At 43.6% G+C, this 70,339-nt stretch overlaps 4 protein-coding genes and 1 long non-coding RNA gene across 10 annotated transcripts in view; 2 read left to right on the top strand and 3 right to left on the bottom strand.

Annotated features, from left to right (window-relative positions):
• UTP15 (UTP15 small subunit processome component) overlaps positions 1-4,593 on the bottom strand; it is a 10,143-nt gene extending 5,550 nt beyond the window's left edge. Inside the window, exons 1-6 of one of the 2 annotated variants that reach the window (XM_005522722.3) lie at positions 4,379-4,593; positions 3,950-4,042; positions 3,681-3,865; positions 2,379-2,557; positions 1,472-1,597; positions 677-812 (exon numbers count right to left, since the gene is read on the bottom strand). In XM_005522722.3, coding sequence (XP_005522779.1) covers positions 677-812; positions 1,472-1,597; positions 2,379-2,557; positions 3,681-3,865; positions 3,950-4,042; positions 4,379-4,468 — 809 coding nt within the window. In that variant the 5' untranslated portion in view covers positions 4,469-4,593. Of the gene's footprint in view, positions 1-676; positions 813-1,471; positions 1,598-2,378; positions 2,558-3,680; positions 4,043-4,378 lie in introns of both variants that reach the window. The other variant, XM_014252389.2, reaches the window with a different exon arrangement.
• Positions 4,594-4,671: 78 nt separating this feature from the next.
• On the top strand, positions 4,672-14,076 carry ANKRA2 (ankyrin repeat family A member 2). 5 transcript variants are annotated; one of them, XM_005522721.3, is made up of 9 exons: positions 4,672-4,834; positions 5,346-5,728; positions 7,669-7,827; positions 9,169-9,234; positions 10,604-10,701; positions 10,863-10,988; positions 11,406-11,472; positions 11,564-11,644; positions 13,272-14,076. In XM_005522721.3, the coding sequence occupies exons 2-9, from the start codon at positions 5,440-5,442 to the stop codon at positions 13,325-13,327; spliced, it is 942 nt and encodes a 313-aa protein (XP_005522778.1). In that variant the 5' UTR covers positions 4,672-4,834; positions 5,346-5,439; the 3' UTR covers positions 13,328-14,076. The 5 variants fall into 5 exon arrangements, with proteins under 5 accessions (XP_005522778.1, XP_087910692.1, XP_014107686.1 ...); XM_088054566.1 differs by having other exon boundaries at positions 5,340-5,728; positions 13,277-14,076; XM_014252211.2 differs by having other exon boundaries at positions 5,340-5,728.
• Positions 14,077-28,606: 14,530 nt separating this feature from the next.
• On the bottom strand, positions 28,607-36,236 carry BTF3 (basic transcription factor 3). Its single transcript, XM_005522720.3, has 6 exons — positions 36,099-36,236; positions 35,712-35,780; positions 32,449-32,562; positions 32,024-32,225; positions 29,478-29,534; positions 28,607-28,964 (listed from the first exon to the last, which is right to left on the bottom strand). Exons 2-6 carry the CDS (start codon positions 35,778-35,780, stop codon positions 28,918-28,920), a joined length of 489 nt encoding a protein of 162 aa, XP_005522777.2. The 5' UTR covers positions 36,099-36,236; the 3' UTR covers positions 28,607-28,917.
• A 2,398-nt stretch (positions 36,237-38,634) lies between these two features.
• On the bottom strand, positions 38,635-42,999 carry LOC148184506 (uncharacterized). The gene is made up of 3 exons (XR_015772412.1): positions 42,867-42,999; positions 39,727-39,909; positions 38,635-39,027 (listed from the first exon to the last, which is right to left on the bottom strand). It is a non-coding gene; the product is annotated as an uncharacterized LOC148184506 (long non-coding RNA).
• A 4,302-nt stretch (positions 43,000-47,301) lies between these two features.
• FOXD1 (forkhead box D1) lies at positions 47,302-50,262 on the top strand. The gene has a single exon (XM_005522719.2). It carries the CDS (start codon positions 47,302-47,304, stop codon positions 48,577-48,579), a length of 1,278 nt encoding a protein of 425 aa, XP_005522776.2. The 3' UTR covers positions 48,580-50,262.
• Positions 50,263-70,339: the final 20,077 nt, after the last annotated feature.

The following is a 70,339-nucleotide window of genomic DNA, read 5'->3' as shown; positions in this document are numbered from 1 at the left end:
GGTTGGAAGCATGAAATGTTTAACTAATTGGAAAACAAAATGTTATCCTACAAGGATAAAATTTAGTGTTATGTAATCATAATGCCTGAGGAATGCTAGGAAATACAGGAGAGAGAAGAAAACAGATCCACTTTCATTTCAGATCACTTCATATTTCTAATGTCTCAGAGACAGAACATCAAGTACCAGTACTCATCAACTGAAACCAAACAAAAAAGCAAAGAGGTCATGTTCACAAGCACTCTCAGGTACAAAAAACAACAGCAGAGAGACACGAAAAACAGGCTTTTAACAAGTGAATACTAATAGCTATTTAAACTGTATAAAAATTAAGAATAGTTAATTTACAAAGACTGGAGAGGTCAGTTTAGAGATTTAAAGAACTGAACACTTAGAAGTTCCCCATATGCATTCCCAAACAGCACATACAATCCTTTATTGATATACAGATTAGTGAGAGGAAAAGATTAAGGTGTATCACAGAATCATAGCACAGTTTGAGTTGGAAGGAACCTTTCAAAGCTCATTTAGACCTGCAAAAGCAGGGACAGTAGGCACCTTGGCCCCAAACCATATTCTCAAATAAAGCCCAAAAACCACACACAGGTTAACAGTGATGTCTTCAAAGAAAAAAAGTCCTAAACGGAAACATAAGGAAGCCACAAAATTTACCAACCTGTCCAGGGATCCTGACAATAACCTTTGTCCAGAGCTGTTCAGGCACAAACAAGTTACAGTTTTATGGTGATTTTTAAGTGAAACAAGTAACTGTCCGCCTTTTAGTACATCCCAAACTTTGACATATCGACCTCCTGTGAAGAGGAAGGACAAAAAAGAGTCTTACATTTATGCTTCTCTGAAGAAGTTTTCACAGAATGATGCAGTATCTCCTTCACAGGTACCTTTACTTCCTAACAGTTTTCTCTACCTACTCACCATCGTCTTCCATTCTATCTCCTGGCACAAGCCTGCTCTTTTTTTAGGCCATTCTGAATGGAGCTGAATGACTCAACCATTCTCCAACCATATTCATTACAAAACAAAAAAATAATCTATAAACTACAGGATTACAGCACTTCTGATGCAACGGCAACAAAGAGACTAAAAAAGCTTATCAATATGAAGAGAAATACACAGTCCCATCTTTTCAAAACCTAAGTATGTTAATTTCTTCAATTTAGAAGTGGGCCGATTTGAGTCTGCAAATTGTTATTAAAAGTAACTTGGAGGGGGTGGAGGGAGGGGGGAGGGAAGTGGAAATTACAAGAATATCAAAGCAAAGACAAAAAGAAGAGACCCCCTACTTCCATCTGCCAGATAAACGCAGATTCCTACAGAAGATATTTGAGAAATCCAACTATTTTACCACTTACCACGTAATTATCAAACTAAAACACCACACAAAAAATACGTAGACAAAGTAATTCTCAAATGAGGACCACAGAAAAGATATTTGATTTTACAGAATTACCTGCAGATACTAGAAGTCCACCAGATGGAAAGAGAAGCACACTCTCCACAGGATGGCCATGTTCTATTGTCAAGACACTACTCTTTGTTCGTGCATCAAACAGCTTCACAGTGTGATCATAGGAACCTGCAGACACCAGCATAAATCAATTTCATAATTTCAACTAGTTCAGGAACTAAAACAGCCATGTCCTACCATCTGAAGGAGTTCCTGGCTAATAGCAATAGTTTTAAACCATAGATGTAAAAACACCTTGTGATTTACTTTGGTTAGTTTTCAGCCTTGGGGCAACACAGATTTTCTAATTCTAGCCCTATCTACACATCAGTCTGTAAAAGTAACTTGTTTTAATTTTATTTCACTTCCATTAATCAAGTGTACTTATAACAATAAATATCAAGCAACCTGATAAAACCTAGCCTCTTGTGCCTCTTGAAAAAAGGAATACTAGGTTGTTTTTCCCCTGTTTCCCACAGACTGATACAAAGCTACTGCTAGGAAAACCAAAAGCAACTGGTTCCAAGTAACTCCACATGACCTCACGCTTTTGAATCTTCCAGTTATGGGCTGTACAGGCTAGTGTCCTGCTTCAGAAACTTGGTACAACATTTCGGTCACTCCCTGCCAAAGGATACATTCAGAGTATTTTCTTTCAAAAGTTCTGTTAACCCTAATAGGCTAAACCAAAAAGATGTTAAAACTCAATTCCTGCTGTTTCCCCTAAAACATCTGTGTCAAGCTTAAAAAGCAGGCAAAAAGAGGAAACAACAAAGTAGGCATTGCATAGGCACACTGATCCTTTATGACTAAAATACAATAAACATGACCTTAATGCACCAAAAATAATCTTTCAGCATTTTTCTTCAATTCAATCCAAAAGAAGTATAAGCAGAAAATAAAACAAAACCTGTTATGAAGACATCTGCATTCACTTTACTTGCACAGCCGCATCTCACATAGTCAGTATGTTCACTATAAGATATGATTTCTGTGGCACTTGGAATATCCCACAAATTTGATGAATAATCATCACCACCAGAAAATATTCGGTATTTGTCAGACAGGAAGCCCACTAGATGAACTGGTCTAGAAAACAAAGTCCACAATACCCAAAGTGAAAATATATTCATGTTTCAAGAGAAGTTAGTCTGTATGAAGAGTTTATTAAAGTACTCTAACCTAGAAGTGCAGTGCATATTAGAACTTATAAAGCCTCACTTTATAACAGTAAATTTTAAGTCTGGCTTCTTTGAACTATTTTCTTGACCTTTAGAATCACTATTGAAGTTTTTATTATCACTGTAATATCCCAACAGATGTTGGCAGAACACACAGGTGTGCACAGGTGTGCAGTTAATCTAGCCCTTAGAATGCAACACACAATTTGCAAAGAGACCACAAACAGAAACACTCTTGAGGTCAGTCTGGGTACCTCCCATGGAAAGGGGGATTTTTGTTTTTCTATGTAGATAAAACACACATTAATCTTTCATAGCATAGAAGTCTGCTGAAGCATTATCATTGTCTTCGCCTCATTGATACATCAGAACTCCTAACTTCTTCCCCATCCCATGATACCATTATGGACTTTTTCTGGTTTTTGAACTTTTTCTTAAGGAATTCCTGCTTTTCCTGGTGTATTTCTTCATTGTTTTTGTTTAGACACTTTTTAGAGTTCTTTTCCTACCAGCATCAAATAAAATGTGCTTACCAATGAAACGTACTCACAAGACTAGCTACACAACTTATTAAGACACACCCACGTGAAATGGAAAATGTATTAACTCTTCTACATACTTTATTTATATTTAGAATTTTTTAAAAATTCATTCTAATTTTTAATTTAACTTTAAAATCCACTTTCCAGTAAGATCAACACGAGACAGTCAAAAGCAACATAAATCAGTACTACTCAGATTTTCAGCAGCATGTGAAGCAGACATAGGACTGCAATTTCACAAATACTGTATATTGCTGAGGCACTTGAACAGAGAAGATGGGGAAGCCCCTTCCCTAGCAGTGTTCAAGGCTAGACTGGATGGGGCTCTGAGCAACCTGGTCTAGGAGCAGGTGTCCCTGCCCTGTGGCAGGCGGGTTGGAACAAGACAATCTTTAATGTCAAACCATTCGGTCTGTGATTGAGTCTGTGATATTCAAGTATAGCAAAGACGCTTACGCCAGCAAACAAAACAACCCAATTCTGCCTTACTTGGTATGACCCTCGAACTGCCTCAGCGGTGCTTTGCCGCTGACGTCGAAGAGGCAGATGCTGCCGTCCTCGCTGCCGGCGGCGAGCAGGCGCCCGTCGTCCCTGTAGGTGGCACAGTAGGCGGCGTCCCGGAAGCGAGAGAACGTCTTGATGGGCTCCTGGGAGTAACGGCCATAGATGTGGATCTGGGAAAACAAGAGCGCGTTACATCTCCCTGCGTGACACCAGCTGAAAGACAAGAGCATAAAAGCCTCGGAAAAGCCCCTTACCCTCGAGGATGCGGTGACTGCGTAGTTATATGGCGGGACTGGGGAGAAGTCAATTTTATTTACTGCACCAAATTCCTTTATCTGAACAGGTGTCTAAAAAAATTGTGAAAAAGATCATTAAATACACATAAGCACACCATCAAGTATGAAAACATAAAAATAAAAGCTGGTTTTTCCTACAAAGAACTCAAGACTCCATTAGAATCAAAAAGGTTCTTAGATACAACGGTAGTGAGTTTCACTTCTGACCGGCTACTCCTGCTCTTGTAATTTTGTTCCAATACACGCATTACAACTGACCCATTAATTATGTGTTTTGAGGTTAAAAAATAACCCATGCTTATTTAAAAAAAAAAAATTAATTGCACGAAAGCAGTAAAAAAGGCATTCTGGGCCAGTAACTGCGACTGTTGGGCCGCTTCCTCCTACCTTGTATCCCCGCCAGTACAGCGTGTCCTGCGTGATCTTCTCCCCGAGCTTGGGGCACGCCTGGACCACCACTGGCTTGTACGCGGCCATGGCGCACGGGGCGCGGGCCGGGCCCGGCTCAGCGGGAGAGGCTCGGGAAGGGCCGATGGGCTCGGGGCACACGGAACACGCTGCGCCCCGGCGATGGCGGGCACCGCGCCTGCCGCGAGGAGAGACGCCGGGCGCGCCAGAAGTGCGTCATCAGAGTGCGCCTCTCGCCGGCCAATCGGCAGGGAGGCAAGGCCCCACTTCCGGCGGCGGCGGCGGCTGGAAGCTGAGGTGAAGCTGGACTCGGACCCGAACCGTGCGGGTGTCCCTCCCTCGGGCCTGTCCTCACGAACTGTCTCCAGAGAGAGGGGACAGCTGTAGGCGTGCCGGGAGCTGCGCGAAACGCGGCCCCACCCGAAGCTTCCCACGGTATTGTGAGCAAGCCGCGGGTGTTCTGGTATTACCTATACCGGTTTGAAGGGGATTTGTTTTTTTTCCCTGCATATGTGGTAGAAGCAATTTCTTTTACTCAATATGCGAAAGGCGTAAAGGAGCTTGAAGTCGCTTTAACTTTTCCCTCAAGTATAATGTTTCTGGGGAATACTGTAATCTTCTTATAGCTTTTTTCTGGCTTGGTATAAATCTGGTTGGTTGTCACGTGTTGTTTTTTGTTGCAACTAGGCAGATATTCTGAAGCATCTTTTCACATGGATGAAACTCCTACTGGCTTAATAATGAAACTTGGCTTAAGTATCCAGGTGCTGAAATCTAAATGGAGATTTTGATCACTAACTTGTGACAGCAACAAGGTTGATACTTTACCAGTGTTTTGACTGACAAAACTAAATGCCATAAGCTTAAATAAAGTTTGATTATTATTATTATTGTGTATTGTTTCACCAGAATGTTCTTAATCTTTGTTACATTTGTTCAGTTGCAGATTGTCCGTAAAATTTGGCTTGGCTGGCCAGAATTGCTCCTGGCTGGAAACAATGAAGCATTATTTTGCATGAAACTTGTACAGGACTGAGATCATGGCATCTTCAACAAACTTAGATGTCGGTGCCCAGTTAATTGTGGAAGAATGTACCACAAACTACAGCCTTCCACCTATGCCAGACATTAAAGTGGAGCATCAGCTTGACACCAGCACAGAGGAAGGCCCAGCTCAGAGTGTCACCATGGGGATGAAATTCATTTTGCCCAATAGATTTGATATGAATGTCTGCTCACGGTTTGTGAAGTCTTTGAATGAGGAGGACAGTAAAAATATTCAAGATCAAGTCAACTCTGACCTTGAAGTTGCATCTGTCTTATTTAAAGGTTGAAGTTATGGTACAAAATATTATCTGTGGACTGTATCATCCTGTTATTATGTTTTCTTAAAAAATCCTTCTGCTTTATATGTGCTTTATATTGATCATTTTTCTAAGATGTGTTCCTCTAACGTTTTTATTATATGCTTGATGGATTATTAATGTTAAAATTTTCTCCAATACTAATTTTTGTACTGCATTTTAAATACATATATTAACTGAAAAATCAGTGGCACAAAAAGTCTCTTAAGTTAGTAAGAGCTGATGCTAATTAGGAAAACAAGCTGCTTCTGTATGGCATGTCCTTCAGCAGTATCCTTCTTTATAAAACACTACTGAACACACTGTATCATCAGATTCAGTGGCTTTCAGCAACATGCTGTATCTTTTCATGAGGGTGATGAAAGATAACGTGGACCACATGTGTTTTGTCACTGTGGCTGTACAAAGCCTCTAGTCCTAGCAATGGGCTTGCCACCGTAGCTTCACGCTGCTTGAAGGCAAATGCTACTCCAGGTCTGGATCCCTGCAGCTAATCCAGCCATTGCTGGACAGCTTTATCAGAATTGATCCATGCTTTTTCACAGCTGAGGATATGGATACAGAGCAAAATTAGGACTTCCATCTACTTCCTTTTAACAATTGTGGTTTCTAGCACTTGCTGTCATATTTCAGACCATTAGTGGTATATCTTTTCATGAAGTTCATGTGACCTATTTCCTGTAACAAATGCAAAGCCAGGCCTGCTTTGAATTTTGATGGCTTTACTGACTTGTGTTGTTTGGCTGCAGATCAGCCATTGCAGGTTTCAAACCGTTTTGATTCTCTCCAAGTGCTTACTAGCAGAGACGCAGGTCTGAGTGGCAGATTTACACCCATCAGCAATAGGGTTGTTTATCTGAGGTAACATTTGTAAATCCCTTAGAAGCAGTCCTGTAAATCCAGGGACCACAGGTCAAAATCTATGGTAGGAATCTTAGTACAGTCAGTTGTAGCTGTTTGACTGGCAAACAAAACACAATTTTGTTTTCTGTTACACTCTACTTCTTTCAATTAGTTCTCTCCCTGAATTTGTGCTTGCATTTATGATCACAAAGTTCTCTATCGTGTTAATTTAGTGTGTGTGTTAATTAGCTTCTAGTCATTAATAAGTGGTGTCAAATCAATTAAGCCAATATGGAATTTAATCCTTCAATATGTCTTCTCAGTATTTAATCTCAAAACCAAAAGCTGCTTTTGAGAATTAGAAGCCAAAACAACATATAAATATATTCTGTAATAAAATGCTATTAGGTTCTAAGAGAAAGCAAGAGCAGTTAGTATGAATGAACACATCAGCAGTGAATGACTTCCTGAATTCTAAGCAGTGACCTGCTGTTGCCTTTTATGTAAGTTAGTGTGGAGCCTGTCTTCCTGCTGGATGAGTATTCATCAGGCATCCATAATGCTATTAAAATTTTATCCAGGAGTGAGAAAAGCCCTGCTGAAGAAAGTTAATGAAGGTTGTCTCCACCAAGTGTAGTGGACTGATTAGGGAGCAGGCAAAGGGAGAGCAGCTACCTGAGTGCATGTCTGACCAGAGCTGTGTCATGTTATTGCCTTGGAGAGTGTCTGTAAGAAGATGACAAGTTAAGTAAAGCCCTCTAACATAATAAATCCACACCAGGCATGTTGAAAAATCTAGACAAAGGCTTACTTCATTTAGAGGTGTCTCTGAGTGACATGCCATACTGAACATACGAACTGGCATACTTATTTTATGCTAGAAATTAATGCAGCCCTTTATTCAGCTTTCACAGTACACGGGGAAAAGCACATGTCACAAAACTTTCTTAACATGGATTTCAAATGTCTTGTGATACTGGTGCTTTACAGTTTGACTTAGACTCTAACTTGCTTTTAATGCTCTTATTAGTACTGAAATCCTCTCTTTTTTGTTCAATGTAGCTGAATGCAACAGCCACACTTCTCCTTCCCCTGGTATCCAAGTAAGACATGTTTATACTCCATCAACTACTAAGCATTTCTCACCAATAAAACAGTCAACTACACTAACCAACAAACACAGGGGAAATGAAGTCTCTACAACACCTCTACTTGTAAACTGTAAGTATCCTTCTGCCTTTACTATTAATAATTACTTTGTGAACTCTGTGTTGGATTTATGCAGTTTTTGATTTGGTGTTGGAATGAACTTTAAGGTAAGAAGAAAACACTGAGATAGTCTTGTCTAATTTCACATGGGTCCAACCATAAAATAGTCGTCCACCTGATATATGGAATTCATGACTAAATTTTATTTTCCAGAAAGAAAAAAACCCCTTACCTATACTTTCAGAATCAAGAATTAGATTCTAAGTTGTAAGTTAATGTACTTCATGCCCATGTTTTCTGAACTTGTACATCTTAAAATTAGACGACTGGTAAATGCTGCAGGATACTTAAGATGTAATGTAAAAACAGAATACTGCAAGTGTTGTGATTGTCACAGATCTTGAAAATCAAGGAAGCATTGTTTCTGGTGGGGTTTTTTCAGAATTGTCAAGCATTTCCTTTATAAATAGATATGCTGTAATTTACTTTACTTTGTCAGTAAACTATTTTCTCTATAAATTAAAAGTAATTTTTTTAAAAGAAAAATGTAACTTGCATGGAAAAAATTAATCGGGAGCTGCAGTGTAGTCCACTGAACAAAATACGCCATCTTTCTAAATAAACTAAACTTTCATGTAGTGACTTGGAAGAGGACAGTGAACATTTACAGTTAATGTAATCATTAGCTAATTTTGTTACTACATCATGTGGATAATTTATCACATATAGCTTCCTGAGCACCTTTCAGGCTTGCTCCAAGTTGCAATTAGCAAAACCATGCATCCATGCAGTTTTTTGTGGGATCGGAGGTTATTTCTTCATAACCTCTGAAATGACAAAAAAAAATCCCGCAATCTTTGTTTTCCTCTCTATATGTCAAGTTCTGTGTAGTTTTGTAATTCCACATTGCAGTAGTGAGAGTCACACTAGAGGCCTTCTTTGGAGAGTAGCAGGACAGGTCTTCTGGTGATTCAAGTGTGATTTTTAAATTAAACATACTTAATTTTTCAAACTGTGTTCATTTTCATTTGATAAGTGGGTCTTAAAGTAATCTTGGGTCACTGACTAAACAGCAGTGAAGAGAGCATGTTACTTTGTAAAGAGTTGATGTGGGAAGCATCCTTGCTTTCAAGAATGACTGCTGCATTGGTTTAAAAATTACCTAAATCTGTGAAAACTCTTTGGAAAATTTTCAGGTTTTAATAATAAGTTCAGAGCATAAGGTGAAATCATCTACACTCTGGATTCCAAGTTCTATACTGCTAAAACCAATGGACATATTATGCTCAGCTCTAAACAGAGCAGAATGAAAATTGGTGTCTGTAACACATGCTTTTGCTTCCTTTTTTGCAGCTTTATCAGTTCATCAGCTGGCTGCTCAGGGAGAAATGCTGTATCTGGCCACACGTATTGAACAAGGTGAGACAGAAGGAGATTAAATGCCTTCTTTTTTCCTTTGAGCTATTTATATACTGTTGTGTTTGACGTTTTCCCCAAAGCTATAAAGTCCTCAATAACGTTACAAACTGGGGGACATTTGAGGTATCTGTTCTTTGCAGATGTGGACTATTGTTTTGTATCGGTCTATTACTCACTGTATGATTTGCATTTTAAATTAAAATATTAACGTTAATAGGAGTCGGTAAATCCCTTCCTCTCCCTGCTCTCTAGCTATATAGGTAATCCATGGAACTAAGAAAGGAATATGTTAGTTCTGTCACAGCAGTTTATTTTATTTTATTTTTAATTTATCTTTGTCATTTGAAACATATTTCTATTAATGGTGGCTTTCCAATTCTATTTAATCAATCAGCATAAAGACCTGCATGTTGCTAATTTAAGCCAAGGCTCACACCTGCAGTATAATAGAACTACACATTCTGAATAGTGTGGCATTTGTATGTCCATAATACATGTACAAAATTTCAGCTCTACCTAACATATTTATTAATTTAGTAGCATGAATAGTATATTCTTAATGCACTAATAGTAATCACCTATGCTTTCAGTGCATTCTTGTTGACATGTTTACTGGAAAAAAGATAATGAGTCACTGAGTCTAAATACTTCGTACTGAGCCATGTATATGAAAAGCAAATCAATTCTGGAGTGTGGGTAGCAGATAAAAGTGCTTATTTTGGTGCTATGATAAGCATGGAACTTTTAAAGTACTTAGATATTAAAAAAAATACCCAGCTCAAATATTTGTCAGCCAATTGTTAAAAGTTCTCTTTTCTTCTTCCAGATGCACTTGATGTAGATGTTAATGGTTTTCACTGACCATCTTACTCTGTGAACTCTATGGGGAATGGAGTTGTTTTATATGTATTGCTGTACAAGTTCATTCTTCACAAAATTGTATAGCTCTATTTAAAAAAAAGCATGGTCTACAGTATAATACAGGATGTACCTCTTTATTTTTCAAATTTTTATTTTTTGTCCTTTATCTTCTCTGCAAAGGTGAAGCCCAGATTACGGACAACTTGTAATATTTCTGCGCAAAAACAGAGTTTGATTTATAGAGCTTTAAAACTTAGATTTTAAATTATTAAACTAAAGGCTAAAATTTTACTTTTGTTAATTGGATGTATTTTTCTTTCTGGGACAGAGATACTACCACCATCACTGGGACAGAATTTTGTTTTTAAAATTGAGAATGACTTCTAGGTCACACTGGTTCCCAGTAAATAAATGTTACCATCAACACGTTTCACCAGCTGATACAGTGCAAGGAATTGTGAAATCCTTTTGAAAAGGATTACTAAGTTATATATTTTTCTCTAAACAGAAAATTTAATCAATCATAAGGATGAAGAAGGATTTACCCCTCTGATGTGGGCTGCAGCTCATGGACAGATAGCAGTAGTGGAATTTCTCCTCCAGAATGTAAGGAAAAAAATCACAATTGATTTTTGAATTAATTTACTCTTTAGTTTGTTTTGCCTTCCTAAGTTTGTCAATGCTGCTACAAGCTTAAAAGTTTTAAAGTTAAGGTCTGTGTAAAACCTCAAATTTGCTTATTTTTTTTAATTGATAATTTATTTCAGGGTGCAGATCCTCAGATTCTGGGGAAGGGGCGAGAAAGTGCCCTCTCACTGGCCTGCAGTAAAGGATACACAGATATTGTCAAAATGCTGCTTGACTGTGGAGTTGATGTCAATGAGTATGACTGGGTAAGACTTTAGCTTGAATTTTGTCAGAGGGTGCTTTGGCCAGAAAATTGAAGTGGAACATAGCATTGTTCGGAGTTTAAAAATTGTTCTACTTCTGAAATACCTGAGAGTTTCAAAACTTCCATAGGATAGGGAAAGTTAATGCTACTAGTTCTGACTTCTTGGCAGAAAGAGAATGAGACTAATGCTGATTTCTTGTAGAAGTGAGACTAATGCTGACTTCTTGTATAAGTGTGATCTTAGTGTTTGAACAGTACACAAAAATGATGGAAGTTGTGAAGATCTAAAACAGAACCTCATTTTTATAAAACCTAGGAAGTCTCTTATTGGTACTTGGAAGTATATTCGTGTGTTAAGGAATTACAGTTGCGGACTGCTTAATCACTAAGTGTCTGAAGCATTTCTCTGCTTTTGCAGAATGGAGGCACACCCTTGCTATATGCAGTACATGGGAACCATGTGAAATGTGTAAAAATTCTTCTCGGTAAGCCAAATGTCCAAACCAAATTATCAGTAATAGCATACAATCAGTTCTCATTGTCAGAAATACAAGATTCTATTCCTGTTTTACATAGAAAGTGGTGCTGATCCAACTATTGAAACAGACGCCGGTTATAATTCCATGGATTTGGCTGTAGCCTTGGGCTATCGGAGTGGTGAGTATTGTAAATGTAAACCCTTTAAAAAAAAAATTAATTTTCACAGTTTCTCATTTATGTAGCTGCTGTAATGGCCTAGTAGAGGTTTTGCAGCTCTTAACATGTTACCTATCCAACAAGTCTTAATAATCTTAAAAGCATCAGGCCAAAATGGGTAGGAGCTTCCATTCTTGTTCCAGGAAGTCAGGTACTTAGTGTAAATGTCACTGACCTGGATCTGTATCGCTGGACACAGGTAATGGTGTTTTGGGCTGATGCAGCCATGACTCAGACAAGGGGAGCTGAGTTGCTTCCTCAGCCTGTACAAAGGAGTATGTTACTGGACAGTGATAAGAAGCCTGCAGCCCTCCTGAACCCCTCACCCTACTTGACTGGCATGATGTTATGTAGTTTGGAAAACCGTCTTTCAGATCAGCTCTAGCTCTAGCTTTTCTTGGAGGCAGACAATATTCAGTGAATTATACTATCTGGCTTGGTTATGGAAACCAGAAGCAAAGAAGGGACTACTGGTTGGTTTATTCCTTCATTGCTGCTGTCATTTTGAAAGCTGTGAAATGTCTGCCATTACAGAAATGAATAGAATCAAAAATTAAGCCCAGCTTACTCTCATGTGTCTGTGTATGCCTCTCCAAGCAGAGCCCTTCACTTATGAATGAGTCATGTCATGGTTTAACACCAGGCAGAAGCCAAGCCCCACACAACTGCTCACTCACTCCCCCATCAGAGATATCAGGGAGAGAATCAGAAGGGTGAAAGCTGGAGAACTCGTGGGCTGAGAAAAAGATAGTTTAATAGGGAGAGCAAAGGCAGTGCACATAAGCAAAACAAACCAAGGAATTAATCCAGTGCTTCCCATGAGCAGGCAGGTGTTCAGCCATCTCCAGAGAGTCAGGCCCCATAATGCAAAATCGTTACTTGGGAAGAGAAATGACATCACCACAAATGTCCCCCCCCTTTCCTGCTCCTTTCCCCCACTTCATACACTGAGCTTGGTGCCACATGGTCTGGAGTCTCCCTTTGGTCAGTTTGGGTCACCTGTCCTGGCTCTGTCTCCTCCCAACCTCACAAGCACCCCCAGTCCCCTCGCCAGTGTGGCAGTACCAAAAGCAGAAAAGGTCTTGGCTCTGTGCAAACCCTGCTCAGCAATAACAAAAGCATCTGTGTTATCAACCCTGTATTCAGCACAAATCCAAAACACAGAAAATTAACTCTACCCCAGCTGAAACCAGCACAGCATAACTTCACAGGAGTCTACATAGAAGAGCTTCAAGAGCTCAATCTCAAAGTGTTTCACAGTGGTTATTTCTAATACATGTTTTTGGCTACTTTCTGTTTGTAGGCTAAAAATTCGTTTTCCATGTGCTATCAGTCTATCCAAACCAAAGAACTGGTGATAACCCCCAAAAACATTGTTTGCGTAACTGTGTGTATTGTTCTTGCATTATATAAGGCTTTAATGTCTGAAGGAATACTGATTTTATTCACAGAATGAATTTATACATGTCTGGTTTTTATTAAATGATTGCACAGCACAAGCAAGTATCTGCCAAAAAAAAAAAACACTATAACCCTAAAAACACCCAAAAATGAACACTAATTAATCTCATCTCTTTCTCTGCTTCAGTTCAGCAGGTTATTGAGTCTCATTTATTAAAGCTGCTTCAAAATATCAAGGAATAACAGTTGGCTCTTCTGCAGGTGCCACATCTTGGCTTGGAGATTGTAACTGCTGTTTAGCTCTAATCGGTGACAAGAGTTGGTTGTTTTGTAACTTTACCTCAGTGCCACTACTTGCTGGCATTAATTAAGCTTTTTAGTTCTTCCTCTTCTTTCAGTGTTGTTAATAAAAATGTGCAATGTCATCCTTTTCTTAAGTATATTTTATATAATTTTAGAAATGTCAGTTGTTGTGCATGAAAAACTTTGTAAATAAACTCAGTTTTGACCATCTAAGTGTTTACACTGAGTGCAGTGGGTGGCACTATGCTAAGTGTCCTACTTCATCACATCATTGGTACATATTCACAGGAATAAATGTGTTTAGATATTGAGGGATATCACCACAGAAGATAGATATCTGTACTGTTAATAATACCAAAATGTGCACTGTTTGTGAAGTTTTTGAGATCCCTGGTTAATATTTATCCTGGCTGGAGCCCCAGAACAAGTTTCATTTTTGCAATAGTGAGAATGCAGCTAAGACCGAGAGATTATTCTGTGTCACCTCACCTCATTGCTAAGAGAAGGAGGAGGTCCCTTCCAGGGAGAAGTTCTTCCCAGTCAGGGTGGACTGATTGCAGTGGGGTTGGTGGAACTCTGCAGTGGAGTGAGCATTTTTGCATGTGAATCACTCTCTTTTCTGTACATTGATGCTGTTAATGTTTGTTTTCTTACCTCATTGCTGTTTCCAGTAAACTTTTTTTATCTCAGCCTGTGATCTTTACCTTTTTTGTCTGGAATTCCCTTTCCAGAAAGCAGAGAGGGAGTGGGCAAGCAAGTAAGTGGCAGTGTCCTTTGAAGCATCTCAGTGGGAACACTAAACTGGGTAGTACCATTCCTAAACCACAGCAGTCTTGTTTGGCACCCACTATGGGGCAGGAAGGATTGAAATTACAGATACAACCAGAGAGGACTGGAAACAAATTTGATCTAAGCATTTGCTGTATTTGGTAGGGATCCGTTATCTGGTCGCAGTGTTGTTTCATCTCTTGGTGTGGGTGTTGTACCTTACCCTTTATAAATTCCTGTATGTGATCCTCTTGATGCTATTTTTCAGAGGAGGGAAAGGGATCAGGATTGTTCTGTTGCTGTACTATGTGACATCAATTTATGGCATTGATAACATCAAGGGCAGTGAGGGTCATTTGGATTATGTATTCAGTGCTGCTCTTCTACCCTTACCTCAGGCACTACATTTTGGGACCCCATTAATAGTCATGTCCAATCTAGCAGTGGGGAGCTGGAGAGGATGATTTTCCCCTTCTTTTCACTCCTGTTACAAGAGCTTCTAAGAATTTTGAGTTCCCTCTGGGTGTTAACAATAGCATGTTCTTATTGCTAAGTCTTGCAGGTCTCCTCAGTTCGGTCTACATCATGTTTAGATATTTCTTGGGAGGCTATTCAGACATCTGCCTTGAGGGTAGATAGGCGTGAGTGGTATGGAATGTGGGAAAAAATGGGCCAGCTTTTGAAGGATTTTTGTGCTTCTGTGGTTTGAAAGTTCACCTGTGTCAGGAAAATCCACAAAACGCCAGAAGTTTATGTCAAAAAAGAGACAGAAGAGTCCTTCAACTTTATTCAAATAAAGGGAGAAAGTCTCTGGGGTACATGCCCACGGGGATTTCTCTCTCAGGGTTTTGGAGGGCGCAGCCTCCTTTTATCCTAAAATCCTGGCCTCATGTTTCCCTCTTCATTTCCCCATTGCCTGATGTACTGGGAAGGTACAGCCTTCCCAAACAGCATACCCCATATGCCCCCTTGAACCTGACATTTTACCCCAAGTTTCAGAAGTTCAGGCTTGTTCAGACCCTTTTCGATCTCAGGAGCTAAGCTGTCCGGGCTCTGCTACAAACTTGCTGCCTTGAATTTAGTAGACAGTAAGAGTAATTTCAAAGAGGTTAACATTCATACCTTCACTCATCAAATTATTTTTAAAGACATTAGCACACATCTTTCCTCACTCCTAAACAACTACAGGATCCTGATAAAGTGGCAGAATATGTGAGGGAAAACTGCTGTGGCCACTCCAGAGAGGCACGAAATTATGCCCCTGGCTACTGTTTCCTGGACACTGCTTGTCCCTAAACAGCACGCTCAGAGGAGAGAGAGGAAAGAAGACCACCAGGCACCGTGGCCACTCAAACTGCAGCTGAACCAGAGGAACAACCTCTGCTGGTAGTGTTGCAAAATATACCAAGTTCAAAACTTTTTATTTTATAACTTTAGTCAGGTTTGTTCACCTTTGCCCCGCAGAAGGGAACTGAAGTTTGTTTTCAGGGCATTGTCCCACTAGGCCCGATGGGCTGAACACCTCAACAGAGTAGGAGCAGCACAAAAGAAATACAAAAGTTAACAGCCACCAAGGGCCATTAACGGAACATCGACTGCACCTGGCACGGGTCTGAGACGCCAGCTCTGGGAAAGCAGAGGTAAGAATGAGGACCTAAATAACATCGGAGGCAAAGAGATCTGCAATGAGTAAGAAACCAAATACTAAGAACTATGTAACTTGGAACTAATGAACATTAAACCAATTAATCTCTATGGGTTTTGATTCTATTAAGTTTGTGAAAAATCAGGTAAAATTCATGTGCCATGGAAGGATCTTCTCTGCACACCCAGGCTATGTGTGGATGAAGTTATTTCTGTTGCACATCCTGCCCAGATCAACATCCTGGCCAGAAGTAAAGTGAAGTAATGCCTTGATTATCTAACACTAAAAATGGTTGGATAGTTTTGGTTTCTCCCCCAGTTTCGGTCACAGTAGCAGCCGCCCCTATACAGAAGAAGAAATCCAGATCAAACCAGTTCACACAGGAAGGAATGAGGAGGAAGCAGAGTCCTCCTAACAGGAGGAAGAGTCAGGGCCAGAGATAATCATCCCATTTCTATCCCTGGGTGAGCTGTGGGATACACAGTAAGATTCAGCCACCAGACAGGAGAGCCACTGGTGACCTGCCTGGTCCAATGCCAGGATATTGCAGGCCACAATGTAAAACCAGACAATAGTGAAGCCAGACAGCTGGGATCCCTGACCCGGGGCACTGACAAGAGGATTGGGAAAAGGACAGAAACTCGGACCCTGGAGATGACTCCTGTCAAGCATGAAGGACAGGCACTGTCAAGGATGATCTAGTAGTGCACCCAAGCAGGTGGAATGCCATGGGAAAAGGTATCTAGTACCTGAGAGAATCAACTGTGCCAAACACAGTCTATAGCAATTTGAATAATGAGCAGATAGATGCTTTTGTGTGGATTAGAATGAAAAGGCACTGAATGATTGGTGGCTTAATGTATATGTGTGTGTGTGTGTGTGTGTGTGTGTGTGTGTGTAGGATTTGTTTCAAAACAATTTGGTTGCAATGGAGAGGATGCATTTAGCCATTTTGGTAATTGTTATGGTAATAATGGTAATGCTATGTAATATGTAATATGCAAAATGCTATGGTAATAATATAAAAGCATAAAAGTACCACTTAAGAAAATATAAGGAAAATAAGAAATGGTAAGTGTAGAAAGGTATTTCCATGAAGAATCCAGAGACAAGGCTTGATTGTTGCAATTTAGATGTCCATTGGTTAAACTGATGTTCAGAGTCTTCTGGCACCCTGACTGACAGTGCTGGGAAGAATGTTCAAAGGGGAAGTCCCTCCTTCCCCTTACACATCATACCACCAAAGCTGCATGGAGTGAGTGGGTCTCACTGCTCACACAGCTTGGCATGTCTCCAATTCTCTCTAGTCTACCACAGGGAGAAGAAAGGGAGTCTTAATGCACAAAGTCTTGTGTGGCTTCAGTGGGAACACTGGCAGTACCTGACTTCTTTCCACCTGCCTTCCACCACTAGTTCTGGAACAATTAAGCCAACACATTGTAGGTAGAAATTTCGTTGATACGAGAAAGTCTAATTGCAAGTACAGAACTCCTAGCTCATAAATATCTTTAATGCAGTGGCTGAAAGCAGGTATCAGCTGTATGGGGAAAAAAGCCACAGCCTCCTGCACTACAGCCTGCTTCAGCCACTGTAGTCCTTTGGATCATAGATTATCTCAAGTTGAAAGGGACTATACATATCATTGAGTCATGTTCCCTGCTCCTTGTAGGATGATCCCTATGTGTCCCTTCCAACTTGAGATATTCCATGACTACCTCAGACTAAATTGTATGACTAAGCATTGTTCAGATGCTCCTTCAATGCTGATAGGCTTAGAGACCATTTTCCTGGGAACCTGTTAAATGACCAACTACCCTCTCAGTAGCCTTTTCCTCATGTTCAGTCTGAACTTTTCCCTGATGCAGTTTCATTCCATCTCCTTATGCCCAAACTCTGGTTACCAGAAAGGAGATCAGTGCCTGCCTCTCCACTTCTTCTCATGCAGAGGCTGTAGGCTGCCATAAGGTTACCTCAGTTTCCTCCAGACTGAACAGACCAGGTGACTTCAGCTCTTTCTCATACAGCTTCCCTTCAAGGCCCTTCACCATCCTCATGGCTCTCCTTTGGACACTCCCCAATAGCTTCACATCTCTCTTCCACTGTGGCACCCAGAGCTGCCCCTAGCACTGGAGGTGAGGCAGCCCCCAGCTCAGAGCAGAGCAGGACAATCTCCACCCTTGCCCGGCTGATGCTGTGCCTGATGCCCTCAGGACATGGGTGGCCCTCCTGGCTGCCAGGGCACTGCTGACTCATGTTCAATTTGTCCTCAATCCAAACCCTCACATCTCTTTTCACAGTGCTGCTCCCCAGCCTCTTGTCCTCCAGTCTGGGGGATGTCCCAGTGTAGCTGTTGAGTGAAAACAGCCATTAAGATTTTGAAATTAGTTGAAAAAAAATCAGACAATGTTAATTGATTTTCTGGGACTTCTGTACTTAGTCAAAGCTACAGTGAATGATGGGGACATAACAGTGTGCACAAATAATAGATAAGCTTTTGAAAGAGGCTTTTCAGCAGGTCTCCCCCAAAAGTACATAGGGTTTTTCCCCATATAATATTCACGATTCCAAGCATTTCTCCAGTGTGTCCACTAGAGGTCTGGCATCTCCTGACATCCATACACCACTAATCCCTGCCTTTCTTCCCCAGTCCATGGGTAGTGAGCCCAACCTCCAAGTTCTTGTATTTCTCATGTAGTATCTCTACTATACAAATTTTTTTCTATTTGAAAATAAATCCATACACAGAGAAAATGAGTACTATTTAAAGAACATGCACTATGATTCTGATGAAAGGGACTGCAAGGCTGGAGAACAATACAGCCAAGTTCTGAGTCAGAGCCAGAGAAATGATTAATTAAAAATGGTCACTTGGAAATAACAAAGTGACTGAATATACAAAAGGGGAAAATGTAGAAAAAATTCCAATCCTCCATGGATTAAACCTTAATTTCTGGCTAAATTTCCCTCTGGCTCTATGTACTGAAACATCTGTGGTACATAGAAGGCGTACATGGCCAGAATTACCTCTGAAAGGTTGTGTGAGAGCCAGGGCAGAGATTAATTTCTTTCATGGCACTGATATCTGAAATGGAATCAGCCTTAGGAGGAGTGAAGCAAAAAATGTAACTGACCTTGGATGTGTTGGTGAAATCCTTGCTCCGTTATCTGTCTCCCAGGCTTTGACATCTGTATTCTTACTAGCATTTACACCAGTTTTATTGCATCATGCATGATTATATCAGATGAAAGAAACAGCAAATCTGACATGCCTTGGAAGCAAGAGAGAAAAAATGTTTCATAATCAAAATCTTGAAAAAAAATGTCTCTTGTAAGTAATTTTAAAGTAAAATAAGATAAAGTGGCAATTACTGTAAAGTTGCACATTAAAAATAATGAGATTTAATGTCTTTTGTAAAAAAAAAATGCTGAACTTCCACATTTGTTGAACAGTAATGCAAATAAAATGCAAACTGTGTTTCCTTGAGATACCATACCTGAGCCATTTTTTCTTAAATTGCAAGACATCTCATGTATAGACAAAACTACATCAGTATGCCTAAAGAACAGAATTTCCTTTTTCTGTTACAGAAAAGTACTCATTTTAAATAATTAATCGATATCTGCTCTGTATTTTGTCTTGAATTATCAGCGATGAGATAATATATAGGAAATAAAACTAAGTCTTAGCTATTGCCTCAAAACACGTCCTAGGAAGTGCATTTTTTAATTATATGTGAAGACATTGGAATTGGGGAATACAGATTAAGACAACGCAATTTAAATGTCATCCATCTTTTTGCTGTAGAATTTCAAGCAATTGTCAGATAGTCATCACAACACAAGAATGAGTACAAAGGTGAAGATGGTAATCTTTCAGACCTGTTTCCTGCATTATGTAACATTATACTGCCATGGGAACAAGGAATTGAAGTTTTTAGTGGCTCTTCTGACATCCCTGCAGGGACCAACCAGCACTATTTCACAAACTATGATTCAGACACCCTGAGGAAAACTTAGTCAAGAGTTAGCAAGCAGTGGGAAAAAAAAAATCTATGCAAAGAAAAAGCTTTACTCACAAAAAAAAAAATCCCTGTGTAAAAAGCACAGACAACTGGTGATTATGCAATATTAGCAGCATGCTTCATTCCACATACTTTGTGTTTCTCTGAGGCACAACAATGAATTTTTCTCTTGGTGTAAATATTTCTTTTTTTTGTTGTTGTTTGTTTATTGTGGCAAAAATTTTAAGTGGTGGGAACTTATTGGTAAAGTGTTTTGAAAGGTCAGTATTCTGTTCTAGTGATTTTGTTCTAGTGAATGATTTCTGCAGCCTCTGATAGCAGTGAGAAGACACTCAAGACTTACCTTTGAACCACACCCATGGGTCCAAAGGCAGTAGTGTTTCCTTGTCCCAAGAACAGAGATTCTGACTAAATTCTGCAGCCAGAATCTTAATTCCAAGTTGATTTTCTCCGAAGTTTTTACAAAAAGCTCCTGCCAATGTAATTTCTTACAGTACTTGTTAATCTTTTAAATTTTAACTTGAATGACCGAGTGCACTCTTTTGGAGTATTAAGATCTATATATCTATAATAAATTGCTTTTCCTGATTAACTAAACTATTTTTTGCCAAATTCAATGTGCAACATGTAAACACAGATGCCATGAACTCTGCTCACAAAGCAGATTGCCAGCAGTTTCATGTAGTAGTAACAGCCAAATGCTTCAAAGCTGCATAAAGTCTTTGTCTTATTCATTCCCATTTGACTTTGCAGGGTATTCTGGTTAATCATGTACAATGTTAACATTACTATTTACATGTAAATTTGATGAGCACTTTGTAACACTCTTCCCTGTCTGCTCTGGTTTTCCCTGGGGCTGTTACTAGTTCCACTCTGTTGCCTTCTTTGTTCATCTGTCTTGTACTTTGAATTCCCCACTTGTATTTCTGAGACAGTTACAGAAAGCAGCAACCTCCTGCCAGACCTTCCCAGGGTAAAGCATAATCTCCCTTCAGCCCTCCTGTGGGTTTTTCCTTGGTATTTTAAAAAAAAGGAAGTCTGTATCCTACACCTCTTTATGCCACACAGGGAGCAGGTGCCCACAGCAGGGAGCCAAGTAATGGAAGATGCAGCCTCTGCTCTTCACCACTTTCATAATCCACGTGAGATTATCTGCTCCCTAATGCAGCACTAGAGGAAAAATCTGTCCCAAGGCCATGATGGAAGTTCCTCATGACACCTTTCCCCCCCCACACCCAGCAAGGGAACTCAGCGGTTGTTAACCCAATGGTATTCCTCCAGTAAGAAATAATGTTCCACAACTCTAAAATCAGCCATTGAACTTTACTCATACCTGATGAGACAAACTTTTACTTACAGCATGCACCAATTTTGCATTTCCAGAGTAACTTCACTGTGCCTTGGTCCTACAATCTACCTTTACGCAATCTTGAATCTTGCTTCTTTAAATCCTGATGATGATGCTTAGCTCAGCCTCAGGAAACAGCTGTAAACTAATGCCAGAACTATGACTCATCTTCCACAGCTATTTTATAACAATACCTGGAACAAAAAATGTCAGAAGCAGAGCAACCATGAAAGTTTACCCTAATTCTAGATGACTCGTTTTGGCTAAGCAGTTCACATTCTGAGTTCTAGCCTACACACAGCACCAACTAGATGTAACTCCATATTCTCAGGAAGGAATAAGGGATAGGGAAAAAAAAGATAGACTGTATTTACTGTAATTATAGACTTAAATATGTTCTGCATTTCTAACTAGTTAGCTGATGTTTGGGGCATTCCAGTAGTTTTTCCTGAACACTGTGGACCAGATTTTTTTCCTTTACAACAACAGTATAAATCACTGGAGAGCAGACACTGCCCATCACTAGAATGATCATCATTAGTATTGTTATAGCAGTTCCGCTTGCATGCACCTCCTGCTGTGCAGCACATAATGCTTTCAGGAAGTACACTGCTCCATCTGGCAATGAATGTATAACTGGGTGAATTAGGAATCCAGTCACTTGGAACTTTAAAGATCAAAGATATTGTTAGGGGTTAGTCCTAGGAATGACGTCTGAATAGATCTTTCTGTTGAGGGTTATTTGTCACCAAATTAAGCTAGCAACTCTCCAGGCATACAGGACTGTAAAGCATGTCAGTCCATCTTCTGCAGATGAGCAGTGATGAGGACAACCATGTATGCAGAAATCAGCAGGGAAGGTTGCAGACCCCAACAGAAAGGAAGATGTGAACTGGACACAGCAACAAGGTGGATTACAGTTGTGGGACTGCACTGTATAGCTCATCCTTTTCCTGCAAGAATAAACCTAAGTAATCCCTAAATAATCCTCTGAAAAAAAAACTTGACCTGCATTGTGGGAGATACTGTTTTGATTCATTATGTAAATCAACTGTACATGCTCTTTTTTTAGCACTGAAACCAAAGCATAGCAAATACAATCACATCACATGCTTTCCACAGCCTACAAAATTTTCTAGCACATCAGCATTTCTATTTCATAAACAGAAGATGAAGCTTACAGAACAGCATCACTTTCACATCAGTTCTAGTACATACCATTGCCAAGCATTTTAGGAGGACCTATCATACCATCCAATGGCTGGACTCAACCTTGTATATTATTGTCAGCTAAAGGACACTGAATGATATGAAGTCTGTGGGCACATTTGATATGCCAGAACTTTTTCAGGCTTCTAGCTCCATGTGAAAATAGGCAGGCTTTAGCCAAACTCCAAAGATCCCTTCATCTCATTTTTGTGGCCGCTAGGCTACACCTAGACTGTCTTAAATGTTACAATCTAAGGGATTAACACAATTGTTTCTGAAAATGCATCACAAAAATAGCTTGCTTATCTACTCTGCAATTGTGGTATAATGTCTATCCCAAATATAGAGTAAGATCACAGGCATTAGCACTGCCATTGTCTCCAAAAAGGCTTTTGTTTAGAAGCATTATGATTTTCTGTTCAGATATAACAAGTTTTCAGAAGGTCCACAGCATCCCAGAAAAATGTATCAGTGCATCCTTGAAGCCTTGCATCCCCACTGGAACTGAATTCACAGCCTGCTTACATAGGTTGTCTGTCAAATATACCATATATCCTGATGAGCTCCAGAGGGTTGCCAAGGTGGAACATAATCAGGAGTAAAAACAACATCAGGTTTTGAAATAAATCATCACCTATTTTCAAGGTACAAATTATTAAAATAGGACAATGCTAAAATATGGGGAACAAATATAATGCGAATAAAGGGTCTGTTGTACAAATGCAGGGGCTGACACTAAAGCAGAATGACAATCCATCTAGAATACAGCTCCTGACAGAGGTCAGCCTAGACACCAGTGTATACGTGCACAAGGTCACATCTGAGTAAGTCTGAATTTCGTACGCTGGTGGAAGATGATGACTCAGTGAATCCTGAGATCTGTAAGCTAGTCTAGCTTCTACACAGTAAAAACAGCACACCCCCACCCCACCCCCCCCCAAATCTTAAAGATCATCACCCCCGGGTAGTAATTACTGGAGCATGAAATGCTGCAGATGTAAATGGGAATTGTTTATCCAAATGTTGCCCCCAACATATCCTAAAGGCAAACCCTAGTTACATGAGCTGGCTATACTAGTTTCACACTGTTTAAGAGCTTCCCTAAACCAGAAAGTACTAACTACTGATTCCTAACACTAACTGGTACAAAGCAGCCAGGAGGGAAAAAAATGAATTGTCAAATTAACTCCTCCCCAGTGCTTTGAATACCAACTGTCCCTGGAACAAAAACTTGTAATTGACATCTTAAATCAATAAACCTGCCATTCTCCTGACACAATTGTTCAATTTTTTTCACTTTAACTCATTTTTAGTTTAGGTTTGAATCCTACAAACACATTCACATTACCCTCACTGTGTATTTATGTAAGCCTCATGCTTCGTAGGGGCAGATGAATGCCACAACTCTAACACAACAAAATAAATTGACTAACCTGTACAGGTGAAGCCAAACAATGTTAGAAATCAGCACAAATGCAGAAGTCTCTAAGACACAGTTGTTCATGGTAAGTATTATAAAAATGGTTCCTAACCACTTAAGTCTGCTCACTGTGCATCATAGCTGTGTTACTCACTTATGTCGCTCTAATGAGGCATTATCACTTTTGATTCCTCCTAGTTCTGCAGAGGCAACAATACTGAAGACACAAGGAAGATGTTCATCACCCCATATATTTTAATACCATTCTACTCTACTGTGACTACCAGTGACAGTGTCTATTTAATACAGTATATATCAGATTTGGGCACCCCCTAACCATCTTACTATCTTTTTACAGGCACAAGAAGGCAAGAAGCCCTCCTACACCTAAGTTGGGTTCTTAAAGGTGGCCGTAATCTTGCTCACACATAGATATTAGAAATCCATCACAAAACAACAGCTCACAAGATGCTACTGTTGAGAGAGCTGACTGTCCAGTCATACTCAGTTATGTCTTCATCGGCCTGATGCAAATGCTGGAAATGTTACTGGAAATAACAGGAAAGAATAGCAGGACTAGTCACAGCCCCTGGAGCTGCACCTTAAGCCCACAGCACCATTTCAGTTGGTATTTTCAACAACTTCAAACCTTGCCTAATCTAACTGCATCATTTTAAACTCAGTGATAATATGCAGATGCAAACACATGCTACAAGTGATATGTCAGCTGTGAAGCAGCATACTGATCAGGTGTGCAGGGCTGAAACTTCTGAGACTCCAGCGTAAGATTTATAGACATTATTAACTCAGGTACAACTTACACAGAGAATGTTAAGACTTGTTAGCTTCAGGTGTGTTCTAAAAAATCTGGAGTAGAATACAACCCATTAATACATTTTTCCAGGGGGGGAAAAAGAATAGATAAGGATCTCAAGTGCATCAGATACTTCCACATTTATCTGGCAGTATCCTGCAGACCACATCAAATCCCTGTGTGAGACATGCTGCAAATCTTGATTACTGGGTATCAAAACCAAAAGCTTTTGCATGATCAAACTGACCTTCAACCAATCTGAATAGCAGCAAGATACCCTGGAATTCTGCCTTCAACACATGTAAGAAGTTATATAGTCTATAATCATTAGTGCCTACACCATAACAACACTAATTGGTCAACAATTGTCCTGATTTGTTTGGATTCACTAGCGGTTCAAAACATCAGGCTGTAACTTGTCTCTTAAAAAGTATTACTAATCCCTGCACTATACAAACATTGTTAGATTTTTTTTTTTTTCATTACCAGGATACCTTAGGTGCAATGTAAAGGTAATGTAAGTTACATCTTTAAATCTCTTACAAAAAAACCCAGATTACAGCAAGACAGTCCAGTAATGGTATTATATAAAATGTCTTCCTTCTATTCAGTAACATTATTTTATAATGATAATCCATGCATGAAGACCAAATATTAGCAGAGCAGTTAAAACTTTCATGCTGAAACTCTAAGTACCATGTTACCAAGAAACCACAGCTTATAGTCAGTTAGAATACACAGAAAGAGTTATACTCTTGATTCTCAGAGCTTCCAAATACATCCACTCTTCATTCATCTTTAAAGTTACGGAGTTCAATTCACAGTCAAACTAATCATGGTACTCCCTTATGCTACAAACAGTTCACCCAAGCTAAGTGAGCCTGGCTCAGCTGCACCATAAGCTCCTTTTTTTTGTAAAATAAGACTTCCTCTCAGAGTCCAATCTCTTCTACTGGTCAGGACCTTACAACTATCATATCCATTAGAAAACATTTTCAGCAACTCACAGATGTGGCTGAAAAGATAGAAAAGGAAGAACAGCTCAGAAAAATTAGAAGTTGCACTGCATATTAGTTAAGTGCAAGACATGTTGAGTACTTATTAGTATTTTAGATATATAACCAACATCTTGCCAGTCACTTAAGGCTGTAATCTAGTCATCATCAGCATGGATTTCCCTATATCTCTGTTGAATATTAACTCTTCAGTTTACTAACTTGTTCAAGTCTATTCCCACATTTAAAGACAATAACTTGTTATTCTAACTGTACCATTACACACTTAGGTTTTCAGCAGATACAGTAGACAACCCGAGGAGAAGTAAATTATGTGTGATGTTTCACCCACAAAACACAGTATCAGCACAAAATTTCAGAGAGCTGGCAGCTACACTTAACTTCCCCCACACTCTAGGCAAATCAAGATAAGATAGGCAAACATTGATTTTGCATTTGAAGTATTGCGCTGTGAACATTTTAAACCAAATGTTCTTCGTCATGTACGTTAAATATGCACTACAAATTACATTAAATTCTCCATCGTTACTTTTCCTAAGAGACACAACTACAAACTCACAAGACTTTAACAATAAGAACAAATATGTAATAATAATGCAAAGTGGCTTTAAAACCAGTATTACTTTAAAACCATAGTTAGAAGCTTTTTGTATTATACCATAAGCCTAATAAAACATGAGCTTCACCATCTCCCAAAAAGGTTCTGTTGTTTGGGTTGTAATATTAGAATATATTAATTTTAAAATACTGCAAAGCCCAGGAAGCATAATATTAACAATTATGAAAATATTTCCCAAAATTTGTTCCAAACATTATGAAAAAACTCACTAGAATTCACTACTGCATTGAGTTAAGCTATTTCAGAGCTTAATGTGACAGAACCTGAACATTCCCTTGAACTTCTGAAAATAAAAAGCTCAGTAGAAAAAGCTCAGTTTTCACTTCTTGCTTGTCCAAAATATTTGGAATGTAGAGCCATTTTCCTTGAATAAAACTACAGATACAAATCCATAATAGCATAATTACAGTACAGTTACACATTACAGTTACAAGACGAGAAATATCAGCACAACTATTCTCAGTTTCTAGTAATAAATGACATATTAGGAAAACCATAACCAAACTCCTTACCAAGAGAAAAAAAGTCACACCATTAAGTCCAGGATTGAACACAAAGTAAACACGAAGAATACTATAACTTTACCAGATAGGTACTTCCATTTAGACCCTGCTATAGTCAAGAACACATTTTGCTCATACCTTTAAGTCTGAAGATACAGATTATGCCAGTATTTCCTGACTGGGAGTGTATTGGAAGCATAACCTTGCACAAAAACTTCCACAGGCATGTCACATGGCTTTTTATCACTAGATTAGCCTTACTTTGCACTTAAAAGACACTTAAAAGGATCTTATATTTTAAGTACCAAATGTGTGTCTGTTAGAGGGGGAAAGGCTAAAACTGTCTACATCTAAGGAAGGCCTGAAGTTACTTCGTAGGACAGAAACCAGTAGAAAGTATTTCATAAGGGCTACAATGGCTTAAAGCAAGTATTTATATTCTGCATATCTGAATCACAGAAGAGGTAACACATTGATAAAAATCCAGGATGTCATTTATTTATTCAACAGGTCAAGTCTGGCAACCTACTTTGCAGAATTTGATTTTTCCCTTATACACAGCAATTACATTAGCCATCCTGATTTCAAAAGTCAAATTCACACAGGCTTAGTTTTTCTCCTTATTGCCACAATTCAATGAATGCACTTTTTTAGCTAATTCAATGCTACAAGTACAGTTCACTGTTGAAGTACTTGTAAACAAAGACAAGTGCTCTAAAATTGTTACTCCAAGTTCCTGCACCTGACTTCAGCTATGTAATGCCTACATTGATCTGTTGCCTTACCTCAAACCACAGAAGTTTTAGGGCTTGAACAACCTCCTGAACAAGTGTACACTGTTTCCCAGTGTACACCATGACAAACATACTTGGCAAGTCAGACACATACCCACCCTTTTCCAGGCACATGAAGAGTTTTTCTATGGCTATAGTAAATCTTACCCTGAATTTTATCCTTGACAAGTCACAGTTAATCTACAGGTCCTGAAGCATCTGGTCTAGAAACAACCTTAGAAGGTCAGTAACTGGGTGCTCTTCTGTCCTACCTTACCTTCTGTTATGCAAGGATTCTGACCTATCATTAATATCAATGACTCACAAACATGAAATTTAGCTCTCACCCCTGGAAACTCAAGCTATACAGAGGTCAGAATGGAATTTAAAATGTTTTTCTTATGCCCTAAATAGTTATCTTTTTCTCTGAAACACAACAAAAAAATCAAAAAGCAATAAAAACAACACATTCCTGAAATATTCAAATTGTTAGTTAATAGATCTGAAGGTGGTAAATACAGACTTAGTTAAGAGCCACTATCAATTCTATTAATGCTTTTCCCTTCTTTTTGTGCTTCATTTCCCCTGATGGTTGAACTGTCGACTTCAGATAAGAAAAATTAAAATGGTATCGTTTAACTCATTAAACAGTAATGCCATGCAAATACCTATTAAAAACTCACTGAAGATAAAAATTTAACACTCACAGGTAGCTCCCCAAGGCCATGAAGAACAGCAGCAAGCAGCTGGCAAGTTAAAATTCTTCCTCGACTTGCATGTTTTGTGTTATATTAAGCCACCATTAATTGTTCCTAAAATACAATTCTATTTATTAAATTCAGTAGGTTACAAAGTGACTTACAGTCTACCTAGCACCAACTTGCAACACCAGAAATTCACCAATTAAGTCCAAAAGGTTTCATTATGCACAGAAGGGTTTTTTTTCAGGAGCCAGCTTTTTGACTCAGCAAAAGGAAGATACTCTGAAGAAAAGCAAAACATTTTAAGATTGTTTAATATTTAGGGCCGGCTGTTTAATATTTTTGTCCCTGATTTTCTGACAAAAAATCACACCAGAAACATTGTTTTATATTTTTATTGTATGCCAAAGTTCATTAAAGATGAGTGTTTGCTTGTATACAAGTTACTGAAAAAATGTGTCTAGGCAGAAATTTGTTAGCAATCTGACTTATTTCAAAGCATAGGTTTGTTCAATCGGGCCACAAAAATAATATTGTGTACAAGCAGTAACTAAGGAGCTGTAGATTCAAGGAGTTTCCAAACATCACAGATCTTGAAATCTGATCAGGAAAAAAAATCAAGGCAGTCACATTACAAAACAGCAGCTCCATGTAGCTTTTTCAAGTTTTAATTTTATACAGGAGGTGACAGTTCAGTTTGCCTCATTCTTCGAAGCTTCATCGAAGTTTTCAACAAGATCTAGAAAAAGATGGTTGGAATTAAAGTTTGACCCACTTCCCCTTTGCCAAACATTTTGGGTTTGAATTTTTTTCCTAAGTCCTACTTCACACCAAGTTTTTACACCATAACACTTTTATCTTGTAAAATACAGAGCAAATAATTTTTAAGAGCTTTGAGGTTCATCCTCCTTGTTCAGCCAAGGAAGTTTTGGACGATTCATTAAAAAGCACAATTCTAAAAGCATTTAACTTCACTGTAACAACCGGGCAATGATTCTGACAAGGTAATTTCTTATGGAGTACTAAATACTTATCTTAGTCATAGCTATCACTTCAACACAGGACCAAAATGCTAGCTCAAATTGCAAGTCTCTCATGATATCTGAAATTAATGAAATAATCTGCCCATGGTAATTCTGTGACAGCAAGTGACTAGCCAACACACTTACTATCCCAGGTCTGATCTTGTGCTATATGCAAGATCTCTTAGCAAAATTCACTTCCTTTTCCTCCACGGCATGTTTGTTCTTACCTGGAACTTCATCATCATCATCTTCGCCAGTAGCAAGTGGTGCCTTTCCATCCACAGCTGCAAGAGCAAGCAGTTCAAAAGCTTCATTCAGACTCACCATAGGCATTTTGATTTATTGTTTTTGTGTTTTTGAAAACATTATCAAAGATTCTGGGCTAAGCTGCAGTGCTTCATCCAATTCTGTAATAAAAATCTTTATCTAATGTAGGAAGTCCACATTCCCTTTGTTACTGATAATGCTCAAACAGCCCAGCAGTGAAATTAGAAGATACATGCTAAACAGCATACTACTCAACATCCAGAATCTAGGTATACTGAGTGCCCTGCACAATAATAATTTCCAAATACAAGTGGAAATTTATTTTACCAGTTTTTTCCTAAAAGTAGGTTTGTTTATGGACTACCACATGGCTTTTAAGTTTACATATTTTACATCATCAGGTTTTAAGGAATAGAAAGGATCTTATTTCCTACACATCCAAAGAAAGCTGAGGTGTAATTGTGAAGCTGCAGGCAGACACACAACTAGAAGAAATACTTAAAAGGTATTACTGCTCCCTGGCAAAGTCAGAGGAATATGGAACTGGATGCACAATTTCACACTCCTTAGGTGGTTGAGGTGACCTAGTGTTCTGGTCCACATGTTTGCTGACGCAGTAATTTCTTTAACATTCCCATTGTATTTGACAGAGGTAGTGAGACTTAACCACCTCCATTGTAGCAGACCAGTGAGCACCTGCTAAACTGGAAAGAAGTAAACAGCTAAGAACAGATATCTCAAGTGTCTCGGTGCCTGTGCCACTACAACTATTCTTAGCTGTACTGCCAAGTTGTCTCTTACTCTCTACTACCTCAGCTTTATTCTAATTAATCCTCAGTTTTTAAGAAAAGTGTGAGGAAAAAGACGGTTTCTTACTAGATTTGTACATTAATTTCTGAAAAAACAGAACTAGTGAATAAATTTTTTTTTGAAAGGGCTTGGGACAAGGACATCACTAACCTTCATTTATTTTTTTAAGCAGCAGAAAGTTGTTAAAACTTATGTATATTTTAATGTTAAAAACAACATTTGAAAAGCAAACCATGGTTTTTCATCCTAAGTTACCTGCATTCTTTCCCATCCCCAAGACCAGTCCAAGTTTACTTTAACATCTGCAATCATCACAGACACTTCACTCACTGATGTTAGGCTTCCAAATCTAGCTGACAATGCTGAATAGAAAGTTTTCTGCAACTTGTCTGGCATCCACTCTTAGTGGAAAGAAATACCCATTTACTAGAACATAAAAAGTAATCACTTCAAACAAGCTTTCCCCTTTCTAAAACTCCACAATTTAGCATCGAATATAACCTCTTATAATTTGCTTCTCATTGTTATCAGAAGACAGAACTTCAGCAATCATTCTAAATCCTTCAAGAACTTTTTTCTTTCAAGCCTACTACTATCACAAGAAAGTCACACAGGTGACATTAGAAGAAAGGATTTGAGGATCACAATAAAGAGTACTTTACCCCATATCTTTAAGACTACTTCTAGTAAAATGTTTTTCATTGGTAAGTTTACAGGAGAGTACCATCAATTTTAAGAATGTAAGCAGAGGCTGCTTTGTTGGCAACAAAGCAGAGGAAGAAAAAAAAAATACCAATCAAGTCAGAACTGCCAAAAATTAGACACAATAATATTGTCTCATTTTTTTCCATGTTCAGGCTGTTCCATATCTTTAAAGGAATGTGCTTAAGATATTTAAGAAAGTAGGAAGACTGCACACACAGAACACAAGGAATGTTCCCAGTGTCAACAAGTCTTTCACTCCTAATTCTCATCCTGTAGCAGCAGCACCTTTTTCAAACACTTCATATTTGAGTCCCTCCTCTACTTTTCCCAGTTTTAAAAGGAACAAACGTTCATGCTCTTTTACTATTTTAAGTATGGAACAGGAAGTTGGTGTATGTAACTTAACATTCATACCTCTGTTCTCTACACTGTTCTACACATACTGAAATTATAATGTATGTCCTTATAAATACCCTGTAATTCCTTCCTAGTTATCAAAAAACCCAAAGCCCATGGAGAAATACCTTCACCTTACCTGTGAGGGAGAAAACAATTTCAAGCTATCTGTTATGTCCCTTTCCCCATTACTTACATCTCCATTCAAAGTGTCAGAAGAGATATACTCAAGCTTATCTTTCTCTAAAACCTAACACTTACAGAGAAATTAATCCACCCAGCTTTAATGAACAAGATGTATCAAAATATGGCAGCCACATCAAGAAGGAAACTACCAGAAAACCAAGTCCAGCTACAGTTTTAAGTACAGGGCTAAGCCAGCTATAAGACACACTAACAGGTGACTTTGCTATACTGAGTCATACTTGCCGTCAGATTTGAGCTATAAATACAAATTACTTTAAAGAGTGTAATTTCTTTATAAGCATTTTATAACATGCTTGCAGACAACAGGAGTGCACAGAATGTGACTGGTGCTACAGAAATAAGCCTCACGTCAGCTGCCAGCACAAAACACGTTCAAGTTTCAACCTACATTGCTTGGGTAGGGCTTCTGCCAATCTCCTGAGGCTGGTCAGACTGTCAGCTCCGAGCTGGTTTAGGATGCTAGGCAGCATTTCTGTCAGCTGCTTTGTCTCAGCATGGCCGGTGATAGTGAAAGTGTTAGCAGCCAAAGATGCCTGAACTTTTGGGTTATTGAAGTGAATGACTGTTCCTTGATTGGTAAACATGTTTACCTGCAAGAAAAAAAAAAAAAAAAAAAAAAAAAAAAATCAGTATTTGAAGCAGTCTAACAGGATTTTTCAGTTTAACAGGAAATCAAAGTTCTTAAAGCTCCATGCAAATCTATTGGTAATTTACAGACAAGTTTAGGACCTATGTTACTTACCAGAAAATTGACTTTAATACATTTTCTATTTATAGACAGAAATTTATTTCTTTTTCCTTTGAAGCAATTACCTCTTCAATTCCAGAAATATTGTTGACTCCCAGTTTCTTCAACGAAAACTGAAGTTTTTTATCATCTGCTGTAGCCGTTCTGTGAACAACCTTCTTCTTTCTGCGGGCTGTACCCTTTGCAAAAAAGGAAAAATAAAATTACAACATAAAACTTAAATAGTTCTCACAAACTCTAATTCTAAAGGCTGTATAACTACTTTACAATATCTACATATCAACTTAGCATACTGCTCCTGTGTTCCAGTGCATACAACTCTGCTGTCCAACTGCCCTGCAGCAGTCTTTTTTTTGTATTAAGGCAAGATTTGCACACGTGGGAAAAGCATGAGGTTTTAGGAAGCAATGCCGTCAGAAAATATTTACTCCACAAATTTCATGGTTTACTGCAGCATCTTAAAAAAGGAAAGTTGCAATGTTATCACAAGACATAAAACTGAATGAAGAAGTTATTACTTTTTCCTTTGATTATCTTTCTTAAATTTTAGCCCAATTTTGGTAATAGCCAGAGGCCATAAAGCTATGAACACACCATTAACAAATGTGAGAATATGAGAAAAGTAAAAATACAACATTTTTACTCTAAATAGCCATCTCTCCTCTGATGGGACTTATATATTTAAAGAATGCCTACTTTTCCAAAATATTTCTTAAATACATTTTAAAAAATACTTCTAGACCAACCCTCTTTAGAAACCAAACAAGCAAAGGTTAAGCTGGCCTACAGACCCAGAGCTCTAGATTTCCCCAGGGAAGTAAATGTCCCACATTAGAAGATATCTATTTCTATGAAAAAGCTGAAAATGTCGTTCTCTAATTGCTTACACAATGGATCAGGAAAATCTGACATAAAATGCCTGTAAATAAGTGAAACTAAGCTACTTTTTTATATAATGTAACTACTAATCTTAGTCCTCCCACTCCAGCTGCTCTACCACATGCTAATAAGAGAATGTATTGCTGCCTAGCTATATAAATAACTGCAATTCCTTTCCAGTTTACGGTCAGAAGTTTTCAAACTGGACACAACTCTAACATAATTCTATTTCCACCAATGAGGAACATCAGTGACAAATTCATATGAAACTAACACTTGGAAGACTACCTCTCAAACATTTAGGTTGATAAAAAAAACCTTGATACTCAAACCCTGCTACTGTCAAGTTAGCATACACAGTGGTTTGGAAACTACTAAAAGTAACAGAAATGCATTATTTTAGTGCCTTGTCTACCCAAGGATTGAGCTAGACTAGCTATATGTTAAGTCCCACTGGACAAAAGAATCCTCAGTAAATTTCAGAACATGATGGGTTGAATCAAGGCATATGGAGGAATATGTACATCCTCCACACCCATTTCAACTTACATGGCAACAATGCCATGAAGATCCCAGGAATAATTTCCCCATATAAAAAAAAAAATAAAATTAATATGGCAAGTTCAGGCATTCCAACTATTTCACAGGCCAATTTTAAAACTAAATGACCATTCCAAGCTCTGCTTAATGTCTCTACAAGCCCTATATTGACCAGCAAGATGCAGGAACTGTAATCTGAATGCATGCCCTCACATGATAGACACTAAAAGCCTCTATAGTCAATACATACATGCTGGTTAACATGCATACAACCAACAATACAGGAGTTCTGTAATTAACCACTAACATATAGCAAGAATATGCAAGAATTACCTAGGCACTTAATTACTACATAAACCCTGTTTTAAGGCTGCCTAAATCTCCAGCAACTGGCAAAAAAAAAAAAAAGAAAAAAAAAAATAAAGGTAACACTGGAATGAAAGCTCCTGGAAACTCTGTCACCAAGAGTTCTGTTGAATAATTTGTAATCTAGAACATTGTGTATTGTGTATACTTCCCTCAGGTATGAAAGATTCCTGACAAATTCCTGAATTAAGACTGACACTGAAATTAAAATGTTTGCTGTCATATGACTATATCAAACATACTTTTTCTCAGATTATTAACACACAACACAAATACATATATTCAGATGTAACAAAATGAAAGATTGTTCTGATTATACCAGTCTGCAATTACAGAAGCATGACAAGTATAGAATTTCCAACTTTGTGCAGAAAGGCAAAAAACTGCCTTGAGCACCCTAAGTATTTTTGACAAGTCAGTAATATAACTCTCTATGATCTGTTAAGAAAACTATACTAAACTCTAAGCGTATACATTTACCTTGCTGTAAGGTATACTCATTCCAAATCCCACATTTACTGAAACAGCCTATACAATTATCACAGAATGGCTGAAAAGAGGACTACAATGACCATCCAGTTCCAACCCTCCTGCCATGGTCAGGGACACCTCTAAGTAGACCAGGTTACTCAGAATCGCATCCAACCTAGCTCTTAACACCCCCTAGGGATGTGGCACCCACAACTCCTCTGGACAACCTGTTCCAGTGCTTGACCAGCTTCACAATTACAAATTTCTTCCTAATATTCAATCTAAGCCTACTTACAAATTAAGCCCATTCCCCCTTGTCATGCCACTACAAGCTCTCGTAAATAGTATTGATGCAAGTTTCCTGTAGGCTCCCTTGAGGAACTAGGAGGCCAAATTAAGGTTACCCCAATGCCTCCTCTTTCTCTCAGACTGTTCTAACAGGAGACAATTCTCTCAGACTGTTCTAACAGGAGACAATTCTCTCAGACTGTTCTAACAGGAGAGGAGCTCCAGCCCTCTTATCAACTTGCAGTCCCTCCTCTGGACTTGTTCCAACATTTCCATGTCCTTCCTGTGCAGGGACCCCAGAGCTGATGCAGCACTGCAGTGGGGTCTCAGCAGAGCAGAGCAGAGGGGCAGAATCCCCTCCCTGGCCCTGCTGCCCACGCTGCTCTGGATGCAGCCCAGGACACGTTTGGCTCTCTGGGCTGGGAGTGCCCATGGCTGGATCATGTCCAGCCTCTCACTCACCAGCACCCCCATACCCTTCTCAGCAGGGCTGCTCTGTCCCAGCTGCAGTACCTTACACTTGACCTTGCTGATGATGAAGATTCCCATTTGCTCTAATACAATTAGGGCTGGTGTAACATACACAGAGAGAAACAGCTAGAGATTCAGCTACTACATATTGTACCTAAAAAAGTGACTTCAGAGGGCCCAGGAGGAACACAGCTTCCCTTGAGGACAGTCCAGCGAAGCTGAGAGCACTCAGGGCTGCTGCCGACACCCTTTTCCAGGGCCCCTAGTGCCAGGCCCGATATGCGGGCAGGGACACGCAATCCCAATCTCCTACCTTGCCACCGATGCGCACTTGGGCCTGCAGCTTGGCCAGCTTCTCCTGGTTCATGATGGTCTCCTTCATCTGCGGAAACATCAAGAGCGCCCGGAGCAGGCGGGTGTGGGAACACGGAGTGGGGAGGGAAAGTGGGCTCAGGGGGCTCTGCAGCCGCCCCTCACCACACGCCCACACGCGTCCTCCGCGGCACGCGGGCAGCCCCGCCCCGCAACAGGGCCGGGAGCGGGCTCACGTCGCAGGCAGAGCCGCCGAGCCCAGCCGAGTCTCCCTTCAGGCCCAGCCCGTAACCGCCGTCCCTTCCTCCAACCAACCAACCATCGCCGCCCACCGCTCCCGGCCGAGTCACGCTCCCCTCCCGGCTGCCCCTCGCTACCCCCGCGGTACCTCGGCGAGGGGAGGGGCACAGAGCGGGGCTGGAGACGGCGGGCAGGACGCGGGGCCGGGATCCGCACGCGGGCGTAGCGAGATGGCGGCCGGAAGGAAGGAGCTGGGCGACGGGCCGCGCTTGCGCTGCGCCGGGCCCGGCAGGCGGCGCCCCACCGCCCTCGGGGCGGGCGGGGCCCGGCGGATTACGGAATCCCGGGACCGGTTGGGTTGGGAAAGACCTGCGCGTCATGGAGTCCGCCGTGTGACCGAACATCACCGTGCCAACCAGACCATGGCGCCTAGTGCCACGGTCAGTCTTTCCTTGGACTTCAGGGATGGTGGCTCTAGCATCTCCCTGGGGAGCCCATTCCAATACCTTGTCACCCTTTATGTGGAGAAATTCCTCTTGATGTCGAACCTGAAGCACTCCTGGTGCTCCTTAAGACTATGTCCCCTCATCCTGTTGGCTAGTTGTCGACCCTCCCCTTTCTGCACCTCCTTTCAAGTAGCAGTAGAGGGTGATAAGGTGACCCCTCAGTCTCCTCCTGGCTAAACAACCCCAGTTCCCTTGGCTGTTCCTCATAGGACTTGTGCTCCAAACCCTTTACCAGCTTTGTTGGCTGCTCTGGTCTTCTGCCAGCACCTTAATGTCCTCCTCCCAGTGAGGGACGGAGAACTGGACACAGCACTAGAGGTGTGACCTCACTGGTGCAAAGTACAAGGGGACAATCCCTGCCCTGCTCCTGCTGGCCACACTATTGCTGGTCACACAGGCCTATCCTGGTCCGCAGGCCAGGACGCCATTGGCCTTCTTGGCCACCTGGACACACACTGTCTCATGTTTGGATCAGCAACCCCAGGTCCTTTTCCTGTGGTCAGCTTTCCAGCCACTCTGTCCCAGCCTGTGGCACTGCATTATTTGGTTGCTGTGGACAAAGCACCCAGCACTTGCCATGCCTCCTTTCTCCATGCCTCACATTACCACGCTTTACTCACTTGGCTGCTCTCTTACCCACCTTGCTACCTGCAGCCTTGAAAGCAAAGTTCCCCATCACAGGCATGACATCCATGGTCTTGCATCATAGAATCAAAGAACCATTGGGATTGGAAGGGACCTCTGGAGATCATCCAGTCCAATGCCCCTGCTAAGTCAGAGTCATCCTGAGCAGGTAACACAGGAACATATCCAGGTGGGTTTTGAACAGTTCCAGAGACACTCCACAACCTCCCTGGGCAGCCTGTTCCAGTGCTCAGCCACCCTCAATATAAAGAAGTTATCCCTCATGCTGAGTTGGAATTTGTTGTGTTTTAACTTATGGCCATTGCTCCTCATCCTGTCACTGCGCACAACTGAAAAGCTTCTGGCACTGTCCTCTTGACATCAGCCTTTGAGATATTTATATGTATTGATGAGATCCCTTCTTAGTCTTCTCTAGACTAAACAGGCCCAGATCCCACAGTCTCTCATAACAGAGATGCCCTAGTAATTGAATGGCTATACATGGCGACATGGTACTCCCAATGTGGCCTTACTAATTATGTGTTTATTAATTTTATTTTTCATACTAGAAAACATGTAAGCACTCTGTTTCTTCCTCAGTTGTGTAGTGCAGGCCCCCTCACTCTCAAAGGCCATGGCTGTGCTTCTCCCCAGCAACTCACCTCCTTCCTCCCAGCTGGCCAATGCAGAGTTCTGTGGTGGGGCCCCTTAAGTGTGGGGACCCCCAATGCTCCCAGCTGCCCCTGCCCAGCCAAACTACTGATTTTTTTTCCTGTCACCACTGCCTGTGTGTCAGTCCTTGTTTGTTTTTTTTTCTTCCACCTTGTGTGTTTTTCACGGTGGCTTTTTCTCCTTTGTTAGGTTACTGTAATTTATAAGCTACCCACATGTGGCTGCTTGCTGCTGGTCATTGCATACCCTCTGTGTGCCCTTGCTAGATCACTCAGAGATGTTCCCCTGTAGCCATGTTTTCCCTCACTGAGGCTTTAATATGCTCTGTGTATTGCCAGTTTTTGTGGTTTCCAAATCCTATGCTGAGAGCCAAATACACACCTTCCATGCCCTAACTCATGCTGTTGCTGCTGCCTTTGAGGATACCTAAACCCTGCTCTTCTGATTGCTTTTCTGAGGCAGAGATCATTCACAGCCTACAATTTCAGTCCCCCACAAGTTTGCAGTATGTTTGAGTTTACTCTGTTTGATGAGTGGGTCCAATCTCACAGCCATGGGAAATGCACGTGTCTGGCTCCAACAGAAGGCAAAGCAGTCATTGCAGGACCTGTATTGCACAGCAGAGGGCCAGAGCAGATTTATGGGGGAAGAAGCCTGGCATTCTAATCAATGCTACACATGCTCACAGAGTGATGCAAGAGATGAGAAGCTTTGTTGCTCTATGTCCTAATCACCACAACTAAACCCTATGAGGCTACTGGCACCAGTAGAAATATTACTGACCTTGCCATCTCACCCAGTATTTTGATGCCATTTATACTGGTTTTCTCTGGAATATCCTCAGTTACCTATTCTTTTCAGTCTTGTTTCTGTAAGACTATGTTAAAATTAATTTATCCTTCTTTATTGATTAACATTGTCTCCCTTGTTAGTAATCCCCAGAGCCAAAGTTTTGCCAAGGCACTACTTCTTATGTGTCTGGAAATTTTGTTTGCTCTTACATTATCTTTTCACTACACCAGAGCTGAGTGCTAACTTATACAAAAGATTTTGATCCTGTTAAAATTGAGGCTTTTGTAATTAGTAAAAATTAATGATAATCCCAAAATTACTCCATCTGGTGGTGATAAAAATTCTCAGGAATGATGATTCAAAAGGTGGTGCTGAAGAGCAGCAGCCTCTGTGCTTCCCACAGGTGAATGACATGAAAATTAGAGGATAATCAAACAACTGTAAAAGATGGTGGGGCACCTCCAAAAATTTGGTCCACTGTATCTGGAAAATTTGAACAGTCAATCAGTTAGTGGAGAAAAGATGGTGGGGGAAGCCCATATTATTTAATCTAAAATAGCAAACCCAGTATATAATTCAGGAGGGGGGAAAAAAAGCAGATTTAGGAAAAGGGAGTGTTTGGGGATAGTCTGGGGAAGACAGAGTTTCTTAGGAACTAAAAAGAAAGCTTATAAATTTATTGCAGGATGAAAGTGCCCATGTACCCAACGCAAAAGTGAAGAGAAGCGAGATGAAAGAAACACAAAATAAACCTAAGTCACTCCAAGTTATTGAAAGTAAAAATCAATCTGCTTCAGATTTATCACAGTCTGCCATCAATATATGTTAAATATTCTAGAATTGCTAGGCCAAATGATGATTACAAACAAGCAAAACATTTTATTAGTCTCAAATACTGAAGTGAAAATGAATCACAGTAAAATTATTCCAAGATAGAAACTGTAGAAAATGCTGTTCCAGCTGGCATTTTAGGATCAGCTGGTCTAGAGATATGATCTCATATGCCCTCTTATGAGATTTTTGAAGACAAACTATGATGAAAACACTGCTGAATTATATCAGGACTCAGCTAAAGTAATTCAGGAGTGCCAGTTCAAGGGACTCTAAGATTTGGTTACATTTTGTGGATCAAACAGGAGACCTTCAAAAAAAAAACTTTACATCTGAGAAAAAGTATTTTACCATGCTAAAATAGCATTGACTTGTTTTCTTCAGTTGTTCTTTTGTAATTCCATAATGGGAAACATAAACCTAAACCTGGATTTAGTTGTAGCTGAAGAACTTCTATTGAGAGACGAAGAGGATCTAAGTGCCGTACCAACTCGGGATAGGTTGACTCTGTGCTCAGTAAGCACCTTTCCAGTTCTGAAAAAGGGGTGAAAGTCATGAGCTCAAAAACATCACAGAGTATACATTACTAAAGAAAAGTTCATTAGCTACACAGAAACAGCATAGGAGTGGAGAAAGATCAATAAAATGGTCACTTGGAAAAATTGTTTCCTAAATTACATGCAAGTTTAAAGGCAGAAGAATGACATTTGCTCTCAACATGCCAGTGAAAAGCTCTCCTAAAAGTCATGGCCAGTGCTGCATAATAAAAAGGCATGTTGAGAAGAGGTGTTAGTATCATATTGAGGGAACTGATCACGGGTCATAAACGTAAGTGATCAGGCTATAGTGAAGTAACATTTGTCCTGATTATCAGAGACAACAAGGGGAAAACTGTGGTTTTAGGCAGCAAAGGAAATCTGATAATCAAAATTTCATTTGGAAAGTTTGTCCAGAAGAATACTGTGTTTAACTTCAGGACATAAGGGGAAAAGCACTAATTAATTTTGAAAATACCCATGTATGTTAGCAATTTAATGGAGGAAAACAGCAGCATTATGGAGTAGAGAACAAAAGTGTTGAGAGATGAATGGAAAAGAAACCATCTCCAGATATCTAGACGTAAGACTCACTGAAGAATTAGTAATTTTTTAAGGGATATGAAGATATGTGAACATTGATAGCAGCCCAGAAACATTGAACTTAAATCTGGTGCTATTTTCATCTCATTTATTTACCATGTTGTATCATGTGCTGCAGAGTTGTCTACTGTAGTTGACTTTAGTGTCAAGGAGGAGAGGCTGATGCCCAGCAAACAGTGTCCTTTTCTCACCGTGCCTGTAGTTTTTAAACTCAGCAACCCAAAACACCTGTGCTTCAAACCATATCACAAGCCTTTCATGACCTCTGGGATGCCTCTCTCTAACACCCTGCAGAGTCCTACCGGAGAGTAGTTGAAGAAGTACTGCTTCAAGAATCCCCTGCCTTCACTGTACATGGTTCAAATAGCTTTGCAGAATGTTTGGGAGTTTCTGTTAATAAAACCGCCAAAATCACCAAGAAAGGCTTGCCTGTTAGTCATAGTCAATAAGAGATGTCTTGCTAGAAAGTAAGTAAGAGGTAGAAGTCACTATAGTCCTTACTGTACTGTACTTACATCCATACTATGTGTGAAAAAGGTGATACCTTAAATTTATGCACAGATGTTAGAGACTTAGACAGTTTATTACTATAAGAATTCTATATGCAGAATTCAAGAGGACTTGAATCCTTCAGGCCATGATCATAGAAATGTTTTGACCTCTGCTAAGACAGTGATCTTTATATTGTCTTTAAACAATTAACACTTACAAGTCAAAACATTGTTGAGACAACATGATGCAACATCAATGCGTAAATGTGTAATGTATCACATTTAGCCTGCAACGAATCAGGACTAAATTTGGCCCACTTTAGAAGTGTAGGTGCCATCATGCTACCTTTGACTAATGCCTTGGCAGCTGCAAAATTCTTTTTCATTCTAGATTTGACTTCTTTGAATTTAGACCTCCTCATCCAGCTGGTGCTTGGCAGGAGATAAGTGGTGAGCATAGGTGGCAGGAGATGGACAAGGACAAGGCAAGGGCCCTCCTCCTTCTGCAACAGCTAGCTGTTATTTCCGCTCAAGTTCTGGCAGGAACCCATTACCCTCTAAGTTCTAAATGGAAAATCTCATCTTCTTTGTCTTTGATCACAACAAAGCTTATTCCCAAAGACTTGTAAGTGAACAAAGGATATACCTGCCTATATTCACTGCATTTATGAATGATTTTGTACTCATTTAGGGCTTATTTCCATCTCTCCAGAGTGAAATGGAAAATATCTCAAATATTTGAGACACTAATTATGGGATCTCCTTCCTAATTTACTAAAGTTTATCTACAACAAAAAGTTATGTGCAAAATATTAGAAAGGTTTTCAGTAGCTGGTGAAGTTATGAAATTAAAGGTAACCTAAACAAGCACAATTTTTTCATGTGAAAGGTACTCTGCTGTATCACCTCTGGCAGCCAGTGCTTCATTTTGTGATTCTGATATCCTTCCACCAGCACTGAAAATAGTTACTGGCTTATAAGATCAGAAATAGTAAGTTGAAATTAAAACTGGTAAAGCAAATTTAAACATCTCATGATTTATTATGAAAATAATAGGAGTGAGATAAGGCAAAAGGTGGAGAGAATGACAGAGATTGTCAGAAATACATAATTACTTCTGTGCTAGTCCAGTGATTCTGAAGGAGAACCCCTCAGCATGTAAAAAAGGTGACCAATGATAGAGTCTACAAAGTCAGGAACAGCAGGGAGAAAGTATTTAACAACACTTGTTCCTTGTCTCTTTTAGTACCAAAGAGAGAGTGCATCACGTTTAAATGAGCAGGTGACTTGCATAAAGCAAATGAAAAGAGACGCTTCTTACCACTCAGAGCTTAGGAGCATTTCACCACAGACTATGTTTAGTGATGAAATGTACATGATGTCAAAAAATGACTGGACAAATTCATGGAATAAATTGTCTCACAGGCTATTAAATTCAGGTATTATTTCTGCTTTAAAACAAACAAACAACTTGAAACCTAGATTTCTGGCAGCTAGGAATCAATTTTACATACTTGTTTTGTTCCTATATTCTTATCTAAACATCTGGTCTTGTTAAGGTCAGTTTATGCTACTAGACGGGTTTTGGCCTAGTCTGATAATGCTTCTTAAGATCAAAAGATCATGAGAACATTAAATCACATTTTACTGAAATTAAAAGCCCAAAGGGCCTTAAAGGAAATTACTTTCACTTGTCAGAACAAAGGTACATGTCCTGCAGAAATTATAGAACAAGGAGGAAAAAAACCCCAAACCAACAAGCAAAACAAAACCTCTCAAAAATTCAACCCAACCAAACAAACTAACCAAACCAGCTTAGTCAAGAAGAAAAAATGTTTGACAAGAGTAGAGGGGAGATTACCTCTGTCAAAAACAAGGGCCTGGACTCTTCTGGATGTTAAAAGAAGTAGCCAAACCTTTATTCGACGACATAAATACCAACAGGAGTAGGAAGACAGGCCAGCCTGAATCCCTGCAACTCACAACCCGACGAGGAAGGAGAGCCCCCAACACAGCTGCGCACAAGGTTATATACCGCTCCATCCCCAGGGGAGGGTACAACTCAGGGTCCAATGAGGGATCAGGGGAGGAGGAGTGAGGGAAGGCGGTTGCACTACTGGGAACCAATAGGGACATGTCATGGGTGGGACGGCAACTAGGGAACCAATCGCGAACCGAACTAGGGGTGAGGAGCATGGAAGGTTCTGGAAGGAAGGGTCGGGTTTACAGTGATGGATAGGGGATTAGGGCAGGCCGGGGTGACGGGCAGGGAAGGTTCGAGAATAAGGGGAGGGGTTTACATAATTGACAACTGGGGTCAAAACCAACACAGTTAATAGGGGAGAACAAGAACATACCAACAGACTAACAATTACAATCATAACACTGTAAATACTTATAACAACCTCCAAGGATGATAAACCCTTTTTCAGTGTTAGGCATGGCTGTAAACCCAGATTTCAGTTTTTCAGGTTGCTGCCAATCCTCTTCAATGCATTGTGATCACACAGACATTGTAATCCCAGCCCCCACAGAAGGCTTAAAGGAAGTGTTACCTTCCCTGAAACTACATGGTAAGAGTAGAGGAAAATAAACACCCAAAAAAAGTGGAGATAAAATGGTGGTCACTGTTATACTGGGAAAAGAAGACCACAGCTGTCACTGTTATTGTCGCTGTCATGGATACCACCATCCTTTTGAAAGGTCATTGCTGGAGCATTTATTTGTTCCATGACACAAGCTCAGAATTCAGTTCAATCTTTGACCCAAGAAACGATATTTGCAGAAAACATAAATTATTCAAGAAATGGTTCTACACATTAAGAAAAAGTCTAGTTCTGCAGCTCCAGAAAACTCAGAGCACCTCAGCCAGTGTGCCAATGTGGCTGCTTGAAAAATGCCTGAAATAGTGCCCAGGGTAATTTTCGATTTTTAATAAAGGCCTGGGCTACTCTGATAAAATGTGAATGTTCTGTATATGCATACAGGAATTGTGTGTATAATATATAACAAAAAATTAGAATTCATATTAATTTAAAATTTATTATTAATTGTAATAGGTCCAAACAATAAAGAAAGTATAAACTGTAGCTAGGTAACTGTATTTCTCATCTTGCTTCTGTGCAACCGTGGTTTTAGGTGCATGGTACATCAGATGATTCACAGCTAGCAGGGAAACCCTAGAAGACAGGCCCTGAGATCCTGAGTCAAGAGTGGTCGTTTGGTAGTTGGGTATGGGCAGAGAGTGGCAGGACAGAGGTTGTAAGGTGGTCGAGGAAGTTCCACGCGTTTCGCGGAGGGGCTGTTCTTAGGTCCCCTCCAAACTGCTTTTTTTTAGGGTCTCGGGGTCCCGTTCAGTCGCTGAGTGGGGGATTCTTGTCCGACCCTGCCTTTCTCGGGGGCTGCTTTGGACAGGGAGGCCACGCCTGACCCCCTGCCCCCGCACACGGCGTCCCACAGCCGGCGCTCCTTGCCGGTAGATGGCATCCCCTGTCCGCGCAGAGCAGCGCCCGGAGCGGAGCAGCGCCCGGAGCGGAGCGGCGCGGAGCGGGACCGGCCGCGAGGTGGGGGACAGGGCAAAGCCCGCGGCCCCGCCGCTGGCCAGCTTTTACCAAGGGAAATGCCACTCACGGCTGAGCCGCTGCTCGCCTTCGTCCTTTTCTTTCCTGCCTTTTTGAAACGGCACCTGCAGGGTTTGGGACGGGAACGATCTGAAGACACTTCGCAATCTCCAGGGATTGAAGTAACATCAGGTCTTAATTGCCCGCACTGGAGGCTGACTCAACTGACCCCCAAAAAGGAATCCCCTCAGCAGCCCACACACACAACATACACACCCCGCAGCGACAGACGAGAGCAGTGCTGCCCAAACCTTCCAGAGAGGTCCGCGCCACCACGCCCCGAGGCCACCCCGAACGGCCACGTCCAGAAAGATCCGCACCCCAGCAGAGGCTCCCGGGAACTCGGTGCTGTCGAGGAGCCGCCGGTGTCACACGATCAGTGAAACATCCGTGTGTTCTCTTAGCAGAGGATCGAGGGCAGACCCCGGCTCTTTTGGTTTGTCGCTACAGTGGTTCTTCCCCATGCGTTTTTAAACTTCACCGTTCTTCATACTTAAGAGCATTATTTTTTTGGATTGTTTTAAGATGGTTTTAAACGTTCAGGCTAGGAGAAGAAAAATAATAAAAGGGGAGGGGGAAGGAAGCAGAAAGCTAAAATACTAACTCTTTGGAAATATGAAAAACGTCTTGAAGACGAAAAATCCTGTCTGCCTTTCTTTTAGTAGCTTGCCCTGGGACCTCAAAACTATTTCGAAGAGTGATTTTATGAACTGTAGGAACTGTAAATCTCGAGGGATATATATTTTTCTACAGAAAAAAAAAATAGTTTGGGTCTAGATGTCCCTTTTTCTCCTTCTCTTCCCACCATCCCCCCCCCCCCCTCCCGTTTTGTAACTTTTGGTGGTATTGTCTTGCAGGCGCCTTAGTAGTGAACAAAATGTAAATAGGATTATTTGGAAATAGTAGAAAGGATTATGTTGTAAATCCATGGAACTGGATTTGAAACAGGGTGGCTTGTAGCTTTGGGTTAGGACAATATATCGAAAACGTATTTCAAGAAATTGGGTGTGTACGTTGTTTGCAAAGCGAGATTTGATCAATAAGGCTTTATCCATCAGTCTGCCCTTCTCACAACGATTTTTCCCTAAGAAAGAAATGTTCCCCTACTCCTATACCAGTCGGATCCTGCTTGCGGTTTATCCTGCCAGAACTGGGAACGATGGGATTTTTCAAAGCCTTTCTTTTTAAGACCATGGTAATTGCATTTCTGTCCAAATTTGTGGGGGTTTTATTTTGTTTGGGTTCTTTGGTGTTGTTTTTGTTTCTTTTTTTTCCCCTGCCAGCCCTTACATAAAGGGGGCCCGGTCTTCTGTCCTCGCATGGATCACCTGAAAAGGGGAACAGTGCCACTAAATTAGCAAGCAATCCTCTGCTGCTTTCTCAAGGGTGTTGCTCCTACTTAAAGCGAAAGTCCTGTTCTAAAGGACAGTGAATTTATTTCCTTTGCATACAAAGGAGATAACGCTAATTCTCTGTTAGTGTTTCTCATAATGGAGGTAGCTGCTTCTCTCTCTTTAATAACCATAGCCTTACAATTAAACTCAGAATAGTGGTGTGTTTAGGAGGCTGCTCTTTTAAAGCTTGTGAGGTCGATATAGAGAGATATTTTATTTCATTCTAAAGTAAATTAAACTCTCTAGGGTGGCGGGGGAGAAGTAGGGAAGGATATCTCTAAACCATTCCGCGGACGGAAGTATGAAGTTTATTAACTCACCATCTCCCTGTCCGGTGTATTTTTTTTTCCCCTTCCTTCCCACGGGAAGCAGGACCCCATCTCTGAGGGCAGCCCCGGAAAATACGAAGCTTCTACACTCTCCGGACAGTTTCTGTGAAGGTGCTCCTATATTTTCTGACAGACTTGCACTTTTTTTTTTTCTTCCCCCCCGCCCCCCGGCGGAGTCAAGTGTTATCTTTATTTTCCCCCTTTTCCGCTAAATATGGCACCCGTCTCCCCGCGACCCCCCCCTCAGAGCCCCTTCTGGATGAGGTGAGGCCGGGGGGGCCGGGACGGTGTTGAGGCGCCCTTCTTGGGCAGGGGGGAGACACGGCGCCGCTCGCTTCGCCAGGGTCTGACGCTGGGAGCCATGTGATGGCCCCCTCGCTATAAGGCGGGGAGGAAGGCCGCCCTCCCTGGGACTAAGCCCCAGCCTTTTCACCGTGTTTCCTAAGGCCCAGCAAGCCATCCCCTACGCCCTCCCTCCTCGCCAGCCTCCTCCCCTCTCCTCCTCCCAGGACTAGGCGCGCTCCCTCCTGCCCCGCATCCATTAATGTCTGACGCCTGAGGTGAGGAGAAAGAAGGGGTAACCGACTTCCAGGAGCGACGGCACAACCTTCTTGCGCCCACAATAACCGATCCCAACCGAAAAAAAAGCGAAAAATATCCCCAAAAGGGGGGAAGGGAGGGAAAAAAGATAAAGAAAGACATCCAAACGGCAGCAAAAATACCCTGAAACAAAACCCTGACCGGCCGCCGCCTCCGAGCGGGCGGCGGGAGCGCTCCAGAGGCGCGGCAGCGGCGCTGGGTGCCGGCGCGGCTCGGAGCGGCCCGCCTGCCAGTGGCGGCGGCGGGGCGGCTCTCCGCGGAGCGGAGCGGAGGCCTGGCGGTGGCGGGGAGAGCACCCGCTCTCCCGCCGCGCTGCGCCGGCCGCCACCGATGCGCTGCCCCGCCGCCGCGCCATGACCCTTAGCTCGGAGATGTCCGAGGCGTCGACGCTGGCTGAGGAGACCGACATCGATGTGGTGGGCGAGGAGGACGATGAGGAGGACGACGAGGAGGCACAGCCCCGCCGCCGCCGCCGCTCCTACGCCGAGGACGAGGAGGAGGACGAGGACGACGACGAGGAAGAGGACGAGGAGGATGTGGGCGATCTCCACGCCGCCGCCCTGCTGCCGCGGTCGCCTGTGCGAGGCGGAGGCGTAGGTGGCGGCGGCGGCGGGACGGGCGGCGGGGGCGCCGCCGGTGGCTCTCGGCCCCCCTCGCGGGTTGGCCCGCAGAAGGCGACGGCGGGCGGCGGTGGGGCGGGCAGTGGTGGCGGCGGCGGCGGCGGCGGCGGGGCGGGCAACGGCGGCGGCAAGAACAGCCTGGTGAAGCCGCCCTACTCCTACATCGCTCTCATCACCATGGCCATCCTGCAGAGCCCCAAGAAGAGGCTGACGCTGAGTGAGATCTGCGAGTTCATCAGCGGGCGCTTTCCCTACTACCGGGAGAAGTTCCCCGCGTGGCAGAACAGTATCCGCCACAACCTCTCCCTCAACGACTGCTTCGTCAAGATCCCCCGGGAGCCCGGCAATCCTGGCAAGGGCAACTACTGGACGCTGGACCCCGAATCCGCCGACATGTTCGACAACGGGAGCTTCCTGCGCCGCCGAAAGCGCTTCAAGCGGCAACAGCTCCCGGCGCCCGAGCTTCTGTTGCGCGCCGTGGGCCCCGCCGCCTTCCTCCCGCAGCCTCCGCCGCAGCCTCCGCAGCAGCCGCCTTGTGCCTACGGACCCTACGGCTGCGGCTACGGTCTTCAGCTCCAGCCTTACCACCCCCACTCCGCCCTTTTCGCCTTCCACCACCCCTCTCCTCCGCCCCGCCAGCCCCCTGCCGCCCCCGGCAGCGCCCCCGGCGCGGCGCTGCCCCCCGCCGCCGCCGCCCCCCCGGGCCCCTTGCTGCCGGCGGCCGAGCTGGCACGGACGCCCTTCGGCTACGCGCACCCGCTGGGCCCGGCGCTGGCGGCCTCGCTGCACTCCGCCAAGCCCGGCAGCGGCGCGGCGCTGTCCCGCTCGCCCTTCTCCATCGAGAGCATCATCGGGGGAAGCCCCGGCCCCGGAGCGGGCAGCAGCTGCGCCTCGCAGTCGAACGCTGCTGCGGCGCTGGCCCGCTCGCTGGGGAGCGCCGGGAGCGGCCTGCCCCCCGCCGCCACCCTGCCTGCCACCCCCGGCTTCGCGGCACGGATCTCTAACTGTTAAGTGTTTGGGAGTCTTTCCGAAGGTAGGATCTGGGGTATCTCCTTTCTCCGCCGCTCGGACGCCCGGCGGACGCTGCCCGCAGGGGCTGCCTGTCTTTGCGTGGGGATAATTGTGACGGGGCTCGGGGGCCGTACGCCGCGAGCGACGGACCTCCCGTGACCTTCACTAGTGCAAAGCCAGGTGTAGATTTAGATATTGCACGAGCAGGCGGTCACTACATCGGAAAGTTACTCGCTACTCCTTAAAAAGAAACAAACATGGTGATAAATAATGTCTCTAAACCGTTAAAGTTCAGAGATTCTCAGGTCTAGGAGCTTGAAAACAATAATGTACAGGAGAAAAAAAAAGGCTGGAGGGAGGACAGCAGAGCAATACTTTTTCATTTAGTACACTTGTCTCATGTACTTTTATAAAAGAAAAGATTAACGTGTTTACACAGAAGAAAGTCAAGATTATCATTTCTTATTTTAACCTGTGTTTTGTATTATAATAGACTTACGGAGTTTTTTATTTTGTACTTTATGCGTATTCTTTACAAGGAATATTGTTAAAATTACTGGCAAGTATTATTGTACCATTTTAATGTAAAATTTTTACACATTTTCAAAAATAAAATTTTTAATTTTCAAAAAAAAAAAAAAACAACAAAAAAAATCAAAACCAAACCCAAAGACCAAAGGAGCTCAGCCAAACAATTGGCTTTGGATCCTTCCCTCCTTAGCACTTCTCCTTTCTTTGGGACACTGATATTTTTTTCTTTGGGATTAATAGCAGAATAGTCAAGAAATATTCTATAGGTGGAAAATTATTATGCGCAGATTTGACCGCAAAGAAGAAAATAAAAATACGATCTTTGCAGTCAATGCATTGTTAACCCTAACAGATAAAGAAAGACAAAAAAAACCCCAAACATGCCAAACAATAAAAAAACAAACCTCCCCCCCCCCCCCCCCCCAGAACACCAAGAAAAAAAACTACCAACAAAACAAAACAAAAACACTCTTCAAAAAACAGCAGGAACGAAAGAGGGGATAAATAGAAATAGGTCTCTCTGGAGGGAGTAAAGCCCAGTTCTGTAAGGCACCAATCAGGGGATTGATTAAAAAGCCGGTTTAAAACTATTTTTATACTTTTGGGTGTGTTTTAAATCACAACTGCATCAATTTGGTTTCCAAGAGGCCCAAAGGAAAATTCTACTAATAAAGGGCATGCATTGAACTTAAGAGAGATTTGTTCTAGACACTTATGGTTCTTTGACGATAATAGTGGCATGTGTTTCTACTTTTCAATACATAAAATATAAAATGCGCTTTGTAATATCCTCGTGTGACGAGTTGATGAAGTGTATAAGCTGTCGAAGTAAGGATATTTAAATGTAGAAAACAAACCATGAGTGCCGCTTTTCTGATTCCAAACGTCGTTTTTAACAGCACAAGGTCGATTGATATCTATCTGATAGACTTTAAAAAATTTTAACCAAAAATCCGGCCTCGAATATTCCATATTAGACATGGAAAAGAGAATCGCACGTTTTAAGAGTGGGCATGTGAATGCTTGCTGTGCTAAGAACACACGTTTTTCAAACCAGGGAGGCTTTTCAACTACGACTGTATTTATAACAATTTAGGAGACTCGGGGATCAATTATGTACATTTTCATAATAAAAAGAAATTTTAAAAGGGAGGGATGTTTCTTAGTGCTCTTTGGAGTGAGGGGGGCTTTTACATATAGAAGTACTTTGTCACCTTGGTTTTAAATATTCTCGTAGATAGAAAAGTGGTGCTTCTCCGTTTTGTTTGTAGCAATGCTGTGTTAAAATAGTGTATTTCGAAAGCAGAAAGACTGGGCATAAGGTCTCTGCTGGTCTCCATTTGCAGTCTGGAGCTGGGAGACCTCTTTGGGTGTCCCGGGTTCCTTAGCAGAAAAAGAAGTAAAGTCCTTTCTAATTTCTAAAACGGGAAAATGCCCTAGAGGCACCGTGTACGTATCCTCCGGGGAGAGCACGTCTTTTTCACGAGAGACCGATTAATTCACTAACCCCGGGACTGGCCGGGGGATGCGCCGGGCCGACGGGCCGGTGCAGCGCGGAGTACCGAGCTAAGCAGAGGTCCACCTCGAAAAGGCAGTTTTGCAGGGGAGAAGGCAGCTGTGGCCGTGTGGCGGTGCGAGGCTCCCTGAGGAGGGATGCTGCTGGCCCTCAGACTGGGGTCTATCTGCTCGATTCCTTGCTATCTTCACGAGCAGTTAGTTACATGTGAAGGGTAGATTCCGGCGACCCACTCTGTGTTTGTTTCTCTTGGCTTCTCCGCAGTAGACCCTGGGGACCCCGGCGACCTCCCCCAGGCAGAGCCCAGCCTGGCCCATGCCGGTGGACAGTGGGGTCCGAGTGTGCACACCGCCCGTCCTTCAGGTCTCCTCGGAGGTATATGGCAAGCAAACTGCTTGGCCACTTGCTCCTTTCGCGCTTTTTGCCTGTTGCCTGCATCTCGTGCGGACCAGACCTTCCCTTGGGAATTGGTAGGGAAGCTGACAGGAGCAGATTGCAGTAGGTGGTATAGATTTCTTTTTTTTTTTCTGTAAAAAAAAACGGGGGCGAGGGGGAGGTCTGGGGTGCTGGTGAAGGACCCTTTTGCCTGCTCTCCTGGAGTTGGCGGGGAAGCCACCTAGCCTCGGTCCCGGTCCCCAGGGTCCCTGTTTCCCCCTCTGCTGTCCCGGAGCAGGTGCCGCCAGAAAAGCCCCGGCCCCACAGCCCTTTGATGAGCTCGCAGCGCCGTCGGTCCGCAGCGCCCCTTTCTCATGCTAATGGCCCGCCGTGCTCTCTGCGGCTTTCAAGACTAACAGAGAGGCTGACAGTGTCCTCGCAAGGACAGAGCCCGGACGATCAATTCCTCCAAAACAGTCTGGGCCCTAATAAACAATCTGGTGGGACATGCAGTATAGCATCGCCTCCTTCTCCTCCCAAAGTGTGGATCCATTAACCCGTCTCCTTGCTCATCATATCCCCGTAGGGCTAAGAGACGAATTACTGGATCTGAATTGGAAGGGAATTGCTCTATGAGGGGGCTAATGTTTCAATCAGTTCATCCTGAAGGACCACACAAAAAGAAACTTTTTAGTTTGTGGTGCTATTATGCGGAGTTTTAATCTAGGCATAGATTTAACCAAATGTTATCTATTGGGAATTTAATGAAGCCCTTATGTATTCAATCGTCTTTTATGCCACACACAGTGTCTCTATCCAGAAACGTTTCCTTCCACGTAGTTCTTTGTTTCTGGTGGGTGATTTATATATTTTTAATTAGGTTTTTAAAAAATTATTTATTTTCAAGCATCTTGTATAACGTTTCTTTTAAGCAGGACTGTGTTAGGTCCCTTCCCACATCCCCTATAAAAGAGGTTTCCTCTTCCCTCCCTGGTTTTGAAGATGATTAGTTTGCACGTCCACACACTGCTCCCTTCCCACTGGAGCGCTCCCACTGCCTTGTGCAGAGGTCTTGGTCATTGTGCCTGCTCTTTCGACACCTCCGTGGGCTGCGATGGACAGGGTAGCCCGGGGGTCCGGCCGAGCCCCGTGACTCCCGTGCACAGCTCCCCGGCCTCGAAGCTGCTCTCAACACAAACCTTCCCCACCCGCACCTCCTTCGGACCACACCTTCGGTCTGGTTTGTATTTTAGGTGCCGTAAGAAGCACTCCTGGGGTCACCGGGGAGCACATCCCCTGCTTGCAGGCTGGTTTCAAATACCCAGGCCCCATCACCAAGTCTGGAAAATGAAAGAGGGGGGCGAGGCCCTCACCTGCTCTCAGCTGCTCCCTTTCTTGCAGCGCTGGCGGCGCGGGCAGAGCACACGATCACCCCCGTAGAGATTGAGGCCTGTTTGAGGGATCTGTGGGAAAGTGGATCTGGTTTGACTGTCCCTTGGCACAGCCTGGAGACTCTACGCCGTATGTAATACTTTCCCTCAGTACTTACAGTAAGTACTGCAGTAGTTCTGATAATATTGTATTTGACAGAAATAATGGAAATTATGATTGTGGCCAAACCGTCTCTGCTCTGCAACTTGATAACCAATGCAGATCCATTTTTCAGCTTGTTCACTGTGTCTCCCCCACCTGCAGTGGTATTTCCCCTGCTTCCCTCGGCGATGGGCTGCACGCACCATCAGAACCCAAGCAGCGGCGGGGACCGGCTGCCCCGTGCCCACAGCTGGGTGCATCCCGATCAGGTAGGTGTCTGCCATTCCTCACCCTCAACCTCCAGTAGCCTGCTGCAGGTGACTGCAGGGCCTCTCCACCCTTCTCCAAAAGTCCTTTCTCCTCTGCAACCCTCACCATGAGAGTCACGTCGGGTAGCGGCCGTTGAGGTCTCTGTTCGCTGCCCCTTCCTGCGCTGCAAAGCACGACCCAGGAGACATTCACGCAGAAGTATGTGTACGTGTGTGCAGGAGAATGGCACTTCAGAAGGTAACAAGCTGCTGCCGGATCCACGCTGCGGCGACAACTGTGCTCAGTGCCTCATTGCACAGATGGTGCCCGCCGATTTTGGGGAAAGACGGAAAAATTAACACGAATTCCAAGTCGGTAAGCATCTTGCTCATGTTTTTAACTTGCGGAAGAACTCTGTTCCCCGCCGCCAGTCTCCGCCTGGAGGTGTACTGCGGGAAGCCGGCCCTGGAAACACGCCGGCCCCTTCCCAGCTGCCTGTCTCGGCTCACCGCTCAGTTACCAGCACGACTGAAAACAACAAGGGCAAAGGCTGCGGGATTGGGAAGGCACGCACGGGGAGCCCCTCGGCCAAGCTCGCGACCAGCCCGGCTGATGCAGTGCGGGTGGCACCGAGGGCTGTGCGCGGCCGCGCAGCGGGGCAGAGCCTCCGCGGCTTCAGAGGTGCTCCGCCGAGCCCGATCGTAGGAGCGGAAAGGCACCCGGCAGCGTGTCTGCGGGAATCACCGCGGGAAGCCCACGGAAGATGCATAGCATACGAAGATGTGCCCTTAGTGCAGCTCCCCTGCTCCGCCAACTATCTCAGTGAGAGACACAGAGGCACCCGCTGCGCTCTGAGCCACAGAGAGACCTATCGGCTAGGCACCGTAATGCCCAAAATGAACAAAAACATATGGACTGCACTGGACGAAAGGCACTTTTCTTATTTTTCTTTTTTTTTTTTCTTTTTTTTTTTTTTTTTTTTTTTAAGAGCGATGTCTCATCAATTTCAGAAATTCTACCGCTCAGCTGAATTCAGAAGGAAATTTGTGGTTGCGGGTTTTTTATTTTTCTAATCAAAATAATTAAACTTGCCCTTCCTCCAAGCCACAGGAGACCTGTTGAATTGATTCTGTTTCCCTTTCGCTGATGCAGTAAAACGGCATGCAGAAATCCGCGGGCCCCCATATTTAGATGATAGATTATGCAATTTATGTTAGAAGCAAAAGGATAATTAGATAATGCAGTTGTTGTATTAATTCATTTCTTGAGACTGGGAAAGTCTTAAGACTTATCTACGGTCAATCCGAAGATATTTCTGTCCCCTGCGTGGAATAGAAAAATATGTGAGTGCGTCGAAACTCTTGTGAACATTCGGGAGTGTGTTCGCACCCGGTGATATCACCGTCCAGTGCCCGCACAACTGTAGCACAACTGCGATCATCGCTCCTGCTAATGCCCAGGCTTTGTCAAGTCCTCTTAAAACTCGTGAATGTCTCTTCGTACCGCTGTGGTCGTAGGACTGCTTCTCTAGTTTCATTGCAGGAGAGTACATGTGCACCTGTATACACGAGATACATTAAATACACACAATCAAGATTAATGAGGTGACTTCCCTGGGTTTTCTTTTCGTAAAATAAACACTGTCACGTCTGCTTATTCAGCAACAACCAGACGAAACAGATAGCGTTCTAATATACGAGTATACAGCAAAATTCCACCTGTCTGCTGCACAAGCCGGGTGGGGTGGGGGAGGATAGAGGAGAACAGAATAAATAGACAATTAAAAGAACCATTGGTGAGGAAAAAAAAAAGGAGAAAAGATGTCCAGTGCCGAGTGAGGAGGGACAGCTATATCAGGTGATTTTGCTCCAAAGTGGATGGTATCAGAAATTACGGACCATGGAAAGAATAATTTATACTTTCTTTCCATCCTGGTTGTGCAAAAGCGTCTGAGGCTGCTCGGTGGGCTCTCCCTCCTTCATGGAAGTCCTTAACCTGTCTTTCTCTATGCAGACGGCGCTGCCTATGGGGCAGTCCACGCAAATGTGTATCCTCTCACTGCCCCCTCAAGCGCTAGGCAGCCGGAGGCCCCGCTTGCACAACACAGCAGATCTCTTCCCTTCTACTTCTCGCTTCTGTATGACAAGCCAAAGGGTGGCCCTTCTCTGAAAATTAACCGCTTTAGATCGCTTTCGGCACTACTTCCTTCCCGATGTCTCTCCTCCTGGTGCTCAAACATCTGCTGCCCGGGACATGATTTTCAGTGGAATCCCCAGTCCTGCCCGTCCGCCTCTAAAGCAGATCTCCCGTCCCACGCACCGGAGCGGGACTACTGACAAGAGGTGTGGAGTGGATGTTTTTGCTTTTCGAAAAACTCTCTTCCCTGCCAGCCTCCTCCCCACCCAGAAGGAGTCCGTCACAACACGCTAACACACACGGGCAAGCCAAACCTAGGGCTTCTACCAGAGATTTTGAACCCGGTCCCGGAGATGCTGCTGCGGCTGCAGCTGCAAGACGGCGCGGTTCGCCCGGGTAAGCAGCACAAACCCCGTGGCCGTGTCGGGGCGGAGCCGAGGGCGCTGCCGGTAGACCGGCAGGAGGGACGTGCTCTGCGTCTCCTCCCGGCCCCAGGTACGCAGCCGTTCTAACAGGGCTGTCTCGGCCGCCCGCCGGTAGAGCAGACCACTCCTGCTGTCGACGGAGCACTCTGGGTTCATTACTCCCCCCGATGAGGACAACCTTCAGCCCAGTCCTGTCCTGCCGTCGACACCCACCGTGGGGCGCGCGGGGGCGTGTGGGGTGAGGGGAGCCCGGTGCCGGCGCTGTAAATCCCTCGGCAATTGAGTTCTGCACCTTTGATTTGGAAAATCGGATTCTTTGAGTGGAAACAGTTGACAGGAACTTAAAAGGATTAGCTGCATTCCACACAGGATCATTTTTACTCCTAACATTTTGAAACGATTGATCCCTTCCAGACCATAAACAATGTCCAGAAAAATGATCTAACGAGACTTCCATTGTTTCCTTTTGTCTACGAATCTCCCTTTCACCAGCAGTTTGATTAGGGATCAAATCAGCCTTTGACAGGCTGGATTGTAATCACAGATACATTATGCACACCGTTTTCCCTAGATAAGTACCGAATTTGAAATAATTCATAATTTGGTCCGTAATCTCAATCTGCCAGAAATCGAGCAAGTGCAGAGAAAGGCAGGTTGGGGAAGGAGCAGCGAGAGCGGGAGGGAGAGGACTGGGAGTTCAATTATCACAGAATGCCGAAATGAGAGGTGGGGGCATTTCCCGAACTTCTCTTGCTGGCTTTTGTACAGGCCTGGCAGAAGAAAGAGAAGGAGAAGGCCCACAGGTGCACAAACCTGCTCGGAACGTAGAGCATAGAATACAGCACGCACGGCCCTGTTCCCCACCGTGGCCCGAGATGACTCGAGATACGCGGGCTCTGCTTTGTCCCTCTCCCCTCCTCTTCCCCTCCAGTCTGAGGGCAGGAAAGTTAACGCGGAGACATTAACGGGGAAGGGAGAGAGGAGGCCCTGCCCTGTCGTGTTGACCGGCCGACTTTTCCTCTGTTTTGACACCTGCGTGCACTGCCCTATGCTCCTCTCCCTGATTTATCGCCCAATTAAAGGTTCAGCCTTCCTCGAACCACCCGTGCTGCCTCCCCTCGACGGGTCTCCGAGGGTGACGTCTTCCCGGCGACAGCACGGGAGGTGATGGGTCGAGGTGGCCGCTTTTCGGCCCCTTCTGTTTCTCTTCCTTTCCCTCCTTATCTGTGTGATCCCCGGGCCCCGTATCCCAGGAAAGAGCCTGCACAGCCAAAGTGGTGTCCAATGGGCCCGGGACTGTGCCGTCCAGCGAGGAGTGCTTCCAGCCCAGATGGGGGGAAAACTCAGCCAGGAGAAACACCTCAGTTAAGTCTCCCCTTCAATTAAGAGACAGCAGCTCCTTCCCGTCGAATTTCTCTGGACTTGTTCTTCCTGTCAGGCTCTTCTTTCTTCTTTCTTCTTTCTTCTTTCTTCTTTCTTCTTTCTTCTTTCTTCTTTCTTCTTTCTTCTTTCTTCTTTCTTCTTTCTTCTTTCTTCTTTCTTCTTTCTTCTTTCTTCTTTCTTCTTTCTTCTTTCTTCTTTCTTCTTTCTTCTTTCTTCTTTCTTCTTTCTTCTTTCTTCTTTCTTCTTTCTTCTTCCTTATCTCTCCCTCTCTTGCTTCTTTTTTTTTTTCTTTTCCCTTTTTTCTTTTTTTTCTTTTTTCTTTTTCTCTCTTTTTTTCTTTTTTTTTTCTTTTTTTCACATTTATCTCTTTTTTCTCCACACTGAGAACAAGCAGCTCCCCGGCACATACTGGTAGCATTGAGCATCTTGCTAACTTAACTGTGTCTTCCTTGTATCTATCAATCCACCTTTCTAATTAGACTAATTAGAAGATATGTGGAGTGTTGCTGAGTCCATAGACTAAACTGCTTAGGGCTTCTGAAAGGAAAGCTGAATGCCCGCCATGGGAGGTGGCCATTCAGGGGTACGGTAACAGTTGCTACATTTATCTCCCGCTATTGAAAAGAGCTCTGCTTAAAGCTCGATTAAAATGTTTGGAAACTAATGCCACCCTGGATCCCTCTCTAATTAGAGGGCCTGGATAGATCACCCTGAGCAGTCAAAAGGAACTCCTTCCCGGGCTTGGCTTTTCTGCAGAATTTCTTCTTTCCCCACAACCCCGCCCCCACCTCCAAAAGAGAAAGAAGCGGGGGGAGGGAGGGGGTTGAAAAGGAGAGGAAGATAACGGAGCTATAAAAAGGGGGGCAGAGAAATGACGCTATGCCAAAGTCATTCTCCCCAAGCGTTATGTTTGCTCCCTCCCTAACAGCAGGCACAGGCTCTTCCTCCTGGATTCCTTTTCAGTGGTCGGGATAGCTTAAGGCTGGGCAGCTCCTTCTCCGCTGCCTGCTGCAAGCCAGTCAGGAGGTCGGGAAGGGGAAAGAAAGGCCGTCGCCGTCCTCCTTTCTCATGCACAGGTGCGGAGCGTGTAGACCGGCTCCCTTCTTGCCCCACTCTCCTCCTCGCTGTGCCCCGCCGGCCTTGTTCAGGAAGAGCAGTGCAGTAAAAAAGGGGAGGATGGAGGGTGGAGAAAAGTCACCCACGGAAGTGACGGCTCCTGTCCCCCAAACGTTGCCTGCAGGAAGCCCAACGCAGAGCAGCACTTTCCAATAAGCCGGGCTGAGCCGAGGAAGGACGATTGGAAATCCCTCCCCGGGGTACCCTGTGCCTCCTGTGCCTCCATCTCTAATCTGAGCACACCGCAGAGCACCTCAGTACGCACACAAGCATTTCTGTGCGCCCGCGGGGTCTGCGGAGGGGCGTGGGCAGCCCTCGGGTCGCTCTGCTCCCGGGAAAGGCAGCCCAGCACTTCAGTGTCCGGCATCACGCGAATTTGCTGCTCTGTTCCTTCCCCGTACTACAGAGACACATTTTATCCTCATAAAGGGGAACCAACGACTGGTGCCGGCAGGGGAAGGGATGAGAAGGATGCTCTCTTCATTAACACAAGCCTGTTACACAGATGACTTAATTTACGGGATAGGTATGACCAAAAGTGCCTCACACTCATGACTTGGCAGGCTAAGAGCCTGCGACAGCTGGGTCTGGCCCCGGGGAAGTGCACCGTGCCAGCAAACAGGGGTGCAGCGGCGGCCCCGTCAGTACCATCGGGTCGGTAGGGGTTGGTGGTGTGAATTTCACCCTGTGGCCTTTGGTGATTACAGTGTACCAAGTATTGGCAGCAGAAAATAAAGTCGGGATTTAATTTGTTATGTTGTTGTTGTTGTTGTTGTTGTTGCTGTTGTTGTTGTTCTTGCTCTTCTTGTTGAGAACGATGCGATGTGCATTCTGAATAAACTGTCCAATCTACCAGGGAAAAATATCCAAAATATCCACATCCCGTTCTGCCCGTATTGTCCCAGGAGATGCCCCTCTGAGCCTCTGGCAGGTGGGATCTCCTGAGAGAAAGAAGTACGGGGATGGCAGGCACAGCAATCTAGTTGAGATCTTCCTTTTCTTTCAAGCCTCCAGAGCCACCTTATCTTGAAACCTTGTGCAGCGGAGGGCAACAGGAGGGAATTGAGAGGATCTGTTCCTCTTCGTCCCAGTCATCAGGCGACGTTACCAGAGGGGGAAAGACCAGCTCGAGAGCCGGATGAGCCGGCAGGTGGGAAGCGGGGTGGCTTCACACAGCAGGCAGTGTCCCGGCTCTGCCGCTCTCTTCCTCGGCCAGGCGGGGGGCTGCTCACGCTGTACCATGTCTAATTCCAGTGAACTCAACAGGACGAGTCCCAAGGACAAAACCGATCAAATATTTCCCTTAGGGACATACGGGGAACCTCTCACGCTGTATCATGTCTAATTCCAGTGAACTCAACAGGACGAGTCCCAAGGACAAAACCGATCAAATATTTCCCTTAGGGACATAGAATCTACTTTATTTTCCTCTTTTCCACACCCCCCCCCCCCCAAAAGCGAGTCCAGATCAGAGAACAGATTTTTTCTTTCGGCTGCAGAGAGCGCATCTCTTAATAAAATATTCTCAGAGGATCTCACTGGGGACTGCGGGTTGAGGGGACTCCCTTAGGACCCGCCTGCAGGATTGAGAGGGGAGATCCCTCCGTCATAGAGAGGAATTTGCCCTCTATGGGGTAGAGCAGGAGCCTTTTTCATGGCTGCTGGGCCGCTCTGGTTACTGAGGGTGTAAGATAGAGGACACACACACACACACACACACACTCCAAAAGGCAGGCTAGTCTCTTGCTCATGGGCTGTTCCCTGCCTACATCCCTACAGCACGCACAGAATGTAGAGAATTTAATCATGAAATGCAAGTCCAGAGGTGCCTAAGACACAGTTAGGAGGCATGCCCGGACTTTAAGAACCAAAGTAATGACAGGTAGTTGAGAGTTTGCTGAGTTTTACTGAGTTTTAGAGTTTCTTTATTTTAGCATACAGGATCTTCCCAGGACCACTGTCTGCATTTCTAGAGCCCAAGGATAGACCCTGACACTGGTGACCTCTCTCTTTTGGAAAACAAGCAGATGAGAACAGAGCTTCGTGTCCAGACTCAGGGCAGCTGCAGCTGTGTGCCTAGTAGTCCATCGCAATCAGCAGGTGGCTGAGCTGCTTGTCTACACTTTACATGTTTCACATTACTTTCCTCGTGGGCGTTATACAGCAAGTTTCCTTGTTAGCACCGGGATTTTCTCTCTTTTTTTTCTTGTTCTTTTTCCTTGTTTGTTGCTTTAATAAATTCACTTGCGGAATTTCTTCAAGCAGCAGAGAGGCAGAGCTCTGGGATGAGAGGTTTAGCTGAAACCTGCGCCCTGACACCGATCCACACCCCTGTTCCTTCTAGTCTGGGCTATGCCTTTGCCTAGGATGTCTTTTGTGTAGTCGTGCCATTCACCCCAGGCTGGTCAAGAAGACAAGTGGTGGGAGATTAGATGTTTTTGAGGGGGGAGCGGGAAAGAGAGAGGGGAAGGCTGAGGGTAGAAGATGGGTTAGGCTTCTCTGAAATGCAGAACTCAGTGAAAATTCTGAGCAGGAAGGCATACAGAGTCATAACGCGTGCGGGGAAGATGTGTGGAACTGTGGACATTTCTTCATTTCTCTTTTTTTTTTTTTTTTTTCCCCAGCATGTGCTTCGGACAGAAACAGGTTGATTCAAGGGGCCCCACGCCACCCTGCCCCACTGCGGAACGGCCTTTTCCAGGGCTCCTGGGGCTGCTGCCACAGGGATGGTGAAGCGTGAAGGGTCAAGGGCTTTACTAAGGGAGATTTCAGAGAGACGGCGATCTGCGTGTCTGAAAACACGCACTCCTCGCCATCTCCCGCCAAAGTACCCTTGTGATGTGGCAATCTCAGTTTGTCAGAACAACAGTTCTCTCCAGATGTTGATGGCAGAAAGAGATAAGAGAATTGAGATAAATATTTGTCCTTCAGGAAGGAAGTTATTAAATTAACACCCCAATGTTTTCACTATCTAATGAGTTTTGTCAAACATTATTTTTAAAAAGTCAGAACAGAATATGTGAAGTTTTGCCTTTGGCTGGTGCAGTGGAGAGTAAGAAAAATATATTAATGTACATCATGGAGCCACGCAAGCCACTGCTGGACTCATACAACAGAAGGTAAATAGATTATTTTGTTTAACAATGCTGACAGCTTGTATGGAGCAGAATTGGAGAGATCTAAATATTAATAGACTCATTCAAGTGGAGCAAAAGTTACAAATCATTAGCTGAAGAAATTTGGCTTCCAGCCCACATTCTATAAGGGCATGAGGGAAGTGTGGTAACTGTGCTGTTGCCGGCTACAGAAGGGCAATTTTTGTATATAATTTATTTAGATGAAGTGTGCAGAATGTTTTTATTTGTTCTACTTCTAGCTGTCTCACCTCTGTGTGAACTCCCCAAACCCAGATCTACTCCAAATACTTCTGCTCCCCCTTCTGCACACTTCCTTCCAACGTGTTTGCTTTGGCAACTTTCATGTTCTTGCAAACAATTCTTCCAAAGATATCAATCACTCTTGCACCCAAAGAGAAATACTGTACACTCAATGCGATGACAAAATGAAACATGTTTGAAGCAAACCATGTGTTCTAGTGTGCCAGGGATTATGTTATTTGCTCAGGGAATATGTTCAGAATATTTTAGGCTTCTGTTACTCCTGTGATAGCAAATTTTATTGTCTGCTGCTAGGATTTATTATTTCGGAGACAACCCAAATACCTCTTTACAGGTGGAGAGCTTCTAAAGGGGCAAGCCTACTCTGCGTCGAGCTGGGGGAATTTATTGGCCCACGATATCGCATTTTGTAATCCCGTTCAGCCCGAGATGTGCAGAAACCGCGGCAAGCGGGCCTGGTGCCGGCAGTGCGGCGGGAGGGCACGGCCATCTCTCACCCTTGTCCACCGGGCTTACACGTGCCCCACGCCGGCCGGGGGAACGGAGCCAGCGGCGTCCTGCCACGGAAATCCTCTGCCCGCGCCGGGTAAAGCCGAGGACGTGGGACCCGTCTGTGGCTCCCGTGCGGAGCCAGCCGACAAGTAGGAGCCCCTCGAGCGACTGCTTTCGAGCGGCTCGGGAAGGTTGCGTCGTCCCCCGGCCTAGGCATGGACACTGATGCGTGCCTGCCCTGCCTCCTGTGAAATCCTAATTTCACGTCCCGATTTTGAGGGAGTTGCCTTATTTGGCGGGGCTTTTTTGGTGCAATTTTTTTTGTGTGTGCTGTTGTTTTGAGTTGTGCAGATTTTTTTATTTGTTTAGTTGCTGTTTCTTTGGTTTTTCTTCAGCCTTGTTGGCCAGGAAGTGGAGCATACCAGGGGGATGGTCACCGTGCGTGTGGTCCCACTCGACATTAGGGTGTTGTCGGACTGTTCCGAAAGCCCGGGGATCTGGGTATCCCCGCCGCTTTGGCCCTTCCGTGTGAGCCGGGTTCCCGTCCTCTCGTCTCAGCACAGGCGGAGAAGGATCTTCCAGCACTGGCACTCTGCCTCGCCTCTAAAATGCTCCCCGCCAGATTCGCAGCCGCGGAATTAGTCTTTTCCACTCTAAGTGGCTCCGCGCCCCTCTCCCCTCGCTCTCCGCCTGTGGGTGTCCGTGCCCACGGCACCCTCGCGTCGGCGTGAGGGCTGCGCCTGGCCTCCCTGTAGCGACCTAGCACCCACTCTGCAGCAGCACGAAGAAGCCGTCGTCACCCTTTGCCTGTACCTTCCGTGCAACTGGTTGGCTTTGAGTGTGGACCTTCCCCGCCCGCACAGTCCCACCCCCGCTGCCGCTGCGACTGCTCCAGCTCGAAGGCGGCTGAGCTTTCCTTATCACTAAAAAGCCAACCTGGTGTCTGCACACAGTTATGCCATGCTTCTGTCTCCTTAAAGACCGACTGGATGCCGTTACTGGATGTAACGGGTCTGCGAGTCAGATGTCATTAAATTATCGCGATTATTCATGAGCAACTGCAAGCTCATTTTCCTGGTTTGGCGTTGCTGACCGAAGTGAGAGTCCCTTGTTCCAAAAGAAGCAGAGATGACTGGGAGCAGAGCCACCAAGCGAGGAACACCCGGGTTTCTGACCAGGAGCATATTTTAAGTGCAGAATACTCACATTTCTCTGAAACTCATTGTTAAACTTCCTCTGGCAGGACTCTTACTTGGCCGGGGATCAGAACTGCTTCAAACAGAATAGGTCTTACTGGATCCTTCTGGGAAAGAAAATAGGTTGTAGGTTATTAGAGCAGTAAGAAGGATTTTAGTGGCTTGAGATAACAATGTCATCTCCCCACGTGCTCCGTGACCGGTTGGAGGAGCCAGAACTGGCCTGCTCAGGACAAGGAGCAATGGTTAAGGGGAGCCCTCTGTTCCCTTCGAGGAGGACTGGGTTTCAGAGCATTAAACGCCCTAAGCAGAGAACGGCTTCTCGCATTAATCGACAGTGTTAATCCAAGGCTTTCCTCTTTCCCTCTCCTCCCCTCCTACCTTCCCTCTCCCTGCCTCACCCCCTCCCCAACGCTCCGCAAGGAAATAACATTTTGTAAAAGATTTCAGCGGGGAAAACAGAGAACACATCTTTTTTTCCCCCAGAAATTTTAAAAAACATCTGTGTCTCTCCGTGTGTGTGTTGACTCTGCAAGCATTAACTGGGAGGGATATCCTGTTCTGAAAAAGTTGATACTTTCCCCCTTCACACCTCGGCCTAAGGACACTCGATGTCAGTTCCAGAGGGTTTTACTGACGTGTTGGGTTGGTTTCAGAAGCAAAATCCTGCCAAGGAGCTGCCGCCCGTCTCAAAGTGACCATGTCTTCTGTCAGTACGGGTAACAGGGACAACAAGGTGTGCCAGCATAAAAGTTAGCTCACGCTTTAGGTCTCGACCAATTCTTTCAGCATTAATAAAAAACGCAATAAGAAAAGTGCATGCAAGGCTGTGAAACATCTAACATTAAACAGTGCCCGCACACCAACCAACCAACCAATAAAACCGCCAAAATGTTAAAAGTGAAAAAACCCCAGTTTTGCAGGGGAAAGTAAACTACTGAAGATGCCATGAAAAGCCAGGAAACATAACAGGAGGCTCTTTCGGTGCTGAGCTTCGTCTCTTGGAGGGAGTTGGATCCTATGAGAGGAGCCCGACCCCAACCCGATGATGAGCTGGCAGACACCAGAGGGTGACCACTGCCACTGCTCCTTGCAAGTGAAGAAGAAACAAGGGAAATAATGCATATGCGTATGGAAGGACGGCTGGGAGCCGGTCTGCCAGGCAGCGGGAGAGCGGGCAGAGGCTTCCCCAGGCAGCTGCAAAAAGCCTTGTCGGGTGGAGATTGTCCAAACTGGGGGTTCCTTCCCCTGGTTGGGGTCCGAGTACCCAGCAGTGAAAGGCCACGGTCCAGATCTCCTCCGGGGTGGGTTAATTCGGGTCCGGATTACTGGGACTAACCCCGTCCCAATTCGTGGCTTCTTCTGATCTTCGACGTGCAGCGCCCGCTCGGCCGCTTTAAACACGGCGAGGACAGCGACACCACGGGACTGCACGAATGTCCTTTTTTCCAGGATACGACGACGGTATGTATCTGTTCGCGGGATATTTTTCCTGTCCATCAGTGCTCGGCTTCCTTTGGCTTCGAAGAATACCTGGCAAAGCACACTTGAAACTTGAACGAGGTCTATTTGTGACTGTTCATTTAATCTACTAGAAAAACTTCCCGAATGACCTAAATCAACTGTCGAGGCAGAATAATCTCAACCACATTTGGTTTTATAATAAATTAATACTGCTGTCTATATAGTCGAACGGAAAGTCAAAAGCCAAACCAAAACCCTTGTGAAAATAAATACTCATCAGCAAATATTTTGATTATTTAAAAATGCTTTAATAAGTGTCTAGAATTTCAAAGGAAAATAAAAAAAAAAATATGAGAGAGAAGTGGCGTGTCAGCCCGAGCGCCACATGTCTCGCAGCTCATCCCCGAGCGAGAGACGAGACGTTGATTAGCCTGGATTGTGGGGGGTTGTAGGAATAAGCCCATGGAGTTTTATTTGCTATTATCTCATTCAGCGGCTCGTACGACACTCCAAGCCTCCAGCTGAGTGTGAGGCTCCGCATCGGGAAAGGTGCAGGTTAAAATAGAGGTTCCAAAACCATCTCTATCTACCCAAAGCAGTGACGATTCACTTGTGCGCGGGGCTACGGGGGCTCGGGGTGCCCCTAGAGTGTTGGGGAGACCCAGCTGGAGAAGGAGACGGGGAGAAGCAGCACTGCGGTCCTTCCCTCTCTTCCCCCGGCTGCGCAGGCTGCATCACCGGCGCTTTGCCTGCTAGGGCAGCGATAAATAGCCCGGGGATTCGTCAGCTTTCTGATCCGCAGGGCTGGATGCCTGAAATGTCCAAAGCTGGCACGATGCACGAACTGAAACCTTTATAAACTTGTTTCCCTTTAAGTCTTTATTAACCACCCCTAAGGAGTATGGTTGCTGCTGCTGCTGCTCTTGCACGGCGGTGGTCTGGCACCTCCACGAAGCACACATGCTAAACAGATTAACATGCTTCGGCTGACCCATACTTCACAAACCGGGGGATAGAATTTCTCCAGCTCCATGTGGAAATTAACCTACATGTAGCAATGGTCAGCTGCGAAGAGGGAGTTCCCAAGCAATCTAAACAACCTACAGTTCTTTGTTACTTTTGGCCTTTCCCCTCCCTTTCCATGATTAAATATTTATTAAAATAGGAAACGTTTTTTTTTTATAAAGAAAAATAATAGGAAGAAATCCCCAACCAAACAACCTTCTTCCTCCCCCTTGGCCCCTCTTCCCCTTTCTCTGGGTTTATGCACATACTTGCAAGAGCTTTTGTGCCGCTTTTTTTTATTTGTTGTTTTAAAAACGCAGAGCTTTCTTTTATTTTTTTTTTTTTTTTTATCTTTTAAAGCCGGCTGAAATCTGCGTTGCATGGCTTATTAAATGCTCTTGAAAGACAAGTTGAATGCACAGGTTTGGGAGTGTTATCAATGTTTGAAAGACTTTGGTCTCTGATGTCGCCCTCCAGTCATTTACATTTAAAAACATCCAGAGGTAGAGCTGACTGTAGGTAGTTGAGCAAGGAGTTTCTGGCATGCTAATCCTACCACGTTCCCTGTGACAGCCTCTTCGCCGGATCGACCCAACACCTTCGCCCCACGGCTTCATGCTCCAAGTTTTCAGAGGGGAAGAACAACTACAAATAACTGTTGGCTTGTGTCACACGGTGCTGTCAGGGTAATAAACACACGGCTTCTCCCCCAGGAATTCCTAATCCTCCCTGTGTGGCTCTAGCCCTGTGGATAATATCATTACAGGACTAAACAAATAAACAGTCTATCTGAATCAAGTGGGAGGCATTGGAGAGCACAATTCCTCCCTGCAAAGATGATACAAGAAGATCTACACTCACGGGTTGGAGAGGATCCAGTGGCTATGAATAGCTGCTCAGTTCTACAGCATTGGCTCTGGGCTGGGAAATGGTTCTGACCCTCCTGCTCTGTATTTGCTGCAATCAATGTGAGCTATTCAGGGCTGTGTTTTCCTTACTGTCCTCTGCTGGGAACATCAAGGACCACTAACACGTTTATGAACCCAGGCTTGGGGAAGAAGCTTTTACAGTGAAGCTGAAGTATTAAACCCAGTGACATGAAGTAGAGGTCAATGTGCTTCTGCCAACCAGGAGTTGGGCTTTCTTATGCGATTTCCTGTTGTTCTGGCTGCTGCCTTGTATTTGATAAACTCACTCACATGCTGGGATACACAGCCACATTCTCCATCTAATAAAAAATAGTAAAATTAAGGCTAATCCAGATACTATCAAGGCCTAACACATACAACCAAGACATTTTAATAGCACTCTATATATTCTGGTTTCAAGTCACTATAAAAAACTTAAACAGTGTATTGTGAACATTAGCACTTATATATTTTGTAAAACTCCCCCCCCACCCCATATATCAAACTTTTCTTATTAATCTGGGTACATGTCATAAAAATTCCAAATCCCTAGACACTTAGCATCCTCAGCTCCCACAACTGCCAATTAATAAATTGTATTTCAATGCAGGTTTTTTTTTTCTATGCACTTTAAAGAAGATTTAGTTGTGTAAAGTTGTACACTTTTGGGGAGAGTGACGTTTTGTTAGTTGTCAGACGAAAAGAGGAATAAATTGTGTTCTTATCTGTAAAGTCACTTAACAAGAATTGCTCTGAAATCTGTATTCTTCAGCAACAAATGCTGGAGAAGTTAAGCTCAAATTAAATTTTTCCCTTCTTTTTTCTCTACAAATGGCAATAAAATCATCACACCCCCAAAGTATGCCCTAAAACATGGGCTTCTATGGAGTTGTGCTCTTTCAGAATTTTTATTGACTTTATCTTAGACAGTTATACAGAATTCTCCTGCCAGGAACTTCGTATTCTCTATGACTATTGCTTCCCTGGGAGGTGCATTCAGGAGTGTACTGCTCAGAATTTATGTGCTTGTTGGTGCCCAGCAAAGGTCCATGAATAACCATCCAGACTGTATGGCTTCTGACTGCACTGAGAGTGCTTTGGATCACAAAGTGGAGAGGGAAGGAGCTCCTAAAACTTCTGTGCTGTAACTTGCCCAGTGATATGGTTGGAGAAGCAAGAAAGAGGCACTTAGCCCCCCTAACAGCTTCTGTCCCACTGAAGTGGCATTTCTCTCTTCTTGCCTTGCAGCCAAGCTCTGGCCTGTCTTGCTCCTTACCTTGATTTTGGTCCTCCCAAAAGCTGACTTGGCCACTAAAGCAGATGTCCCCCTGTCTCTGTAGTTCTTCAGTGGTCCACAGAATGGGGATTGTTCTTGTTTGGAGAACAAGTTCCAGGCATTTACTGGTTATTTTATTGGTAGAGCAGGGAAGGGGGAAAAAAGCAATGCCTATCTGCTCTTTCCAGAAATTGGGTTTTAGAGACAGAATCCCTTTCCTCAGCACACAACCATGCTGAACCCGGGAAAAATGAGCCCCATCTTTTGTTGGTGCAGTGACAGACAGAAACATTCTGAAACAGTTCTGAGGAGAGATCAAAATTAATTTTCTTGGGATATGCTGAAAATAGGACTAAAATTTTTTTGTCATTGTCCAGGGACATAACTCATCTATTAAAACCAAGGGGTTAGCAGTTCAGACCACAGGGGAGGAGAGCTCAAAGAAGAAATCAGATTTATTCCCTTAATAAGATGAGTTCAGAGTACAGGGATATTTTCTTAGCATGGTTCCTTGCATCCGTCAAATCACATGGGTGGTTTTAAGGTCTGCTTTGCCCTTCCCAAGCTGTGCAAGTTCCTAATGTTAGTCCAGACCTTCTTACTGGGGAGATTATTAGCATGGGAAAGCTATCACTGAAGAGGAGAGCATGCAGTTTTCCATCCATCAAGTGCAAGGCAGGGGGACAGTAGTCAAAGGAACAAAGTTGCCAAAGAGTTACTGGCTCCCACTGCCCTTTTCCATTAATAAACCCCACCACAGCATGATTGGCCCTGGCCTCCTTTCCATTGTCATAAAGTTGGAATCAAAGAACTTGACTGCTTTTATTGGCAAAACTTTTGCTCCATCAGTGATGTCAAAATGCAGGAGGCGGCTGCGAGTTCAGCAGCAGCTCAGCTCAAAGCGGGCTTTCTGGGTGAAAGGAGCCTTCTGTGAATGCCCCTCCTGAGACACTTAGGTTTAAGGAAATGTTTGTACTGCTCTAGAAAAAGAACTGGCCGGGTGTTTTTCTTTTGTGCTTAGGTACTCTGAAAGGAATTCCTGTGGGCACAATTATCTCACATATGGCGAGTCAGAAACAAAACAAAAAAAAGCCAAAGGGGAAAAAAAAGAGGGAAGAAGAAAAAAATCAAAGGTCACTTGCATGCTTTGGCCCAGCACAGGAAAGGAGAAAATCCACCTTGGAGGATACAACCTACTTGAGGAGAGCTCAAAAACCATGATCAAAGGAACAGGAAACTGAGAACAAGCAGTGGCCCGGATAAAACCATTGAAACAAATCCCAGTCTCTGCAAACTGTAGGAACAGGGTGTCAGCATTGCAAATGAAACAGAAAGTGTATGTGTGTACACGTGGTGAACTTCACAGGACTGTACCTATTGCGCCAAACAGATCATCCGGAATGAAACAGTCTGGAATTTGATGGGAAAGAGCTTGCTTACTACTGCCAGTTGCTTAATGGGATCCCATTTAGATCTTATATGTGATGCTGCACTCAGTCCTTGCAGCATCTCTGTGCCAAAGGTTAGAGAAAATGAAAACCTATGCATAGAAGGTAAAGATTTATACCCAGCCAGCCAATGTCAAGAAGAAAACCTACTGACTTTGCCAGAGACAAAGCAGAATCAAGGAGAGATTTTACTTCAGACACATTACCTGTGCAGGGCAATGGTACCTACTTGAGTCCAGTCACCAGCAGGGATTTGTTTTTCTCCCAGGAAGAAGCTTCTACCCCTTTTTAAAACACAAAAATATTCACAGTGCCAGGAAAATCTAAAACTTTTTTAAAATAGTTTTTAACCTGAATTTAAAAATCCATTGTAATTTTGTGATTAATTGGTTATTATGCCATTTAATTGATTGGATGCTCTTGCTAATACTTGTGTTCATTGCTGGAGAATGGCCTGACCACCTCACTACCTCTAGTTTGTCATACGAATGTAAGCCTCTTCCTGCACTTGAATTCAAATTTGCTTAATGTCCAAGGCGTTTTATTACCCATTCATATTTAAGCAGCAGTACAAACTCCAGAACTGGGGAATAGGGAGTAAAGCCTCAATTTCTACAGCGTGTCCATGCTGGTCACTATATCTTGTCCTCCATATGGGCAACACCATCAGGCTTTTTCCTACAGGATGCTGGCTGTGTGCTAGAACACACCCGCAAAGCTGGTATCAATGCATGCATGCATGGATCAGGGCCCATGCCTGAGCCTGTTTGATAGGCTGTGTTATTGAGTGGGTATGGGTGAAGCCCTCTAATCTGATCACCAGCAGGTGCGTAATATTCTGTCAGAACACCTGGCCTCAGTGTGGATGAGGTGGTGTAAGGCTAGCAGCAGGGAATCACGGTGTATCACAGACCTTCCTTCTCACTGACTCTGCAAAGGACAGAGCAGCATGTTCGAGTTTCTGCTCAGAGCAATAGGGTGTGAGTCAGACTACCATCTTCTGAAGCTTCCAACAGAGCTTATCAGATTTGACTGGTGGGGTATCTAGTACCTGGTAGATTATCAGTTTCTCTGGCATGTTCTTTCCCTGATTTGGCCCTGATATTGAGGGCAAATCAATAGATATAGTTGATATTTAAGTTGTCTACATTTTTAAGAATTGTTTATTTTATTCTTGTCATTATAAGTAACAGAAAATCATAGGCGTATTTATTTCTAGAAAATATGAAACAAGGTGCTGACTCACTATTTCAGGTTTTGAATGTGTCCCCCCTCCCTAAAATACCCTCCCCCATCCCAACTGAAAAAT

This window comes from Pseudopodoces humilis, chromosome 4 (genome assembly GCF_049639895.1).
Source record: "Pseudopodoces humilis isolate 2021_Gansu_Grassland_sample_001 chromosome 4, ASM4963989v1, whole genome shotgun sequence".
Taxonomy (NCBI): Eukaryota; Metazoa; Chordata; class Aves; order Passeriformes; family Paridae; genus Pseudopodoces; species Pseudopodoces humilis.
The sequence above is the reverse complement of the archived record's forward strand: the minus strand, read 5'-3'. Positions and strand labels throughout refer to the sequence as shown.

Excerpts from the sequence above, each read along its gene's own strand:
- BTF3 (XM_005522720.3), bottom strand. The coding sequence starts at position 35,780 with ATGAAGGAGACCATCATGAACCAGGAGAAGCTGGCCAAGCTGCAGGCC. Across the intron at positions 32,563-35,711 it reads AAGTGCGCATCGGTGGCAAG|GGTACAGCCCGCAGAAAGAA; the intron begins GTAGGAGATTGG and ends TTTTTTGCAAAG. Across the intron at positions 28,965-29,477 it reads TGATGATGATGAAGTTCCAG|ATCTTGTTGAAAACTTCGAT; the intron begins GTAAGAACAAAC and ends ATCTTTTTCTAG.
- FOXD1 (XM_005522719.2), top strand. The coding sequence starts at position 47,302 with ATGACCCTTAGCTCGGAGATGTCCGAGGCGTCGACGCTGGCTGAGGAG.
- ANKRA2 (XM_005522721.3), top strand. The coding sequence starts at position 5,440 with ATGGCATCTTCAACAAACTTAGATGTCGGTGCCCAGTTAATTGTGGAA. Across the intron at positions 5,729-7,668 it reads TGCATCTGTCTTATTTAAAG|CTGAATGCAACAGCCACACT; the intron begins GTTGAAGTTATG and ends TGTTCAATGTAG. Across the intron at positions 11,645-13,271 it reads AGCCTTGGGCTATCGGAGTG|TTCAGCAGGTTATTGAGTCT; the intron begins GTGAGTATTGTA and ends TCTCTGCTTCAG.